The 72,089-nt window shown below is 49.2% G+C and overlaps 1 protein-coding gene and 1 long non-coding RNA gene across 2 annotated transcripts; one reads left to right on the top strand and one right to left on the bottom strand.

Annotated features, from left to right (window-relative positions):
• Window positions 1-16,971: 16,971 nt before the first annotated feature.
• Window positions 16,972-57,231, bottom strand: LOC139235374 (uncharacterized). The gene is made up of 3 exons (XR_011588469.1): window positions 56,994-57,231; window positions 49,041-49,197; window positions 16,972-17,446 (listed from the first exon to the last, which is right to left on the bottom strand). It is a non-coding gene; the product is annotated as an uncharacterized lncRNA (long non-coding RNA).
• Window positions 57,232-63,351: 6,120 nt separating this feature from the next.
• LOC139235373 (zinc finger protein 623-like) lies at window positions 63,352-70,449 on the top strand. Its single transcript, XM_070866516.1, has 2 exons — window positions 63,352-63,586; window positions 69,504-70,449. The coding sequence occupies exon 2, from the start codon at window positions 69,613-69,615 to the stop codon at window positions 70,312-70,314; it is 702 nt and encodes a 233-aa protein (XP_070722617.1). The 5' UTR covers window positions 63,352-63,586; window positions 69,504-69,612; the 3' UTR covers window positions 70,315-70,449.
• The last annotated feature ends 1,640 nt before the right edge of the window (window positions 70,450-72,089 follow it).

Genomic DNA, 72,089 nt, shown 5'->3' with positions numbered 1-72,089 from the left:
GGTAGGGGATGTGGAATTTTTGTTTTATGCCCATCAGCTGGCATATTGTTTTTACAATCTTCCTGGTGAAGTGGGTGCCTTGGTCAGAATATCCTTACCACTGTTGAGGCAGTGCAATCACGTGTGGGGACAGCTTCCACCCACTGGGTAAGTTGATCTATAATCACTAGGCAATATCGTTTTACCATGGGATGGGGACAAAGGACCTGTGAAATCAATGTGTACGTGTTCCCATGGCCCCCGTGGACGGGGCCGGTGTCCCATTTTAATTTTAATGGGCCGGCCTGGATAATATTGTGCGCACGTAATGCATCGATGGCAATGTTTGGTGATATCTCTCCCCATCCCTTTCCACCACCAATCTCTCACAAGACTCCCGGTCATGGCCTCTCATCCTGAATGAGACAGGCCATGATGCAACTCCAATAAGGTATTCTGTATGCATTCAGGCGCCATTACCTTGTCGTTTCGTCTACAAACGTTATCCTTCCCTTGCGTTGCGCCCTGCTTTGTCCACATACCTATTTCCTCCTCAGAAGTGTCCTGGTGTAGTTTCTCAATACTTATCTGTTCGTCTCGGGTCCCAGCGGCACCAACTTAATTTTAATCATTTAAAATCATTATCAATGGAGAGTGTTTTTTACCTCTTCAAATTCTTTTTTTTTCCCAATTAAACCAATATCTTTTTCACAGCTGATATCAACTGGTATTTAGTAAGTTATGTCTTTATCCATCGCAAACACCCCTTTTTTTTTCCAGCACCTAATTAGTGCATTATGTCTTTTTTTTTAGATCACCTTTCTTCAAATTAGGTTTAGTATTTAAAATCATCAGACAATCGAATACACTTTTTCTTTCCAATCGTTCAATTTGTTTATTTTCAAAGTTGCGTCTTTTCTAAACTGCCACAGCTTACTGTTTTCGCCTTTTTCAAAAGTCCCTTTTACACCTTCACAGATAGCTCACCACTCGCCCAGGAGTTTGACCTGATCCCTGAAGGTATTTCTAGATTTAAAACTTTTTTTTTTTACTGAGCTAGAAGCTTTTGTCTCAAGGTTTTACACAAAGGAAAATGGGAGCGTTTTAAAAGGCATTCTTTATCTCATTCCTCGACTAAATTTATGTCTTTCAACCCAATTGCATGTTTTCTTTCGACAAGTAAGTGAGCGTGTCAAATAAATTTTTTTTTTACTACCGGGACTATGTATTTTTTCTCTTTTATTCAACAAACCTATCCTTTGTGCATTTCCTAGCTCCATAACTTATCATCCGAATATATCCACACCTGCGTTTCTAACTTAAAATGTAATAACATAAGTTTCACACTTTCTTAAACTTCCCATATACAAGACAACACTACGAAGGGTTAAAAAAACTTTCACTCTGTTTGGAAAAGGTGGGTGGAGCTAAAACGGTCAGCCACTCTATACCTTCCCAAACAGGCTTTTCATTCATTCCGCAGTCAAAATCACTCAAGTATTCTCATTCAAAATAGATATTCACAAAAGTCTCTCTTGATTCAACAAAGCTTAACTCTGGCCAGTTCTATTTTTAGATCCATATGTCACTTAAGATAGTCACTATCAGCTTTCTTATGGCATTATGTAATTACGCAAGTTACAATTAATGATAGGAATTAATTAATGACCCGGGCAGCCCGCGTTTTACATTCCCTTCCTTACCTTCCATATTCGCCAGTCTCGGACATTTCCCTTTGTTTCTGTAATACTCACGGCCATGACTACTCTGTGGAGACCCTTTGTCTTTGCAACAAAGCTAGCGTGTTTCCTTACCACCGGAGTTTCGTCTCTAGTGATCAGCTCCCTTCTGCACCGACCTTATTTACTAAAGGGACAACTCAAACTGGTTAGTCAGCCACCTCCTGCTATCTACTTACTCGTATCTTATACACTATCCCGTCGTACTCATAGACCTCTCTCTCAGTCTCTAACACCAGATTCCAAATACTGTCTTAAGTGATCACTTCTGATCGGACAGTATCCTGTTTGTGACGCTATTTTGTTGTGGAAAAATATTTCCGAGACTGTATAATATATAAAGAGAGGTTTATTAAATCGGAGACAAAACTTTGGGAGAAGTGTTAGCGACCCCTGTCTCTGAACCAGCTTCTCAATTTGATATCTCCAGTGAGGTTTTTTATCTTACAAATTATGTCACTTTACATCACGTGCTTTAGCACTAGTCCTTAAGTTCAATCATCGCATTACAAGGTTTACAAAGCTTTTCATACAATTACTGTCCAAGGCTGAGCTCTTGATATAAACCAGCCTCGCATTGTGACAGGAATTATATGCATCCAGGAGGACTAGTTCCCCTTTTATCAACAAAAAAAACAAGTGGCAGGATTTTTGGCACCGGTATAGCCAAACATACCCCCACTTATCTCTCCAGTCGTTCATTATCTCACTTTCCTATCTCCATAACTCAATGCCAGCATACCTTGAAGTCTAACTGTGTTTTTTTATATAAAGCATGATGCATCAGTATTGTCCCTTACAAAATTCATTCAAGGGTAAAATAAAAACAAATGTTTGGTCCCGTATACTAGTCAAGTATATGTCCAAAAATCCGCTCCAACAGGGGCACACACTCAGTCCAGTATCTGAAAGTGATTATGAGACTGGGTTTTGTGTTTAGTGATCCCGGGCGTGTTTCTGACACATTTGCTCGATACCAAGGCAAGGAGAGGTACTCTGGAAGGTAAGAGGAACTAGGACTTGTCCCTGAGAGTAACCAAAGATATGAGACTGAAATAATGTAGAGTTAGAAAGGAGAAAATGACAAAATGGTGCAGTCGGTAACAGGAAATAACTTAATCCCCTCTTATCTTGGACTCATCAAATATCGACACACTCTGTTATTTATAATATCAAATTATTAAACTCCAGCCCAGTTATAGGGGTTATTCACATCAGCAGAAACAAATTCCAACCAACACAAGAAACAAGATTCAGTCAGGAAGCCATTAACACCAGCAATAACAGCAGAATCTAAACCCTGCAGTCACTTGTGAACTCGCTGGTGTGTCAGCAGGTTGGATGACTGAGTGAATCACTTCCCACACTCAGAGCAGGTGAACGTCCTCTCCCCAATGTGACTGTGATGATGCATTTCCAGTTTACAAGGTTGGGTTCAGTTCTGCACCCGCTGTGCGCAGAGTAAGAATAAAATCAATGAGCTGCTGATTCTCTCTGCTGGACACTGCATCTTTTGTGCTGGTCCAATAGGGTGAGCCTATGCTGCCCCAATAAGGTGAGCCCGGGCTGGCCAGTAGGCTGAGCCTGGGCTGGCCCAAAATAGTGCAATTGAGTGGCCCAATAGGGTGAGGCCGTGCTGGCCCAATAGGGTCAGCCCATGCTTGCCCAATTGGATGAGCCCATGCTGGTCCAATAGTAAGATCCTGGCCCAATAGGGTGAGCCCAGGCTGGCCCAATAAGGTGAGCCCAGGCTGGCCCAATGGGGTGAGCCCAGACTGGCCCAATAAGGTGAGTCGGGCTGGCCCAGAGTCACCAGGCAACAATCAGCACAAGAAGACTCCTTTTCAGGGGCCACTGACCTGGTCACAAACATGTGGTCCAATCAAACTGACAGACAACCTGAAGCCACGCCAACCCATTGTCCCTGCTGAAAAAGCCACGCATGCGCCGCGAGACCCGCCCAGACCAGTATGGCGGCCGCTGAGCCCGCTCCCTCCACCCAGACCAGTATGGCGGCCGCTCAGCCCGCTCCCCACACCCTGACCAAGATGGCGGCCGCTGAGCCCGCTCCCTCCACCCTGACCAAGATGATGGCCGCTGAGCCCACTCCCCCGGACGCTCATTGACCGTGTCTGTAACCGGTGGGTAAACACGGGGTCTGCAGGCTGTGATTCGGGGCCTGGGGACGAGCCCGGGTGTGGGTGAAGCGGATGGTGCGGAGTGTTGTCTCTCGGGCCTGGGCCCACACTCGGGCTGTGTGACCCCTCTCACTCCCCGGGTTTATTAACCCAGGAAACTATTGGTTCTGCACTTTGTGATTGACAAGCAGCAAGCCCCGCCCCCGCCTGGCCCGAATCATTCCATGCAGCTGGTGCAGAGATATCGGACTTGGGGAAGGCACTTCGGCTGGGGGAGGGATACATTGGGACTGGGGTAAGGCACATCGGCTGGGGGAGGGATACATTGGGACTGGGGTAAGGCACTTCAGCTGGGGAAGGCAGACACTGGGACTGGGGTAAGGCACTTCAACTAGGGCAGGCATGCACTGGGACTGGGTTAAGGCACTCCAACTGGGGGAGTGATACACTGGCACTGGGTTAAGGCACTTCAACCGGGGGAGGCAAACACTGGGACTGGGGTAAGGCACTTCAACTGGGGGTGGGATACACTGGCACTGGATTAAGGCACTTCGGCTGGGGAGCGATACACTTAAACTGAGGTAAGGCACTTGACCTGGGGAAGGCATACACTGGGACTGGGGTAAGGCACTTCAACTGGGGGAGGCATACACTGGGAGTGGGGTAAGACACTTTGGCCGTGGAGGGATACACTGGGACTGCGGTAACGCACTTCAACTGTGGCAGGGATACACTGCAACTGGAACAATGCACTTCAACTGGAGGAGGCATGCACTGGGACTGGGGGAAGGCACTTCAACTGGGGGAGGGATATACTTGGACTGGGGTAAGGCACTCCGGCTGGGGAGGGATACACTGGGACTGGGGTAAGGCACTTCAAATGTGGGAGGGATACATTGGGACAGGAACAAGGTATTTCAGCTGGGGGAGGCATACACTGGGACTGGGGTAAGGCACTTCAACAGAGGGAGGGTTACACTGGGACTGAGGTAAGGCACTACAGCTGGGGGAGGCATATACTGGGATTGGGGTAGGGCACTTTGGCTGAGGAGGCATGCACTGGGACTGGGGTAAGGCACTACGGCTGGGGGCGGCATATACTGGACCGGCGTAAGGCACTTCAACTGATGGAGGGATACACTGGCACTGGGGTAAGGCACTTCAACTGGGGGATGCTAACACTGGGACTGGAGTAAGACACTTAAACTGGTGGAGGGATACACTGGGACTGGGGTAAGGCACTTCAACTGGGGATGGGATTACCTGGGACTGGAGGAAAGGCACTTCAACTGTAGGAGGGCTACACTGGGTCTGGGATAAGACACTTCAAATGCGGAGGCATAAACTGGGACTGGGCTAAGGGCACTTCAACTGGGGGAGGGATACACTGGGATTGGGTAAGGCACTACGGTTGGGGGAGGCATGCACTGGGACTAGGGTAAGGCACTTCGGCTGGTGGAGAATATACTGGGACTGGGCTAAGGCACTTCAGCTGGGGAGGGATACCCTGGGACTGGGCTAAGGCACTTCAACTGGAGGAGCGATACACTGGCATTGGGGTAAGGCATTATGGTTGGGGGAGGCATGCACTGGGACTAGGCTAAGGCACTTCGGCTGGTGGAGAATATACTGGGATTGGGGTAGGGTAATTCGGCTGGGGGAGGCATGCACTGGGATGGGGTAAGGCACTTCGGCTGGGGGTGGCATGCACTGGGACTGGGGTAAGGCACTTCAGCTGGGGGAGGTGTGCACTGGGACTGGGGTAAGGCACTTTGGCTGGGATAGGCATAAACTGCGACTGGTTTAAGGCACTTTGGTTGGTGGAGGCATATACTGGGACTGGGACAAGACATTTTGGCTGGGACAGGCATGCACTGGCACGGGTGTAAGGGACTTCGGCTGGCAGAGGTGTGCACTCGGACTGGAGTAAGGCACTTCAACTAGTGGAGGCATGCACTGGGACTGCGGTTAGGCATTTCAACTGGGAGAGGCATGCACTGGGACTGGGGGAAGGCACTTCAACTGGGGGAGGGATACACTTGGATTGGGGAAAGGCACTTCGGCTGGGGAGGGATACACTGGGATTGGGGTAAGGCACTTCAAATGTGGGAGGGATACACTGGGTCTGGAATGAGACACTTCAAATGGGGGAGGCATAGACTGGGCTAAGGCACTTCAACTGGGGGAGAGATACACTGGGATTGGGGTAAGGCACTACGGTTGGGGGAGGCATGCACTGGGACTAGAGTAAGGCACTTCGTCTGGTGGAGAATATACTGGGACTGGGGTAGGGTACTTCGGCTGGGGGAGGCATGCACTGTGATGGGAGTAAGGCATTTCGGCTGGGCAAGGCATGCACTGCGACTGGGGTAAAATACTTTGGCTGGTGGAGGCATGCACTGCGACTGCGGTAAAATACTTCGGCTGGGGGAGGCACTTTGGCTGGGATAGGCATGAACTGCGACTGGTTTAAGGCACTTTGGTTGGTGGAGGCATACACTGGGACTGGGACAAGGCATTTTGGCTGGGAGAGGCATGCACTGGCACGGGTGTAAGGGACTTCGGCTGGCAGAGGTGTGCACTCAGACTGGAGTAAGGCACTTCAACTGGGAGAGGCATGCACTGGAACTGGGGTAACGCACTTCAACTGTGGGAGGGATACACTGGGACTGGAACAATGCACTTCAACTGGGGGAGGCATACACTGGGACTGGGGGAAGGCACTTCAACTGGGGGAGGGATACACTTGGATTGGGGTAAGGCACTTCCGCTGGGGAGGGATACACTGTGACTGGGGTAAGGCACTTCAAATGTGGGAGGGATACATTGGGACAGGAACAAGGTACTTCAACAGAGGGAGGGTTAAACTGGGACTGAAGTAAGGCACTACAGCTGGGGGAGGCATATACGGGGATTGGGCTTGGGCACTTTGGCTGAGGAGGCACGCACTGGGACTGGGGTAAGGCACTACGGCTGGGAGAGACATACACTGGGACTGGAGTAAGAAACTTCGGCTGCGGAGCGATACACTGTGACTAGAGGAAAGGCACTTCATCTGTGGGAGGGATACACTGGCTCTGGAATAAGGCACTTCAACTGCGGGAGGCTTACACCGGGACTGGACTGAGGCACTTCAGCTGGGGAGGGATACCCTGGGACTGGGGTAAGGCACTTCAACTGGGGGATGCTAACACTGGGACTGGAGTAAGACACTTCAACAGGTGGAGGGATACACTGTGACTGGGGTAAGGCACTTCAACTGGGGGAGGGATTCCCTGGGAGTGGAGGAAAGGAACTTCAACTGTGGGAGGGCTACACTGGGACTGGAATAAGACATTTCAAATGGGGGAGGCATAAACTGGGACTGGGCTAGTGGCACTTCAACTGGGGGAGGCATGCACTGGGATGGGGGCAAGGCATTTCGGCTGAGCAAGGCATGCACTGCGACTGGGGTAAAATACTTTGGCTTGGGGCGGCATGCACTCACAGTGTGGCAAGGCACTTCAGCTGGGGGAGGTGTGCACTGGGACTGGGGTAAGGCACTTCGGCTGGGGGAGAATATACTGGGACTGGGGTAGGGCATTTCGGCTGGGGGAGGCATGCACTGGGACTGGGGTAAAATACTTCAGCTGGGATAGGCATAAACTGCGACTGGTTTAAGCCACTTTGGTTGGTGGAGGCATATACTGGGACTGGGACAAGGCATTTTGGCTGGGAGAGGCATGTACTGGCATGGGTGTAAGGGACTTCGCCTGCAGAGGTGTGCACTCGGACTGGATTAAGGCACTTCAACTGGTGGAGGCATGCACTGGGACTCCGTTTAGGCATTTCAACTGGGAGAGGCATGCACTGGGACTGGGGTAAGGCACTTCATCTGGGGAGGGATACAGTGGAACTGGGGTAATGCACTTCAACTGTGGGAGGGACACACTGGGACTGGAACAATGCACTTCAACTGGGGGAGGCATGCACTGGGACTGGGGGAAATACTTCAACTGGGGGAGGGATACACTTGGATTGGGGTATGGTACTTCGGCTGGGGAGGGATACACTGGGACTGGGGTAAGGCACTTCAAATGTGGGAGGGATACATTGGGACAGGAACAAGGTACTTCAACTGGGGGAGGCATACACTGGGACTGGGGTAAGGCACTTCAACAGAGGGAGGGTTACACTGGGACTGAGGTAAGGCACTACAGCTGGGGGAGGCATATACTGAGATTGGGGTAGGGCAGTTTGGCTGAGGAGGCATGCACTGGGACTGGGGTAAGGCACTACGGCTGGGGAGCGATACACTGTGACTGGAGGAAAGGCACTTCAACTGTGGGAGCGATACACTGGGTCTGGAGTAAGGCACTTCAACAGCGGGAGGCTGACACCGGGACTGGGCTAAGGCACTTCAGCTGGGGAGGGATACCCTGGGACTGGAGTAAGGCACTATGGCTGGGGGACGCATGTACTGGGACTGGGGTAATGCACTTCAACTGGGACAGGGATACACTGGACTGGGGTAACGCACTTCAACTGAGGGAGGGATACACTGGCACTGGGGTAAGGCACTTCAACTGGGGCATGGATACACTGGACCGGGGTAAGGCACTTCAACTGGGGCAGGGATACACTGGACCGGGGTAAGGCACTTCAACTGAGGGAGGGATACACTGGGACTGGAGACAAGGCACTTCAACTGTGAGAGGGCTACACTGGGTCTGGAATAAGACACTTCAAATGGGGGATGCATAAACTGAGACTGGGCTGAGGGCACTTCAACTGGGGGAGGCATGCACTGGGATGGTGTAAGGCACTTCGGTTGTGGGGGAGGTGTGCACTGGGATTGGGGTAAGGCACTTTGGTTGGGGGAGGCATGCACTGGGACTAGGGTAAGGCACTTCAGCTGGTGGAGAATATACTGGGACTGAGGTAGGGTACTTCGGCTGGGGGTGGCATGCACTGGGATGGGGGTAAGGCATTTCGGCTGGGCAAGGCTTGCACTGCGACTGGGGTAAAATACTTTGGCTGGGGGAGGCATGCACTGGGATGGTGTAAGGCACTTCGGTTGTGGGGGAGGTGTGCACTGGGACTGGGGTAAGGCACTTTGGCTGGGAGAGGCATGCACTGGCACGGGTGTAAGGGACTTCGGCTGGCAGAGGTGTGCACTCGGACTGGAGTAAGGCACTTCAACTGGTGGAGGCATGCACCGGGACTGCGGTTAGGCATTTCAACTGGGAGAGGCATGCACTGGGACTGGGGGAAGGCACTTCATCTGGGGAGGAATACACTTGGATTCGGGTAAGGCACTTCAAATGTGGGAGGGATACCCTGGGACTGGAGGAAAGGCACTTCAACTGTGGGAGGGCTACACTGGTTCTGGAATAAGACACTTCAAATGGGGGAGGCCTAAACTGGGACTGGGCTAAGGCACTTCAACTGGGGGAGAGATACACTGGGATTGGGGTAAGGCACTTCGGCTGGGCAAGGCATGCACTGCGACTGGGGTAAAATACTTTGGCTGGGGGTGGCTTGCGTTCACAGTGTGGAAAGGCACTTCACCTGGGGGAGGTGTGCACTGGGACTGGGGTAAGGCACTTCGCCTGGGATAGGCATGAACTGCGACTGGTTGAAGGCACTTTGGTTGGTGGAGGCATATACTGGGACTGGGAAAAATACTTTGGCTGGGGGTGGCATGCACTCACAATGTGGCAAGGCACTTCGGCTGGTGGAGGTGTGCACTGCGACTGGGGTAAGGCACTTCGGTTGGGGGACGTATGCACTGGGACTGGGGTAAGGCACTTTGGCTGGGATAGGCATCAACTGCGACTGGTTTAAGGCACTTTGGTTGGTGGAGGCATATACTGAGACTGGGTCAAGGCATTTTGGCTGGGAGAGGCATGCACTGGCACGGGTGTAAGGGACTTCGGTTGGCAGAGGTGTGCACTCGGACAGGAGTAAGACACTTCAACTGGTGGAGGCATGCACTGGGACTGCAGTTAGGCATTTCAACTGGGAGAGGCATGCACTGGGACTGGGGTAATGCACTTCATCTGGGGAGGGATACAGTGGGGCTGGGGTAACGCACTTCAACTGTGTGAGGGATACACTGGGACTTGAACAATGCACTTCAACTGGGGGAGGCATGCACTGGGACTGGGGGAAGGCACTTCAACTGGGGGAGGGATACACTGGGACTGAGGTAAGGCACGACAGTTGGGGGAGACATAGACTGGGATTGGGGTCGGGCACTTTGGCTGAGGAGGCATGCACTGGGACTGGGGTAAGGCACTACGGCTGGGGGAGGCATATACTGAGACTGGGGTAAGGCACTTCAACTGGAGGAGGGATAAACTGGCACTGGGGTAAGGCACTTCAACTGGGAGTGGCATACACTGGGACTGGAGTAAGAAACTTTGGCTGGGGAGCGATACACTGTGACTAGAGGAAAGGCACTTCAACTGTGGGTGGGATACACTGGCTCTGGAATAAGGCACTTCAACTGCGGGAGGCTTACACCGGGACTGGGTTAAGGCACTTCAGCTGGGGAGGGATATCCTGGGACTGGGGTAAGGCTCTACGGCTGAAGGACGCATATACTGGGACTGGGGTAAGGCACTTCAACTGGGGCAGGCATACACTGGACCGGGGTAAGGCACTTCAACTGGGGCAGGGATACACTGGACCGGGGTAAGGCACTTCAACTGAGGAAGGGATAAACTGGCACTGGGATAAGGCACTTCAACTGGGGGATGCTAACACTTGGACTGGAGTAAGACACTTCAACTGGGGGAGGCATATACTGGGACTGGGGTAAGAAACTTCGGCTGGGGAGCGATACACTGTGACTGGAGGAAAGGCACTTCAACTGTGGGAGGGATATACTGGGTCAGGAATAAGGCACTTCAACTGCGGGAGGCTTACACCGGGACTGGGCTAAGGCACTTCAGCTGGGGAGGGATACCCTGGGACTGGGGTAAGGCACTACGGATGGGGGACGCATATACTGGGACTGGGGTAAGGCACTTCAACTGGGGCAAGGATACACTGGACCGGGGTAAGGCACTTCAACTGAGGGAGGGATACACTGGCACTGGGGTAAGGCACTTCAACTGGGGGATGCTAACACTGGGACTGGAGTTAGACACTTCAACTGGTGGAGGGATACACTGGATCTGGGGTAAGGCAGTTCAACTGGGGGAGGGATGCCCAGGGACTGAAGGAAAGGCACTTCAACTGTGTGAGGGATACAGTGGCTCCTGAATAAGGCACTTCAACTGCGGGAGGCTTACACCGGGACTGGGCTCAGGCACTTCAGCTGGGGAGGGATACCCTGGGACTGGGGTAAGGCACTATGGCTGGGGGACGCATATACTGGGACTGGGGTAAGGCACTTCAACTGGGGCAGGGATACACTGGACCGGGGTAAGGCACTTCAACTGGGGGAGGGATTCCCTGGGACTGGAGGAAAGGCACTTCAACTTAGGGAGGGCTACACTGGGTCTGGAATATGACACTTCAAATGGGGGAGGCATAAACTGGGACTGGGCTAAGGGCACTTCAACTGGGGGAGGGATACACTGGGATTGGGGTAAGGCACTACGGTTGGGGTTGGCATGCACTGGGACTAGGGTAAGGCACTTCGGCTGGTGGAGAATATACTGGGGCAGGGGTAGGGTAATTCGGTTGGGGGAGGCATGCACTGGGATGTGGGTAAGGCATTTCGGCTGGGCAAGGCATGCACTGCGACTGGGGTAAAATACATTGGCTGGAGGTGGCTTGCACTCATACTGTGGCAAGGCACTTCGGCTGGGGGAGGCATGCACTGGGACTGGGGTAAGGCACTTTTGTTGGGGGAGGTGTGCACTTGGACTGGGTAAGGCACTTTGGCTGGGATAGGCATAAACTACGACTGGTTTAAGGCACTTTGGTTGGTGGAGGCATATACTGGGACTGGGACAAGGCATTTTGGCTGGGAGAGGCATGCACTGGCACGGGTGTAAGGGACTTCGGCTGGCAGAGGTGTGCACTCGGAGTGGAGTAAGGGACTTCAACTGGTGGAGGCATACACTGGGACTGCGGTTAGGCATTTCAACTGGGAGAGGCATGCACTGGGACTGGGGTAAGGCACTTCATCTGGGGATGGATACAGTGAGATGGGGTAAGCACTTTGGCTGGGGGACGCATATACTGGGACTGGGGAGGGTACTTTGGCTGACGGAGGCATGCATTTGCACTGAGAAATGCTACTTCGGCTGGGGGGGCATATATTGTGACTTGGGTAAAGCACTTCGGCTCGGAGAAACATGCACTGGGACTACAGTAATGCACTTCAACTGGTGGAGGGATACACTGGGACTGTGGTAAGGCACTTCAACTGGGGGATGCTAACACTGGGACTGGGCTAAGGCACTTCAACTGGTGGAGGCATGCACTGGGACTGGGGTAAGGCACTTCAACTGAGGAAGGGATAAACTGGGACTGGGGTAAGGTATGTCAGCTGGGGGAGGCATTCACTTGGACTGTGTTAAGGCACTTCGGCTGGGGGAGGCATATACTTGGACTGGGGTAAGGCACTTCGGCTGGGGGAGGCATATACTTGGACTGGGGTAAGGCACTTCGGCTGGGGGAGGCATGCACTGGGACTGCAGTAAGGCACTTCGGCTGGGGGAGGCATATACTTGGACTGGGGTAAGGCACTTCGGCTGGGGGAGGCATATACTTGGACTGGGGTAAGGCACTTCGGCTGGGGGAGGCATGCACTGGGACTGCAGTAAGGCACTTCGGCTGGGGGAGGCATATACTTGGACTGGGGTAAAGCACTTCGGCTGGGGGATGCTAACACTGGGACTGGGATAAGGCACTTCGGCTGGGGGAGGCATGCACTGGGACTGGGGTAAGGCACTTCGGCTGGGGGATGTTTATACTGGGACTGGGGCAAGGCACTTCGGCTGGGGGAGTCATGGACTGGGACTGGGGTAAGGCACTTCGAGTGGGGGATGCCTGCACTGGGACTGGGGTAAGGCACTTTTCCTGGGGGAGGCATATACTGGGACAGTGCTAAGACACTTCGGCGGGGAGAGAAATGCAATGGGACTAGGGTAGGGCACTTCGGCTGTGGGAGGCCTGCACTGGGACTTGGGTAAGGCACGTCGGCTGGTGGCAGGTGCACTTGGACTGGGGAAGGCACTTCAGCAAGAGGAAGCATACACTGGGACTGGGGTAAGGCACTACAGCTGGGGGAGGGTTGCACTGTGACTGGGATAAGGCACTTCGGCTGGGGGAGGCATATGTTGTGACTGGAGTAAGACACTTCAGCTGGGGGAGGCATGCACTCTGACTGGGGTAAGGCACTTCGGCTGAGGGAGGCCTGCACTGGGACTGGGGTCAGGCACTTCAGCTGGCGGAGGCCTGCACTGGGAATGGGGTAAGGCACTTTGGCTGTGGGAGGCATATACTTGGACGGTGGTAAGACACTTTGGCGGGAGGAGAAATGCAATGGGACTAGTGTCAGGCACTTCTGCTGGGTGAGGCATGCACTGGGACTGGGTAAGGCATTCCGCTGGGGGAGGCATATCTTGGGACTGGGGTAAAGCACTTTGACTGGGGGAGGCATGTACTGGAACTAGGGTAATGCACTTTGACCAAGGGAGGCATGCACTGGGACTGGGGTAATGCACTTCAGCTGGGGGAGGCATGCATTGGGATGGGGGCAAGGTACTTTGGCTGGCCCTTGCTATCTTATGGGGAGCTCTGTCCTCTGTCGCTTCAGGAAGTCAAAGTGGATCAAGTTACAATTTGCAAAGTCAGTGAGACCTTGGGATGGGCGGTTCCAGTTACACATTCCAGTGAAATCTCAGGGTGTGGCTTATCCTCCAAGGGACCAATCATAGACAAATGGTGCGGCGTGGTGGCCATTTTGGAAGTACAAATAAGCGCGTTCTTTATTAACCCGCTCCCTCCCAACGCCCATCTCTCACCTGCTGACTCACCCACTGTGCATGCTCAGCTCACACTGCCTGGCTGATTGACGGCAGCTCCCGGCTGGAGGACCAGGCAGGCGGTTGATCCTCCAACCAATCACAGTGTACGAGAGGTGGGGCTTGCAGCCCCCAGTGGGCGGGGCTGGGTCTGGATCTCGCTCATTGGCTGAAACTATGCCCCATTGTTAAAGCTGATGTCCCTCAAACTCCAGGAGGAAATGGGACATTTCTGTCGTGGCTTTAAACAGATGGAACTCTGTGGGGTGGAGGAAACATTGCAGCATTTGGTAGTGACATGGATTCATTCAGGCCAGACAGCGGGGATTATTTCTGGAAATAACACAGTGTAGTTGTTTCTGTTGAAACAGATGAAACCCTGTCATTGTGGAGCAACCACACTTCTCGTGTCCTGGTCAATCACGTGTGCAACAAGTGTCGTCATGGAAGTAAAGGATGGTATCAAATTGGAAAAAATGGCAGATAATGTTGTGAAGGACAGTGGAAGGCCAGAGGATTGGGAATTTTTAGAAACCTGCAAAGGACGACTAAAAAATGAAAAAGACAGAGAAGATAGCAGATGAGAGCAAACTAGCAAGAAATATAAAAACAGACAGTAAGAGCTTCTACAGGGACATAAAAAGGAAACGAGTATCTAAAGTAAACATTGCTCGCTTAGAGGATGACATTGGAGAATTACTAATGGGAAACACGGAAATGGCAGAGATTTTGAACGAATATTTTGTATTAGGCTTCACGGTAGAGGACACTAAAAACATCCCAACAGTTGCTAACCAAGGAGCTATTGCGGAGGGGGAGTTGGGGGGGATGACTTAAAACAATCACTATCACTGCAGATAAAGTGCTAATCAAACTAATGTGACTAAAGGTGGACAAGTCCTCTGGACCTGATGGCATGCATCCTCAGGTCTTAAAATAATTAGTTGCAGAGATAGTGCATGCATTAGTTGTAATCCACCAAAATTCCCTGAATTCTGAAGAGATCCCAGTGGACTGGAAAACTGCAAATGTAACATGCCTATTCAAGTAAGGAGGGAGACAGAGAGCAGCAAACTATACATCAGTTAGCTTACCATCTGTCAGTGGGAAATACTCGAGTTCATCATTAAGGAAGTACTAGCAGGACATTTAGAAAACCATACTGCAGTTAGGCAGAGTTAGCATGGTTTTATGAAAGGGAAATCATGTTTGACAAATTTGCTGTAGTTGTTTAAGGATGTAACGAGCAGAGTGGATAAGGGAGAATCATTTGATGTTGTATATTTTGATTTCCAGAAAGCATTCAATAAGGTGCCACACAAAATATTACTGCACATGCTAAGAGCTCATGGGGTTGGGTGTAATATATCAGCATGAAGAGAGGATTGCTGAACTAACAGAAAAGAGAGAGTCCGGATAAATGGGTCATTTTCAGGTTGGCAAACAGTAACTAGTGGGGCGCCGCAGTGATAAGTACTGGGGCCTCAACTAATTACAATTTATATTAATGACTTGGATGAAGGGGCCGAGTGTAACATAACCAAATTTGCCGATGGTACAAAGATAGGTGGAAAAGCAAGTTGTGAGGAGGACGCAAAGAATCTACAAAGGGATATAGATAGGTTCAATGAGTGGGCAAAAATCTGGCAGATGGACTATAATGTGGTAAAATATCAGGTGATTTCCTTTGGTAGGAAAAAAAAGCAAATTATTATTTAGATGTGGACGATTATAAAATGCTGTTATACAGAGAGATCTGGGGATTCTTGTACATGAAACTCAAAATGTTTGCATGCAGGTACAGCAATAATCAGGAAGGCAAACTGAATGCTGGCCTTTATTGCAAAGGGGATGGAGTCTAAAAGTAGGGAAGTCCTGCTACAACTGTAAGACCACACCTGGGCTACTGCGCACAGTTTTGGTCTGGACTTGTCTCCATTCTCGTGCCGAGAGGATTGATCCACCCAGATGGGAACAACAACATTTGGGTACACTGATTCCCCACCAATTCTCATTCCCCTTCTTTCTGGTGGATATGGAGGGGCCACTGTGTGTAATGAGCAAGGCATTAAGAATTGTCAGCAAGCTCTTTCCAATTGGAGATTTTATTCAGTGGAAACTTTCACACACTATTGTAGATTTTGTACCAAAGATCAATTTAGGATTAAAGTAAAAGTTCATAACTTTATTGCAAAGTAAATTTCTGTTGAGAATTGCTGAATTAAGGGGAAAGATAACCCACAGTGTTTCTTAAATGGACACTGCATCCCTGAGAACACAATCAGCAATATATCCAGAATATTAAAATCCAGCCCAGTTATCGGGTTATTAACATCAACAGAAACAAACCCCAACTGTCAGAATGAACATGGTTCAGTCGGGATGTGATTAACAGCCTCAATAACAGTAGAATCCAACTCCTGCAATCACTAGTGAACTCGCTGGTGTTTCAGCAGGTGGGATGCCTGAGTGAATCCCTTCCCGCACTCCGAGCAGGTGAACGGCCTCTCCCCAGTGTGTACTCGCTGGTGTCTCAACAGGTTGGATGAACAAGTGAATCCCTTCCCACACTCCGAGCAGGTGAACGGCCTCTCCCCAGTGTGTACTCGCTGGTGTCTCAGCAGGTCGGATGACTGAGTGAATCCCTTCCCACACTCCGAGCAGGTGAATGGCCTCTCCCCAGTGTGAACTCGCTGGTGTGTCAGCAGGTTGGATGAACAAGTGAATCCTTTACCACACTCATAGCAGGTGAACGGCCTCTCCCCAGTGTGAACTTGCTGGTGTGCCAGCAGGTTGGATGAACAATTGAATCCCTTCCCACACTCCGAGCAGGTGAACGGCCTCTCCTCAGTGTGTACTCGCTGGTGTGACTGCAGGATGGATGGCCGAGTGAATCCCTTCCCACACTCAGAGCAGGTGAACGGCCTCTCCCCAGTGTGAACTCGCTGGTGTGTCAGCAGGTTGGATGAACAAGTGAATCCCTTCCCACACTCATAGCAGGTGAACGGCCTCTCCCCAGTGTGAACTCGCTGGTGTTTCAGCAGGTTGGATGAACAAGTGAATCCCTTCCCACACTCCGAGCAGGTGAACGGCCTCTCCCCAGTGTGAACTCGCTGGTGTTTCAGCAGGTCGGATGACTGAGTGAATCGCTTCCCACACTCAGAGCAGGTGAACGGCCTCTCCCCAGTGTGACTGTGTTGATGAATTTCCAGGAGAGATGGTGATCTGAATCCCTTCCCACAGTCCCCACATTTCCACGGTTTCTCCATGGTGCGGGTATCCTTGTGACTCTCCAGGTTGGACGATCAGTTGAAGCCTCGCCCACACACACAACACGTTTACAGTTTCTCCCCGCTGTGAATGGTGCGATGTTTCTTCAGACTGTGTAACTGGTTAAAGCTCTTTCCACAGGCAGTGCACTGGAACACTCACTCGGGTTTGTGTGTCTCAGTGCTTTTCCAGTCACACTGATATTTGAAATCTTTTCGCACAGACAGAACAGACAAACATTTCTCCTTCCACTTTCAAAGGCCGATGATATTCAGGTCCTGATGAATCGATTGACTCCATCAGATCTTGACGCGATGTTTAGTTTGTGTTTCCTGTCTGAAAATCTCCCCTTCTAATACGATGTAAAAGGAGATAACAAAACTCATCACTGTCAGTACAAGACACAAATTCAGTATATACACATCTAGTTTCCATTTAACATTCTTTCCTCTCTTTTTCTTCCAAAGCTGTAAATCCCTGTCCCACACATTGTCCCTCCTGCAGCACTGAAATCCAAATCAACACACATTTCTAGCCTGTTTCTCCTCCACTCCCAGTTTTCACCACCAATTCTGGTTGGGTTCAGTTCTACACTCACTGGTTCCCGTCCCTCTCCTCCCCTGAATGTTCTGACTGTGGCTGGGTTCAGGTCGACACTCAGATGTTCCCCACTTCCCCTGAAGATGCTGAGTCTGGCTGTGTTCAGTTCCGCACTCACTGGTTCCCCTACCTCTGCTCCCCTGATGGGGCGGTCTCTGGCTGGGTTCAGTTCTACACTCACTGGTTCCCCTCCCCTGAAGGTACTGACTCTGGCTGGGTTCAGTTCTACACTCACTGGTTCCCCTCCCCTGAAGGTACTGACTCTGGCTGGGTTCAGTTCTACACTCACTAGTTCCCCTCCCCTGAAGGTGCTGACTCTGGCTGGGTTCAGTTCTACACTCACTAGTTCCCCTCCCCTGAAGGTACTGACTCTGTCTGGGTTCAGTTCTACACTCACTAGTTCCCCTCCCCTGAAGGTACTGACTCTGGCTGGGTTCAGTTCTACACTCACTGGTTCCCCTCCCCTGAAGGTACTGACTCTGGCTGGGTTCAGTTCTACACTCACTGGTTCCCCTCCCCTGAAGGTACTGACTCTGGCTGGGTTCAGTTCTACACTCACTGGTTCCCCTCCCCTGAAGGTACTGACTCTAGTTGGGTTCAGTTCTACACTCACTGAGTCCCCTCCCCTGAAGTTGCTGACTCTGGCTGGGTTCAGTTCTGCACTCACTGGTTCCCCTCCCCTGAAGGTGCTGACTCTGGCTGGGTTCAGTTCCAGACACTGACATCATTCACTTTGTTCCTGCACCAAGATGGCCACGCATGCGCTGTGCTGCTCAGTGAATCAAATTGGCGGCGTGAACATGCCTTCCTGCACCAAGATGGCCACCGTTAGCCTGGGCCTGTGACCGGGAGAAAGCCCCAAAGCTGCAACCGCCGATATTCCGGTTATTATTCCGGGCTTGCGGCGAGCACCGATTGTTTATGAAGCCTCCCCGGCTCCCCACTGGTCCATTACTCTGCTCCGTCCCGCTGAAAGGGACACTTCTTGGGAGCCTGTACAAAACGCGTCTCCTCCACCATTACAAGCACCGTGCATGCTCCAAACACAGCCAGGGCCCGCGCCTGCGCACTGAGCTCCTGTAGTCTGGGTGCAGCACATTCTCCCCTGCGGGGCATGCTGGGTACATATGACCATGAGAAATTGGAGCAGGACTGGGCCACCCAGACCCCCGGGCCTTCTCCCCATTCAATAAGGTCATGGCTGGTCTGATCATAGGCTCAGCTCCATTCCCTGCCCACTCCCCAGAACCCTTTACTCCCTTATCACTCAAAAATCTGGCTATCTCCGCCTTAAATATATACAATGATCCAGACTCCACTGCTCTCTGGTGCAGAGAATTCCACAGATTTACAACCCTCAGAGAAGAAATTCCTCCTCATCTCAGTTTTAAATCAGTTGAGGAGAAAGATTGCATTTGTGACTAGAACACGATGTACTGAGATTGCATTGGGCACTGAACTATGTTCATTCTGGCAGCTCTTGTTTGTTTCTGGTTATCTTAATAACCTCTATACCTGAACATAAGAACATAAGAAATAGCAACAGGAGTAGGCCATACGGCCCCTCGAGCCTGCTCCGCCATTCAATAAGATCATGGCTGATCTGATCATGGACTGAGTTCCACTTCCCCGCCCGCTCCCCATGACCCATATTCCCATATCGTTTAAGAAACTGTCTATTTCTGTCTTAAATTTATTCAATGGCCCAACTTCCACAGCTCTCTGAGGCAGTGAAGTCCATAGATTTACAACCCTCTGAGAGAAGAAATTGCTCCTCATCTCTCTTTTAAATGGGCGGCCCCTTATTCTAAGATCATGCACTCTAATTCTATTATCAGTGGAAACATCCTCTCTGCATCCACCTTATCAAGCCCCCTCATAATCTTATACGTTTTGATAAGATCACCTTTCATTCTTCTTAATTCCAGTCAGTAGAGGCCCAACCTGCTTAATTGTTCCTCATAAGTCAAACCCCTCATGCCCAGAATCAACCTAGTGAACCTTCTCTGAGCTGCCTCCAAAGCAAGTATACCCTTTCATAAATATGGAAACCAAAACTGCACGCAGTGTTCCAGGTGTGGCCTCACATATAGCTGTAGCAAGATTTTCCTGCTTTTATACCCTATCCCTTTTGCAATAAAGGCCAAGATACCATTGGCCTTCCTGATCACTTGCTGAAACTACATACTATCCTGTTGCATTTCATTCACAAGTATCCCCAGGTCCTGCTGTACTGCAGTACTTTGCAATCTTTCGCCATTTAAACAATATGTTGCTCTTTGATTTTTTTCTGCCAAAGTGCATGACCTCACACTTTCCAACATTATAGTCCATCTGCCAAATTTTTGCTCACTCACTTAGCCTGTCTATGTCCTTTTGCAGATTTGTTGTGTCCTCCTCACACATTGCTTTTCCTTCGATCTTTGTATCAGCAGCAAACTTGGCTATGTTACACTCAGTCCCTTTTTCCAAGTCGTTAATATAGATTGTAAAGCTGGAGATTAATACCCTCTATAAATGTTGAATAAATTATCTTTGTTTCAAACACAGTTTGTTAAATATTTGATTCCTCCATGATCAGAGGAGATTAATTGATGTTCTGTTATGGACTGTTCCCTTTTAGGGCTTTTTCTTAATCTAACTTATATCACTTCTCACCTAGTTCGCTTTCTCGCATATCAAACTCCAAACTTGTTCCATTTGCATACATGATTTGTGGTTGTAGTAGACTTAACTGCCGTGTCTCACTTTAAACTCAGCTGAAATCTTTTGAACCACCCCTTTATTGAACTGTCTTGCATAAGATTTGAAATCCGTTACTTTCTAGATCAGTTAACCGGTTTTTGAAACCAATTGAATATTAAAAACTCATCCACACATTTTGCACGTGATAGCCTGTGAAATATTCTGATATTTGAAATCATCATTACCACAAGCTCCGTTCCCTAGTGACCGACTCCATCCCTCTCCCCAACTTCTGTCTGAGCCTGAACCAGACTGTTCACAACCTTGGTGACATACTTAACCCTGAAATAAGTTTTTGACCACATATCCACAAAATAACTAAGAATGCCTATTTCCACCTCTGTAACATCGCCCATCTCCGCTCATGCCTCAGCTCATCCACTGCTGAAGCCCTCATCCATGCCTTTTTTTACTTCTGGACTTGACTATTCCAATGCACTCCTCCCACATCCTGACCTACATAAACTAGTGTTGATCCAAAACTCGGCTGCCCATGTCCGAACTCGCACCAAGTCCAGCTCACCCATCACCCCTGTGCTCGCTGACCTACATTGGCTTCCAGTGAAGCAACGCCTTGATTTCAAAATTCCCACTCACACTGCCCCCACAACATCCCCACCTCCCCACCACTCCCGCCCATGAGATATCAGTCTTTCTCAGTATCCCTGATTATAATTGTTCAACCATTGGTGGTTTTTGTGGCTGTGCCTTCTGTTGCCCAGGCCTCAATTCTGGAACATCCAGCCTAAACATTTCTGTCTAACTCCTGCTGTACCTGCCCTGGCAGTTTTTGATGGGATAGTGTAGAGCACGTTTTTCTCTGTATCTACTCTGTGCTGTATCTTCGCTCAGAGTGTTTGACGGGACAGTGTAGAGTGATTTTTACTCAATATGTAACCCGTGTTGTTCCTGCTCTGGGTGTGTTTGATCGGACAGTGTAGAGGGAGATTTACTCTGTATCTAACCCGTGCTTTACCTACCCTGAGAATGGTTAATGGGACAATGTAGAGGGATATTTACTTTGCATTATAATCCTTTGTGTACCTGCCGTGGAGTGGCTGATAGGACAGTGTAGAGGGAATTTACTCTGCATCTATCATTTGTGTACTTGCCCTGGGAATGTTTGCTGGGACAGTGTACAGGGAACGTTACTCTGTTTGTACCCAGTGCTGTACGTGCCCGAGGAGTGTTTGATGGACAGTGTAAAGGGAGTTTTACTCTGTATCTAACCCGTGCTGTACCTGTGATGGGAGTGTTTGATAGATCAGTGTAGAGGGAACTTTCTTCTGTGTCTAACCTGTGTTGTACCTGCCCTGGGAATGTCTGGTTGAACATTATAGAGGGAGATCTCCTCAATATCTAATAAATGCTGTATCTGCCCTGGGATGTTAGAGGGAGATGTACTCTGTGTCTAACCTGTACTGTACTTGCCCTGGGAACTGTATAGCGGAAGCTTTGGTCTGTATTTAATCCATGTTGTACCTGCCCTGGGAGAGTTTGATGGGACAGTGTATTGGGATCCTTACTGTGTACCTACTCATATCCGTTATACTCCTTGGAGGACGAAATGTGCACTGTGACTCCGGGAGGAGCTCCTCAGCCGGAGTGACTGGAGTGCATCATCACCCCCAGCAACCAAATTTTAATTTGATTTAAGTTTACTGTCCAAAGTTTAATTGGTTTATTTTGTTGGTTATAGTGCCCCCCACCCCAGCTTTAATCTGGGGGTACTTGATTTACAGATCAACAATGAAATAGTTGTGCTATACCTGCCCTGGGATTTTTTTATTGGAACAGTGTAGAGGGAGAAATTACTCTGTAATTATCCCGTGCTGTTCCTGCCCTGGAGTGTTTGTGGGACATGTACTCCATATGTGCTGTAGCAGCCCTCGTCTGTTTGTTGCGACAATGTTGAGGGAGCTTTATTCTGGATATAACCCATGCTGTACCTGCCCTGGGACTGTTTAATGGGACCGTGTCGAGAGAGATTTACTCTCTGTTTGAACCGTGCTGTACTTCACCTGAGAGTATTTAATGTGGCAGAGTAGAGTAGCGGGAGCTCTACACTGTATCTAACCCATGTATCACATCATGGGCCACCCCAACCTGCGAGAGAACATCTCCACAGGTTGGGGCTATAAAAAGAGCAGGAGCGAGCCACTGCAGCTTCAGTGTGAGCTGACACAAATGTGTGACGCTTCGAGGTAGATGACTGGGTGACATCATCAGGCCCCAGATTGCCATTTGGATTGCCATGAGCAGGAGCATCGGCAGGGCCCTGGTACAGCAGAGGAACATGGAAGGATGTGCTGGACTTGTGACGAGTGATCGGGGCAGAGGAGTGATGAGGGAGCATGCCTGAGATTTGGTGAGTGATCGTGATGGAGGTTTAGCGAATGTTTGGTGCAGAGATGGGGCAGGAGATTGTGGCGGAGGTGCGGTGAGTGTTTTTTTGGAGGAGGAGTGGAAAGAGATTGTGGCGGAGGTGAAGCGAATGTTTGTGGTGGAGGAGTGGTGAGAGATCGTGGCGGAGGTGCAGCGAATGTTTGTGGTGGAGGAGTGGCGAGAGATCGTGGTGGAGGTGCGGCGAATGAGGGTACCGGGTGCAAAAGAGGCGAGAGCCCAGGGGCAGCACGGACCAGCCCACACTGTTATATTTGTGCACACTAGCTCCGTACAGCAAAACAGGTCTCCAGTAATCCTGATTAACCCTTGCCACTGGACCAATCCTAGCTCTGTCATGCCCGTGTCGTGGCTGGTGTGCAACGGTCACCACACGTTAAAAACAATCCACCCATAGGCATCTTCCACCTCCTCAATTGGAGGTCAGGACTGGAACATTGGGTCCCTCATTGAAACATCTGTGAACTCATGTGGAAGCAAATCATCCTCGTTCGAGGGGCCAGCTATGATCATCTAACCCGTGCTTTACCTGCCCTGGGATTGTTCAGAACAGTGTAGAGGGAGCTTTATTCTGTATCTATCACATGCTGTAGTTTCCTCTGGCACTGACTCTCACTGGGATACAGTTCCTTTGGCACAGATTTACTGTATATTTAATTCATGCTGTACCTATCCTGGGAGTGTTTGATAGGATAGTGTAGAGTGAGCTTTATTCATTATCTAACCAATGCAGTATCCACTCTGGAATGCATGGGACAGGTTGAGGGAGATATACTCCATATCTCACCTTGGAATGTCTAGTGGGATAGTGTTGAGGAAGCTTTACTCTGTATCTAAGCAAGGCAAGCCTATCCTTCCTGAGAGAAGGAGACCAAAACAGTGCATAGGACTCCAGGTGTGGTAAGGGAGTGAAGGGTTCTGGGGAGCGGGCAGGGAAGTGGAGCTGAGTCTGTGATCAGACCAGCCATGACCTTATTGAATGGGGAGCAGGCTCGGGGGTCCGGGTGGCCCACGCCTGCTCCTATTTCTCATGGTCTTATGTACCCAGCGTGCCCCACGGGGGAGAATGTGCTGCACCCAGACTACAGGAGCTCAGTGCGCAGGCACGGGCCCAGGCTGTGTTTGGAGCATGCGCTGTGCGTGTAATGGCGGTGGCGACACATTTTGTACAGGCTCCTCAGAAGTGTCCTTTTCAGCGGGACAGAGCGGAGAAATGGACCAGCGGGGAGCCGGGGAGGCTTCATAACAAAACAATGCTCACTGCAAGCCCGGAATAATAACCGGAATATCGGCGGTTGCAGTTTCGAGGCTTTCTCCCGGTCACAGGCTCAGGCTAACAGTGGCCATCTTCATTCAGGAAGGCAGGCTCAGCGCTCCGCTATTTTGATTCAGTGAGTAGCAGAGCGCATGTGTGGCCATCTTGGTGCAGGAACAAAGTGAATGATGTCAATGTCTGGAACTGAACCCACCCAGAGTCAGTACCTTCAGGGGAGGGGATCCAGTGAGTGTAGAACTGAACCCAGCCAGAGTCAGTACCTTCAGGGGAGGGGAACCAGTGAGTGTAGAACTGAACCCAGCCAGAGTCAGCACCTTCAGGGGAGGGGAACCAGTGAGTGTAGAACTGAATCCAGCCAGAGTCAGTACCTTCAGGGGAGGGGAACCAGTGAGTGTAGAACTGACCCCAGCCAGAGTCAGTACCTTCAGGGGAGGGGAACCAGTGAGTGTAGAACTGACCCCAGCCAGAGTCAGTACCTTCAGGGGAGGGGAACCAGTGAGTGTAGAACTGAAACCAGCCAGAGTCAACACCTTCAGGGGGGGGGATCCAGTGAGTGTAGAACTGAACCCAGCCAGAGTCAGTACCTTCAGGGGAGGCGGGGGGAAGAGAGAGGGGATAAAAGTTCACTGGTTTGGGGGTAATATATCAGCATGGATGGAGGATTGGCTGACTGACAGAAAACAGAGAGTCAGGATGAATGGTTGTTTCTTGGGTTGACAATCAGTAACTAGTGGGGTGTCGCAGGGATCAGTGCTGAGACTCCAACTATTCACAATCCATATTAATGACTTGGAAGAAGGGACCGAGTGTAACGAAGCCAAGTTTGCTGATGATACAATGATGGGAGGAAAAGCAATGTGTGAGGCAGGGACACAAAACCTGCAAAAGGACATTGGCAGGCTGAGTGAGTGAGCATAAATTTGGCAGATGGAGTATAATTTTGGAAAGTGTGAGGTCAGGCACTTTGGCAGAAAAAAATTAAACAGCAAGTTATTGTTTAAATGTTGAAAGATTGCAAAGTGCTGCAGTACAGCAAGACCTGAGGGTACTTGTGCATGAAACACAAAAGGATAGTATGCAGGTGCAGTAAGTGATCAGGAAGGCAAATGGAATCTTGGCCTTTATTCCAAATGGGATGGAGTATAAAAGCAGGGAAGTCTTGCTACAGCTATACAGGGTATTGGTGAGGCCACACCTGGAATAGTGTGTGCAGTTTTGGTTTCCATATTTATGAAAGAATATACTTGCTTTGGAGGCAGTTCAGAGAATTGTCACAAGGTTAATTCCAGGGATGAGATAGACAGGACAGAGAGAGGTTGTTTCCACTTGTCGGGGAGACTCGAACTTGGGGGCACAGCCTCAAAATATGGGGGAGCCAATTTAAAACCAAGTTGAGAAGGAATTTCTTCTCCCAGAGGTTTGTGAAACTGTGGAATTCTCTGCCCAAGGAAGCAGCTGAGGCTAGCTCATTGAATATATTCAAATCACAGATAGATAGATTTTTAACCAATAAGGGAATTAAGGGTTATGGGGAGCGGGCGGGTAAGTGGAGCTGAGTCCACGGCCAGATCAGCCTTGATCTTGCTGAGTGGCGGAGCAGGCTCGAGAGCCTAGATGGCCTGCTCCTGTTCCTAATTCTTATGTTTTTATAATTCTTATGTTCTTATGTTCTTATTAATGTTGGGGAAGTCCAGAACCAGGGGTCACAGTCTGGGGATAAGGAATAAGCCATTTAGGACCGAGATGAGGAGAGACTTCTTCACCCAGAGAGTGGTGAACCTGTGGAATTCCCTGCCACAGAAAGTTGTTGAGGCCAATTCACTAAATATATTCAAAAAGGAGTTAGATGTCGTCCTTACTACTAGGGGGATCAAGGGGTATAGCGAGAAAGCAGGAATGAGGTACTGAAGTTGCATGTTCAGCCATCAACTCATTGAATGGCAGTGAAGGCTCGAAGGGCCGAATGGCCTACTCCTGCACCTATTTTCTATGTTTCTATGTTTCTATGAGGGGGTTGACTTATGAGAAAAGGTTGGGGTGGGGCCTCTACTCATTGGAATTCAGAAGTATAAGGGGTGATCTTAACGAAATGTGTAAGATTATGAGGGGGCTTGACAAGGTGGATGCAGAGAGGAATTTCCACTGATAATGGGGAGACGAGAACTACAGGGCATAATCTTAGAATAAGGGGCCGCCCACTTAAAAGAAGAAATTTCTTCTTGGAGAGTTGTGGATCTGTGGAATTCACTGCCTCAGAGAGCTGTGCAATCCGGGACATTTAATAAATTTAAGACATAAATAGACAGATTTATAAACGATAAGGGAATAAGTGGTTATGGGGAGCGGACCTGAGTCCATGATCAGATCAGCGATGATGGTATTAAATGGAGGAGCAGGCTCGAGGGGCCAGATGGGCTACACCTCCTCCTATTTCTTATGTTAACCAGTGAGTGCAGAACTGAAACCAGACAGATTCAGCATCTGCATTGGATGAGAGGGGAGCTAGTGAGTTTGGAACAGATTCCAGCCACATTCAGCACCTTAAGGGGAGGAGATCAGTGATTGTAGAATTTGTTCCAGCCAGAGTCGACACCTTTAGGGGAGGAGAGGGAGGGGATCCAGTGAGTGTAGAACTGAACCCAGACAGAGTCAGCACCTTCAGGGGAGGGAACCAGTGAGTGTAGAACTTGTTCCAGCCAGAGTCAGCACCTTCAGGGGAGGGGAACCAGTGAGTGTAGAACTGAACCCAGCCAGAGTCAGTACCTTCAGGGGAGGGGAACCAGTGAGTGTAGAACTGAACCCAGCCAGAGTCAGTACCTTCAGGGGAGGGGAACCAGTGAGTGTAGAACTGAACCCAGCCAGAGTCAGTACCTTCAGGGGAGGGGAACCAGTGAGTGTAGAACTGAACCCAGCCAGAGTCAGTACCTTCAGGGGAGGGGAACCAGTGAGTGTAGAACTGAACCCAGCCAGAGTCAGTACCTTCAGGGGAGGGGAACCAGTGAGTGTAGAACTGAACCCAGCCAGAGTCAGCACCTTCAGGGGAGGGGAACCAGTGAGTGTAGAACTGAACCCAGCCAGAGTCAGTACCTTCAGGGGAGGGGAACCAGTGAATGCACAACTGAACCCAGCCAAAGTCTACACCTACAGGGGAGGAGAGAGAGGGGAACCAGTGAGTGCATAACTGAACCCAGTCAGATTCAGTACCTTCAGGGGAGGGGAACCAGTGAGTGTAGAACTGAACAAAGCCAGAGTCAGCACCTTAAGGGGAGGGCCAGAGGGCAACCAGTGATTGTCGATGAAGTAGGATTTTAGAATCTCACTGTCGAAAGACGCTGGCAATAGTCAAAGTCGGTCAGAAGCAAACCCGGTTGCCCCAGCAACAGGAGGATGGAGCTGTAATAATAAAGTACATCGCATACACCGTTCCAAGAAATCACATGGGACAGGATGTTTGGCTACAAGAATGTAAACCACAGTCGGCTGAGACTGCGAGATGTGCACTTCTCTGTAAATGTCAGACATTGTGGTTGAGTAGTACAAACCACACAATTCGAGCAAAGTTGTATCAATGCACTGTCAACACCATGTTTTAGATGCAATGTTAAATGTCACGAAACCTTGCGTCGGGCCGAGCAGGTGTGTCTCTGACCAAAATAGGTCAATGTCGCTGTAAAACTGAACCCAGCCAGAGTCAGTACCTTCAGGGGAGGGGAACCAATGAGTGTAGAACTGAACCCAGCCAGAGTCAGCACCTTCAGGGGAGGGGAAGCAGTGAATGTAGAACTGAACCCAGCCAGAGTCAGGAACTTCAGGGGAGGGGAACCAGTGAGTGTAGAACTGAATACAGCCAGAGTCAGCACCTTCAGGGGAGGGGAGAAATGGGAGGGAGGGGAAGCATGGAGTATAGAACTGAACACATCCACAGAAGGTAGCTTCAGGTTCACTCCCTGGTTCCTCTCCTGTCTGGTGTAGAAATCCCCTCAGCACGGGAATGGAGACAAGTCCAGACCAAAACTGTGTGCAGTACTCCAGCTGTGGTCTTACCAATAACCTGTCCAGTTGTAGCAGGACTTCGACTTTTATACTCCGTCCCCTTGCAATAAAGGCCAGAATTCCATTTGCCTTCCTGATTACTTGCTGTACCTGTATACTAACTTTTTGAGTTTCATGTACAAGAACCCCCAGATCCCTCTGTGTAACAGTATTTTGTAATCATCCATTTAAATAATAATTTGCTTTGTTATTTTTCCTACCAAAAGGAGATAACCTGACATTTTACCACATTGTCGTCCATCTGCCAGATTTTTGCCCACTCACTGAGCCTGTCTATATCCCTTTGTAGATTCTTTGCGTACTCCTCACAACTTGCTTTCCCACCTATCTTTGTATCATCAGCAAATTTGGTTGCGTTACACTCGGTCCCTTCATCCAAGTCATTAATATCAATTGTAAATAGTTGAGGCCCCAGCACTGATCCCTGCGGCACCCCACTAGTTACAGTTTGCCAACCTGAAAATGACCCATTTATCCCGACTCTGTTTTGTGTGTTACCCAATCCTCGATCCATGCTGATATATTACCGACAACCCCGTGAGCTCTTAGCCTGTGCAGTAACCTTATCGAATACTTTCTGGAAATCCAAATATACATCATCAACGGGTTGTCCTTTATCCACTCTGCTCATTACATCTTGAAACAACTCCAGAAAATTTGTCAAACATGATTTCGCTTTCATAAAACCATGCTGACTCTGCTTGACTGCAATATGATTTTCTAAATGTCCTGCTACTACTTCCTAAATGATGGACTCCAGTATTTTCCCATTGACAGATGGTAGGCTAACTGGTCTTTAGTTTCCTGCTTTCTGTCTCCCGCCTTTCTTAAATAGGGATGTTACATTTGCAGTTTTCCAGTCCACTGGGACCTCTCCAGAACTCAGGGAATTTTGGTAGATTACAACCAGTGCATCCACTATCTCTGCAGCCACTTCTTTTAAGACCCTGGGATGTATATCATCAGGTCCAGGAGACTTGTCCACCTTTAATCCCATTAGTTTGCTTCCTACTTTATCTCCAGTGATAGTGATTCTTTTAAGGTCCCCACCCCCCACAATAACTCCTTTAACAACTATTGGGATGTTTTTAGTGTCTACTGTGAAGACCGATAGAAAATATCTGTTCCAAGTCTCTTCCATTTCCGTGTTTCCCATAATTGATTCTCCAGTCTCATCTTCTAATGGACCAATGTTTAATTTAGCTACTCGTTTCTTTTTTACATACCTGTAGAAGCTCTTACTGTCTTTTTATATTTCTTACTCGTTTGATCTCGTATGCTATCATCTCTGTCTTTCTTATTATTAGTCCTCCTTCGCTGGTTTCTAAACATTTCTCAATCCTCTGGCCTTCCACTGTCCTTCGCAACATTGTATGCTTTTTTTTCCAATTTGATACCATCCTTTACTTCCTTACTTCGCCAGGGATGGTTCATCCTTCTCTTAGCATCTTTGTTTCTCTGCTGAGATTATGAAGTGTCTCCTTATATGTTTGCCACTGCATTTCTACAGTCTTACCCTTGAACATATTTTCCCAGTCCACTTGGTGTCAGTGACAAGGATTGGTTTATATCACATGGGAGGAGATTGGTGTCAGTGACTGTGGGGTTGGGTCAACCTTCTTTGACCTGACCAAGGCCTTTGACACTGTCAACCGTGAGGGATTATGGGGTGTACTTTTCAAATTCGGCTGTCCTCAAAAATGTGTCACCATCCTCCACTTGCTTGGTGATAACATGCAAGCTGTGATCCTGAGCAATGGATCCACCACAGACCCAATTCATGTACGGACCGGGGTGAAGCAAGGCTGTGTCACTGCAACCACGCTCTTCTCCATCTTCCTTGCTGCATTGCTACATCTCACCGTCAGTAAGCTTCCTGCTGGAGTGGAGATAATCTACAGAATAAATGGGAAACTGTTCAACCTCCATCGCCTTCAGACCAGATCCAAGGTCGTGCCATCCTCTGTCATCGAATTACAATATGCAGATGATGCTTGTGTCTGCGCTCACTCAGAGGACGAGCTCCAAACCATCGTCAACACGTTCACCGTAGTGTCTGAGAGTATAGGCCTTACACTAAACATCTCCGGAAAAGAAAGGTGCTCCATCAACCTATCCCCACCACACAGCACTGTCCTTCACACCCACCCCACCCCAGTGATCAAAATCCATGATGAGGCCTTTGGCAAAATGGTCCATTTTTCATACCTCGGGAGCCTGCTGTCAACAAGGGCACATATCAATGACTAGGTCCAACACCACCTTCTGTGTGTCAGCACAGCCTTTGGTCACCTAAGGCATAGAGTGTTTGAAGACCAGAACCGTAAAACCGGCATAAAGCTCATGGTCTACCGAGCAGTAGTGATACCTGCCCTCAGACACGCTTCTCAGACATGGACTATGTACAGCAGGCTCATCAAAGCACTGGAGAAATATCATCAACGCTGCCTCCGGAATATCCTGCTAATCCATTGGCAGGATAGACGCACCAACGTCTGTTCTCGCACAGACCAACATCCTCAGCATTGAAGCATTGACCTCGCTCGATCAGCTACGATGGATGGGACACATCGTCCACATGCCCGATACGAGACTCCCAAAGCAAAGTCTCTACTTGGAGCTTCAACATGGCAAGCGAGCCCCGGGGGCCGAGGAAACGCTTCAAGGACACCTTCAAGGCCTCCTTGAAGTTCAACATCCCGACTGACACCTGGGAATCTCTGGCACAAGATCGCTCAAAGAATAATCCGTGAGGGCGTCGAACACTTCGAGTCTCTCCACCTGGAGCAAGCGGAGACCAAGTGCTGACGGCGGGAGGAGCACATGACAACCCAAGCACTTCAACAAACCGGCACTTCAACCAACGTACTTTCAACCACCATCTGTCCAACCTGCGACAGAGACTGTAGCTCCCACATTGGACTTAACAGACATCTGAGACCTCATTTGTAATGTGGAAGCAAGTCATCCTCGACTCCAAGGGACTGCCTATGATGTTGGTTGGTTTATATCAGACAGGAGGGGATTGGTGTCAGTGACTGTGGGGTGGGTTTATATCAGACAGGAGGGGATTGGTGTCAGTGACTGTGGGGTGGGTTTATATCAGACAGGAGGGGATTGGTGACATGGAATCATAGCAGTTTACAACACAGAAGGAAGCCATTTGGCCTCGTGTGTCTGAAAAAGAGCTATCCAGCCTAATCCCACTTTCCAGCTCTTAGTTCATAGCTCTGTAGGTTACGGCACTTCCAGTGCATATACAAGTACTTCGGTAAATGCGCTGAGGGTTTCTGCCTCGACTTTCAGGCAGTAAGTTCCAGACTCTGGAGGTTATGCTAGGACTGTGTAAAACACTAGTTAGACCACAGCTAGAGTATTCGCACAGTTCTGGTCACCACAGTGCAGGAAATACGTCTTTGCACTGGAGAGGGCACAGATGAGATTTACAAGGATGTTGCCTGGACTGAAGAATTTTAGCTGAAGAATTTTAGATGGGGTGGTGTTATTTTCTTTGGAATAGAGGCTGAGGATAGAATTGCTTACAAAATTATGGAGTGGATAGGAAGGACATAAGAACATAAGGAGAAATAAATAGGAATAGGCCATCGGACCCCTCGAGCCCACTCCACCATTCAATAAGATCATGGCTGATCTGATCTTGGTCCCAACTCCACTTCCCTGCCCTCTCGCATAAACCGTTGACTTCTTTATCTATCAAAAATCTGTCTATCTCCACCTTAAATATGTTCAATGACCCAGCCTCCACAGTTCTCTGGGGCAGAGAATTCCAAAGATTCACGACCCTCTGGGAGAGAAATTCTTCCTCATTTCCATTTTAAATGGACAACCCCTTATTCTGAAACTATGCACCCTAGTTCTAGTTTCCCTCACGAGGGGAAACATCCTCTCTGCATCTACCCTGTCAAGCCCCCTCAGCATCTTATACATTTCAATATCACCTCTCAGTCTTCTAAACTCCAATGAGTACAGGCTCAACCTATCTTCATATGACATCCCCTTCATCTCAGGAATCAACCTTGTGAACCTTCTCTGAACTGACCTATTTCCCTTCGCAGAGAGGTCAATAACCAGGAGGCACAGATTTAAAGTAATTGGTAGAAGGATTAGAGGGGAGTTGAGCAGAAACTTTTCACCCAGAGGGTGGTGGGGGTCTGGAACTCACTGCCTGAAAGGGTTGTAGAGGCAGAAACCCTCACCACATTTGAAACATACTTGGATATGCACTGGAAGTGTCATAACCCACAAGGCTGTGGAGCAAGAGCTGGAAAGTGGGATTAGGCTGGATAGCTCTTTTTCGACCGGTACAGACACAGTGGGCCGAATGGCCTCCTTCTGTGCTGTAAATGTCTATGATTCTGTGGTCGTTGAAATCCCCGACTATTGCTGCCCTGTGGTTTTGGACTTCTCAGAAACCTTCCTCCATATTTGCTTTTCTATCTCCCTCTGACTGTTTATAGTACACTCCCAACATTGTGATTGCCCCGTTTTTGTTCATCAGTTCAACACATATGGCCTCATTTGATGATCCTTCCAACATCTCATCCCTCCTCACTGCTGTAACAACACCTCAGCTTATCTGCCTTATCCCCTAGACTTCTTGCATTGAAGTATATACCATTAAACACGGCCAAACTCCTTTGTTGTCGATTTTCTAGCCTTTGTTTCCTCTGACTTCCAAACTCATTTACGAATTTTCTGCTCCCATTTCCAAGCTTTACTTCTCTCCCTCCTGAATCTACGCTCAGGTTCCCATCCCCCTGCCAAGCAAGTTTAAACCCTCCCCAACAGCATTCGCAAACCCCGGGAGGATAATGGTCGGGGCCCTGTTGAGGTGTGACCTTATCCGGCTTGTACAGTCCCCAGTCCATCAGGAATCTGTCTGTTCACCCTCACCCCTCAGAATGTCCTGCAGTCTCTCAATGATATCCTTGACCCTGGCACCAGGAAGACAACCGACCATCCTGGAGTTATGTCGGTAGCCGCAGAAAGGCCTGTCTGTTCCTGTAACTATTGAAACCCCTTTCACTATTGCCTACCTGACCTTGCCCTTACCCCGTTCCATACAGTTGAGCCACCCATGATGCCTTGGACTTGGCTCTGGCTGTACTCCCTGAGGAACCACCAGTACAGAGAGTGAGATGCACTGAGAGGTGTCCTGCACTACCTGCCTGGTCCTCCATGTCTGTCTGGGCAGTCACCCATTCCCTCTCTGCCTGCACACTCTTATGCTGCGAGGTGACGACCCCCTGAAAGGTGCTATCCACGTAGCTCTCAGCCTCGCGGATGCAGTGACACTCGCTGCTGCTCAAGCTCCGAAACCCGGAGATCGAGCTCCTCCAGATGACGACACTTATTGCACACGTACTTGACCAGGACACGAGAAGCGTGGTTATTCCACAATGACAGGGTTTCATCTGTTTAAACAAAAACAGCTCCACTGTTATTCCCTGAAATAATCCCCGCTGCCCGGCCTGAATGAATCCATGTCATTCCCAAACGCTGCAATGTTTGCTCCACCTCACAGGGTTCCATCTCTTTAAATGCACTCCTCCAGCCAAAGTGCCTTGCCCAGTCCCAATATATGCCTCCCCCAGCCAAAGTGCCTTGCCCAGTCCCAATATATGCCACCCCCAGCCAAAGTGCCTTGCCCAGTCCCAATATATGCCTCCACCAGCCAAATTGCCTTGCCCAGTCCCAATATATGCCTCCCCCAGCCAAAGTGCCTCCCCCAGCCAAAGTGCCTTGCCCAGTCCCAATATATGCCCCCACCAGCCAAATTGCCTTACGCCAGTCCCAGTGCATATTTCCCCCAGTCCTGTTTCTCAGTACCACCTGCATGGAATGATTCGGGGGGGTGGGGGGGGGGGGGGGCTGGGTGTGGGGGCCAGACAGTGGGCGGGGCTTGTCGCCTGTCCGTCACAAAGTGCAGAACCAATAGTTCCCTTGGGTTAATAAACCCCGGGGCGGGGAGGGGGAGGGGTCACACAGCCCGAGTGCGGACCCAGGCCGGAGTGACAACACTCCGCACCATCCGCTTCACACACACCCGGGCTCGGGCCCAGGCCCCGACTCACAGCCCGCAGGCCCCGTGTTCACCCTTCTGGTTCCAGGCCTGGCACACACTATTGGACCAGCCTGGACTCACCCTATTGTGCCAGCACAAAAGACCCAGTAGAAACAGAGACAGGGCCCAGTGTAATATAAACAGAGACAGGGCCCGGTGTAATATAAACAGAGACAGTGCTCGGTGTAATATAAACAGAGACAGTGCTCGGTGTAATATAAACAAAGAGAGGGTCCAGTGTAATATAAACAGAGACAGGGTCTGGTGCACTAATAACTGACAAGGCCGAGTTTTACACTAGAAACAAGTCTTTAATATTGAAAGAACTTTTTGGCAATAATAATTGAAAGAGGTGATAGTGTCACATGAACAGAAGCCTTTAACACTTTAACAATACTAGAAACATTCTCTATAGAATACAACAGAGACACGATCTACAGTTATAATAATAGAGGTGTGCACTAGAACTGGAACTGCAGGGGCAGGTTATTTTCAGGTCTAGTGTAACAATTCCAGAGACAGGGTCCGGAGTAATAACAGCAAATGCATGGCCCACTGTGAGTAACAAAGACAGTGTTTGATCCAATAATAACAGAGGCAGACTCTAGTGTAATACTGAACACAATGCTAGATTGAGTGTGATGGTCACACAGGCAGTGTCTAGTGCAACAAAACAAAGATTGGATCTCCTCTAATAGTGTGTGCAAGTCGGGGCCTATTACTATAACCTCATTCACCCATCCCCCTGTGCTCACTGACCTACATTGGCTCCTGGTTAAGCAACGCCTCGATTTTAAAATTCTAATCCTTGGTTTCAAAACTCTCCATGGCCTCGCCCCTCCCTATCTCTGTAAACTCTTACAGCCCCACCACCATCCGAGTTTCTGCACTCCTCCAAATCTGTCCTTGCCCATCCCTGATTTTAATCGCCCCACCATTGGTGGCCGTGTCTTCAGCTGCTGAAGCTCTAAGCTCTGGAATTCCCCCCTAAACCTCCACCTCCTCTTTCAAGGTTCTTTTTAAAAACTACCTCTTCAATCAACCTTTTGCGAATCTGTCCTGATATCTTTCTCTGTGGCTCTGTGTCAAAAATGTTTTCTTATTAATATCGATCGTGTTAAGCACCGTGAGATGTTTCATTGCATTAAAGGCGCTATATTAATGTAAGTTCTGGTTGTTTTCTTGTTGTAACAAATGCTTTGCCGAATGTGTGATAAGAGAGTCAAGGCCCACTGCAGTATGAATGTGTGGGTCAGTGTAATAACACCGGCACGGTCTAGTGTAACGGGAACAGGGAACAGACCCTGTCAGCCTTGGCTCAGTGGTAGCACTCTCGGCCGAGTGAGGATTCAATTCCCAATCCAGAGCCCGAGCACATCATCTAGGCCCAGACTCCAGGTGTCAGTACAGAGGGAGTGCTGCACTGTCAGAGGTGCCGTCTTTCAGATGAGACATTAAACCTATGCCCTGTCGAGATTTTAAGTTGGATGTAAAAGATCCCACGGCCACGATTCAGAGGAAGAACAGGCGGAGTTCACCCCAGTGTCCTGGGCAATGTGTATCCCTCAACTTACGTCACTGAGAATGGATTGTCTTGTCATCATTACATGGCTGTTTGTGGGATCCCGCTGTGCACAAATAGGCTGCTGCATTTCCTACATTACATCTCCTCCCCAAAACCCCCTCACCCCAACCCCTCCTTCACCGCTACTCTCCAACCCCCCCTTCATCCCTATTCTCCAGCCCCCCCTCACACCAACCCCTCCTTCATCCCTACTTTCCAACCGTCCTCAACCCAACCCCTCCTTCACCCCTACTCTCCAACCAACCCCTCCTTCACCCGTACTCGCAGCCCCTCTTGTGTCTTGAATTGCCTTCACTGTAATGGAAACTGACAATTGGAACCAGTCAGGATTTGAAAGATATTTACAACAGATTCGAGATGTTCTGAGAGTCAGTATCTTTCTCTATTCTGCCAACTTGAGGAGTTAGATGACCAACTTTCTTCTGTGAATATAGAGCTGGAGTATTGGGTCGTGATGTATTCACTAGTTCATCCTGTTGACTCTAAATATTGAGTCTTGTGGTTTCAGACACCAGATAATCAAGCTCAGGACAACAGATTGACTTTTACTGATGTTATTAACAGCACTGCAAACATACAGACAGTATAGTTACCGGATCCAGAGAATGGTTTTGTCTGTGACCACTGGCTCTGTCACTGCCACACACAGATACCGTTTCCTTGTTTCACATCTCCATACAAACAACATCACTTCACACATCCCCTTTCTACACAATTACAGCCGACATGAGCAAGGACATGAGTCACATTAAACTATAAAAACATTTCATAACTGGGATAAATGTTCAGTTATTTTCTGTTCAGGCAAAATGCAGAACAATCCAGCAGCTCACCAGCACCTTTACAGCGTCTCATCGGCCGACAGGCTTTCATTAAGTACATTTGCTGAGTGCATTTAAATTTAAAACCAGGTTTGTAGGCGTGATGCTCCATTCACACATCGAAGGTGAGAGAGATGCTGTGGGGCACACGCTAAGTCCACTATCTGAAAGTGATTAACAGACTGGGTTTTGTGTTTATTGATCCCGGGTGTGTTACAGACACCTTCCCTTGATACCAAAGCTAAGAGAGGGACTCTGGAAGGTATGGGGAACTGGCACTTGTCCCTGAGAGTAACCGAAGGTATGAGAACTGAAATAATCCAGAGTTAGAAAGGAGAAAAGGTTCCAAAATTGAACAGTCGGTAACAGGACATCAATTAGAAACAAATACTCAACTATGCGTTTGAAACAAAGCTGACCTGTTTTTTTATTTGTTCATGGAACATGGGATATGGGTGTCACTGGCAAGGCCAGCTCTGGGCCAATAGGAAGAGCGAGGGGCGGGGCTGGAGGACTGAGCGAGCAGTTGGTCCTCGAACCAATTGGAGTGAGCGAGGGGCGGGGCTTGCCCCCCCAGTGGGCGGGGCTGGGCCCGGATCTCCCGCACTGAGCATGACGGGCTGCGGCGGCCACAGTTGGTGGAGCCCGGATGATGTCGGACAGGAGACAGTCGACTGTCGGTGCGGGGCAGGAATTGGAGCCACGAGTGGGCGGGTGAACGTCAAACACCTGCTGTAGGCCCCAGGCCCCAATCACAGCCCAGAGGCCCCGGGTTTACCCCGTGGTGACAGGCCCGGGTCAGCGGGGTCACTGGCCGACATCTTGGACGGGTTAGAACATCAGAACATCAGAAATAGGAGCAACAGTGGGCCATCCGGCCCCTCGAGCCTGCTCCGCCATTTAACACCATCATGGCTGATCCAATCATGGACTCAGTTCCACTTCCCTGTCCGCTCCCCATAATCCCTTATCCCCTTATCATTTAAGAAACTGTCTACTTCTGTCTTAAATATATTTAATGTCCCAGCTTCCACAGCTCTCTGAGGCAGTGAATTCCACAGATTTACAACCCTCAGAGAGAAGAAATTCCTTCTCATCTCAGTTTTAAATGGGCGGCCCCTTATTCTAAGATAATGCCCTCTAGTTCTAGTCTCCCCCATCAGTGGAAACATTCTCTCTGCATCCACCTTGTCAAGCACCCTCATAATCTTAGACGTTTCAATAAGATCACCTCTCATTCTTCTGAATTCCAATGAGTAGTGGCCCAACCTACTCAATCTTTCCTCATAAGTCAACCCCCTCATCCCTGGAATCAACCGAGTGAACCTTCTCTGAACTGCCTCCAAAGCAAGTATATCCTTTCGTAAATATGGAAACCAAAACTGCACGCAGTGTTCCAGGTGTGGCCTCACCAATACCTTATATAGCTGTAGCAAGACTTCCCTGCTTTTATACTCAATCCCCTTTGCAATAAATGCCAAGATACCATTGGCCTTCCTGATCATTTGCTGTACCTGCATACTATCCTTGTTTCATGCACAAGTACCTCCAGATCCCGTTGTACTGTGGCACTTTGCAATCTTTCTCCATTTAAATAATAACTTGCTCTTCGATTGTTTTCTGCCAAAGTCCAGGACCTCACACTTTCCAACATTATACACCATCTGACAAATGTTTGCTCACTCACTGAGCCTGTCCATGTCCTTTTGCAGATTTTGTGTGTCCTCCTCACACATTGCTTTTCCTCCGATCTTTGTATCATCAGCAAACTTGGCAACGTTACACTCGGTCGTTTCTTCCAAGTCGTTAATATAGATTGTAAATAATTGGGATCCCATCACTGATCCCTGCGGCACCCCATTAGTTACTGGTTGCCAACCAGAGATTGAACCATTTATCCCGACTCTCGGTTTTCTGTTCATTAGCCAATCCTCTATCCATGCTAAATTATTACCCCCAACCCCGTGAACTTTTATCTTGTGCAGTAACCTTTTACGTGGAACATTGTCAAATGCCATCTGGAAATTCAAATACACCACACTCACTGGTTCCCCTTTATCCACCCTGTTTGTTACATCCTCAAAGAACTCCAGCAAATTTGTCAAACATGACTTCCCTTCATAAATCCATGCTGACTCTGCCTGACCGAATTTTGCTTTTCCAAATGTCCTACAACTGCTATTTTAATAATGGACTCCAACATTTTCCCAACCACAGATGTTCGACTAACTGGTCTATAGTTCCCTGCTTTTTGTCTGCCTTCTTTTTTAAAAAGGGGCGTTACATTTGCAATTTCCCAATCTGCTGGGACCTCCCCAGAATCCAGGGAATTTTGGTAAATTACAACCAATGCATCCACAATCCCCGCCGCTACTTCTCTTAAGACCCGAGGATGTAATCCATCAGGTCCAGGGGATTTATCTGTCTTCAGTCCCATTATCTTACTGAGTCGCACCTCCTTAGTGATTGTAATTGTGTTAAGTTCCTCCCCCACCCTACAGCCCCTTGACTATCCACTATCGGAATATTGTTAGTTTCCTCTACCCATGTCATTGGTCCCGATGTGGACCACAACCTCCGGCTGTTCACCCTCTCCCCCCAGAATGCCCTGCAGCTGCTCAGTGAAATCCTTGACTCTGGCACCAGGGAGGCAACATACCATCCTGGAGTCATGTCTGTGGCCGCAGAAACACCTTTCTGTTCCTCTGACTATTGAATCCCCTACCACTATAGATCTTCCATTCTTCTTCCTCCCCCCTCGTGCAGCTGAGACACCCGTGGTGCCGTGGATTTGGCTCTGGCTGCACTCCCCAGAGCCACCATCCCCCTCACCGGTACTCAGAACAGAGAACCAGTTGGAGAGCGAGATGGACTCAGGGGACTCCTGCACTACCTGCCTAGTCCTCCTCTTCTGACCAGGGGTCACCCAATCCCCCTCTGCCTGCACATTCTTAAGCTGTGGGGTGACCACCTCTAGAAACGTGAGATCCCCGGAGCTCTCAGTCTCATGGATGCACCGCAGTGACTCCAGCCGCCGCTCAAGCTCCAAAACACGGAGCTGGAGTTGGTGCAGCTGGAGACACCTCCTACACATGTGGTCGTCCCGGCTGTGCGAAGCTTCCAGATTTCCCACAAGCCACAGGATGTGTAATCCACGGGACTGAGCTGTCCTGTCATCCCTCTAGTTACACTCACAACTATCAAGTAGAACTAAACTCTGAACCTTAGAGAAATACACCCAGCAACTACTCAACAATCCGCTGATTTAATTAACTGGCTCTCCTTCGATAATAAAGTTCACATATATTTACTGGCAGATCCGACTTCCAACAATGCCAAAGGTTTCCTACTGAAAAGCAAAAGAAAAAGATTTACCAATCCACCAGCCAATCACTTACCCGCTGGGCTGTGACCCTGCACCAGCCGGTTCCTCCCGGAACTCCCCCTCCCCCCAGACCACCCCTCCTCCACTCTCCCCCCCCCTCCTCCCGGACTGCCCCTCCTCCCCTCCTCCCGGACCGCCCCTCCTCCACTCTCCACCCCTCTCCCCCCCACTCCACCCCAGGCGGCCCCCCCTCCCCCAGACGACCCCGACTTAATGAAAGCCTGTCGGCCGATGAGACGCTGTAAAGGTGCTGGTGAGCTGCTGGATTGTTCTGCATTTTGCCTGAACAGAAAATAACTGAACATTTATCCCAGTTTAAACTTTGCTATTATGAAATGTGTGTGTAGTTTAATGTGGCTCATGTCCTTGCTCATGTCGGCTGTAATTGTGTAGAAAGGGGATGTGTGAAGTGATGGTGTTTGTATGGAGATGTGAAACAAGGAAACGGTATCTGTGTGTGACAGTGACACAGCCTGTGGTCACAGGCAGAACCATGCACCGATATCCTTGTGGTTATGGTTTGAGCAGCGTCAGATCAGGAATGTAGCAAACAAGTTCAGTATAAATATCGCCAGTGTATCCGCAGCTTGTTAGACACACCTGGGGAGAGGAGCCCTGGGAACCCACTCCATTATCCCTGTTCTCTGGATCCAGTAACTATACTGTCTGTATGTTTGCAGTGCTGTTAATAACGTCAGTAAAAGTCAGTCTGGTGTTCTGAGCTTGATTATCTGGTGTCTGAAACCACCACACTCAATATTTAGAGTCAACAGGATGAACTAGTGAATACATCACGACCCAATACTCCAGCTCTATATTCACAGGAGAAAGTTGGTCATCTAACTCCTCGAGTGGGCAGAATAGAGAAAGATACTGACGCTCAGAACATCTCGAATCTGTTGTAAATATCGTTCAAATCCTGACCAGTTCCAATTGTCAGTTTCCATGACAGTGAAGGCAATTCAAGACATGAAGGGGCGAGGGGGGGGGGATGTAATTTGGGAAATGCAGCAGCCAATTTGTGCACAGCAGGATCCCACAAACAGCCATGTAATGATGACAAGACAATCCGTTCTCAGTGATGTAAGTTCAGGGATACACATTACCCAGGACACCGGAGTGAACTCCGCCTGTTCTTCCTCTGAATCGTGGCCGTGGGATCTTTTACATCCAACTTAAAATCTAGACAGGGTATCGGTTTAATGTCTCACCTGAAAGACGGCACCTCTGACAGTGCAGCACTCCCTCTGTACTGACACCTGGAGTCTGGGCCTAGATGATGTGCTCGGGCTCTGGATTGGGAATTGAACCCTCACTCGGCCGAGAGTGCTACCACTGAGCCAAGGCTGACAGGGTCTGTTCCCTGTTCCCGTTACACTAGACCGTGCCGGTGTTATTACACTGACCCACACATTCATACTGCAGTGGGCCTTGACTCTCTTATCACACATTCGGCAAAGCATTTGTTACAACAAGAAAACAACCAGAACTTACATTAATATAGCGCCTTTAATGCAATGAAACATCTCACGGCGCTTAACACGATCGATATCAATAAGAAAACATTTTTGACACAGAGCCACAGAGAAAGATATCAGGACAGATTCCCAAAAGGTTGATCGAAGAGGTAGTTTTTAAAAAGAACCTTGAAAGAGGTTTAGGGGGAATTCCAGAGCTTAGAGCTTCAGCAGCTGAAGACACGGCCACCAATGGTGGGGTGATTAAAATCAGGGATGGGCAAGGACAGATTTGGAGAGTGCAGAAACTCGGAGGGTGGTGGGGCTGTAAGAGTTTACAGAGATAGGGAGGGGCGAGGCCATGGAGAGTTTTGAAACCAAAGATTAGAATTTTAAAATTGAGGCGTTGCTGAACCAGCGGCCAATGTAGGTCAGTGAGCACAGGGGGATGGGTGAATGAGGTTATAGCAATAGGCCCTGACTTGCACACACTATTAGAGGAGACCCAATCTTTGTTTTGTTGCACTGGACACTGCCTGTGTGACCATCACACTCGATCCAGCATTGTGTTCAGTATTACACTAGAGTCTGCCTCTGTTATTATTGGATCAAACACTGTCTTTGTTACTCTCACAGTGGGCCATGCATTTGCTGTTATTACTCCGGACCCTGTCTCTGGAATTGTTACACTAGACCTGAAAATAACCTGCCCCTGTAGTTCCAGTTCTCGTGCACACCTCTATTATTATAACTGTAGATCATGTCTCTGTTGTATTCCATCGAGTATGTTTCTGTTATTGTTAAAGTGTTAAAGGCTTCTGTTAGAGGGGATAGTGTCACACTTTGTTATTATTGCAAAAACGCTGTTTCAATTATTAAATACTTGTTTCCAGTGTAAAACTAGGCCTTGTCTCTGTTTGTGTTACGCCGGACCCTGTCTCCGTTTGTGTTACGCCGGACCCTATCTCCGTTTGTGTTACGCCGGACCCTGTCTCCGTTTGTATTATGCCGGACCCTGTCTCCGTTTGTATTACGCCGGACCCTGTCTCCGTTTGTATTACGCCGGACTCTGGGTCTTTTGTGATGCACAATAGCATGAGCCCAGGCTGGCCCAATAGCGTGAGCCCAGGCTGGCCCAATAGCGTGTGCCCAGGCTGGCCCAATAGCGGGTGCCCGGGCTGGAAGTGGGGGTGCAAACACGGGGCCTGCGGGCTGTGATTCGGGGCTTGGGACCGAGCCCCGGTGTGTGTGTAGCGGATGGTGCGGAGTGTTGTCTCTCAAGCCTGGGCCCGCGCTCGGGATGCGTGACCTCCCGGGATTTATTAATGCAGGGAACTATTTGTTCTGCACTTTTCTGATGGACAGGCGACAAGCCCCACCCCGTTTCATGGCCCACCCCCTCTAAGCCCAAATCATTCCATGCAGGTGGTGCCGAGAAACAGGACTGGGGTAAGGCACATACTGAGACTGTGGTAAGGCACTTCAGCTGGGGGAGTCATGCACTGGGAGTAGGGTAAGGCACTTCAGCTGGGGGAGGAATGCTTGAGCATGGGGTTTGAGAGCTTGAGCAGCAGCGAGTGTCACTGCATCCGCGAGGCTGAGAGCTACGTGGATAGCACCTTTCATGGGGTCGTCACCTCGCAGCATAAGAGTGTGCAGGCAGAGAGGGAATGGGTGACTGCCCAGACAGACATGGAGGACCAGGCAGGTAGTGCAGGACACCTCTCAGTGCATCTCACTCTCTGTACTGGTGGTTCCTCAGGGAGTACAGCCAGAGCCAAGTCCAAGGCATCATGGGTGGCTCAACTGTAAAGGGGGGGGCAGTGGGAAGAGGAAGGTCAGAGATACGGAGGGGTGTCGGGCTGGAGGAGGTTCGAGAGATAGAGAGGTGTGTAGGTGCTGGAGGAGGTTAGAGGGATAGGGAGGATGTAAAAGCTGGAGGAGGTTACAGAGGGGGCGGGGTCTAGTGCTGGAGGAGGTTACAGAGGGGGAGGATTGTAATGCTGGAGGGGGTTACAGAGATAGGGAGAGGTGTCGGACCTGCAGGAGGTTAGAGATAGGACGGGGTTTAGGGCTGGAGGAGATTACAGTGAGGGAGGGATGTAGGGGATGGAGGTTACAGAGATAAGGAGGGGTTTAGGGCTGGAGGAGGTTTTCGAGAACAGGATGAGTGTAAGGGCTGGAGGAGGTTAGAGAGAGAGAGAGATGTTTGTAGGGTCTGGAAGAGATTACAGAGATAGGGAGGGTTGTAGGGCTGCAGCTGGTTACAGAGATAGGGAGGTGTGCAGTACTGGATGAGGTTACAGAGATAGGAAGGGGCTGGAGGAGATTGCAGAGATAGGGAAGATTCTGGTATTGGAGGTGGTTATGGAGATAGGGAGGGGTGGAGGGCTGGAGGAGATTACAGAGATAGAGAAGGGTGTAGGGGCTGTAGGTTACAGAGAGAGGAAGGGGTGTAGGGTCTGGAGTAGGTTGCAGAGATTGGGAGGGTTGTAGGGGCTTGAGGAGGTTAGAGATAGGAAGGGGTATAGGGCTGGAGGAGGTTACAGAAATAAGCAGGTGCTGGAAGAGGTTGCAGAGATATGGAGGGGTGTAGGGGCTGGAGGAGGTTACAGAGATAGGGAGGGGTATAGGGGTAGGAGGAAGTTAGAGATAGGGAAGGGTTCAGGGCTGGAGGAGGTTGCAGAGATAGGGATGGGTGTAGGGGCTGGTGGAGGTTAGAGATATGGAGGAGTGTAGGGCGGGAGGAGGTTAGAGGGATATGGAGGAGTGTAGGGCTGGAGGAGCTTACAGAGATAGGGAGGGTTGTAGGGGCTGGAGGTTGTTACAAGGGATAGGGAGGGTTGTTGGGGCTGGAGATGGTTGCAGAGATTGGAACGTTGTAGGGGCTCGAGGAGGTTAGAGATAGGGAGTGGTGTAGGGGCTGGAGGAGGTTACACGGATAGGAAGAGGTGTAGTGCTGAAGGAGGTTACAGAGATAAGGAGGGTTGTAGGGGCTAGGGGAGGTTACAGAGATAGGGAGAGGTGTAGGGCTGGAGGTGGTGAGAGATAGGGAGGGGTGCAGGGGCTGGAGGAAGTTAGAGATAGCGAGGGGTGTCGTTCTGGAGGAAGTTAGAGATAGGGAGGGGTTTAGGGCTGGAGGAGGTTACAGAGAGAGGGAGGGGTGTAGGCGCTGGAGGGGATTACAGACAAAGAGAGGGGTGTAAGGGCTGGACGAGGTTATAGACAAAGGGAGAGGTGTAGGGTCTGGTGGAGGTTAGAGATAGTGAGTGGTGTAGGGACTGGAGGTTGCAGTGATATGGAGGGCTGTAGGGGCTGGAGGACATTACAGAGAGAGGGAGGGGGGTATGGCAGGAGGAGGTTATAGAGATAGCAAAGGGTGTAGCGCCTGGAGGAGGTTAAAGAGATAGGGAGGGGTATATGGGCTGGAGGAGGAGGCTTGTAGTGCTGGAGGACGTTACAGATAAAGGGAGGGTTGTCAGGGCTGGGGGAGGTTACAGAGATCGGAAGGGTTGTCGGGGCTGGAGGAGGTTACAGATAGGGGAGGGTGCAGGGGTTGGAGGAGACTACAGAGATAGGGAGGGATGTAGGGGTTGAAGGAGGTTCCATAGATACGTAGGGCTGTAGGGATGGAGGAGGTTACAGAAATAGCGATGGGTGTTGGGCCTGGAGGTTACAAAGATAGGGAGGGTTGTAGGAACTGGAGGTGGTTACGGAGATAGGGAGGGGTGTTGGGCCTGGATGAGATTAGAGGTAGGGAGGGATTTAGGGCTGGAGGAGGTTATAGACAGAGGGAGGGGTTTAGGGGCTGGAGTTGCTTACAGAGATAGGGAGGGGTCTAGTGCTGGAGGAGGTTACAGAGATAGGGAGCTGTGTAAGTGCTGAAGGTTACAGCGATAGGGACGGGTGTAGGGGTTGGAGGAGGTTAGAGAGATGTGGAGGTGTGTTGCACTGGAGGTTACAGATGGGGAGGGAAGTAGGGCTGGAGGAGATTGCAGAGATAGGGAGGGGTGTAGGGTCCGGAGGAGGTTACAGAGATAGGGAGGGGTGTAGGGGCTGGAGGAGGTTAGAGATAGGGAGAGGTGTCGGGGATGGAGGAGATTAGAGATAGGGAGGGGTGTATGGGCTGGAGAGGTTACAGAAATAGGGAGAGGTGTAGGTCTGAAGGAGATTGCAGAGATAAGGAAGGGTCTCGGGGCTCGAGGAGGTTACAGAGATCGGGAGGGGTGCAGCGATTGGAGGAGAGTACAAACATAGGGAGGGGTGAACGGGCTGGAGGAGGTTAGAGATAGGGAGATATGTAGGTGCTGGAGGAGGTTAGAGATAGGGAGATATGTAGGTGCTGGAGTAGGTTGGAGAGATACCAAGGTGTGTAATGCTGGAGGAGGTTACAGAGGGGGAGGGTTGTCGTGCTGGAGGAGGTTGCAGACGTAGGGAGGGATGTAGGGGCAGGGGGAGGTTAGAGAGATAGCAAGGGGTGTAGGGCTGGAGGAGGTTACAGAGATAGTGGCTGGATGGGGTTAGAGATATGGAGGGGTGTAGGGGCTGGATGGGGTTAGAGATATGGAGGGGTGTAGGGGCTGGAGGAGGTTTAGAGATAGGGATGGATGTGGGGCTGGAGGGGGTTTAGAGATAGGGAGGGATGTAGGGCAGGAGGAGGTTCGAGAGATTGGGAGGGATGTCGGGCTGGGGCTTTGGGGCTGGGGGAGGTTTAGAGAGATATGAGAGGTGTCGGTGCTGGAGGAGGTTGAGAGAGATAGGGAGGGGTGCAGGGCTGGAGGAGCTTACAGAGATAGGGAGGGTTGTAGGGCTGAGGAGGTTACAGAGATAGGGAGGGGTGTAGGGTCTGGAGGAGGTTACAGAGATAGGGAGGTGTATAGGGGCTGGATGGGGTTACAGAGATAGGGAGGTGTGTAGGGGCTGGAGGAGGTTTAGAGAGATAGGGAGGGATGTAGGGCTGGGGCTTTGGCGCTGGAGGAGGTTTAGAGAGATATGAGAGGTGTCGTCACTGGAGGAGGTTACAGGGATCGGGAGGGTTGTAGGGCTAAGGAGGTTTAGAGAGATAGGGAGGGGTGCAGGGCTGGAGGAGGTTAGAGATGGGGAGGGGAGATTGAGGGATATGAACACGAGGTTGAGAATTTTAAATCAGTGCCTCGCTGGGGCTGAGGAGGGGGGGAGAAGTGCAGGAACACAACCCCCTCACTACCTACCCTGCACTAACCCCCATCATCTGTTAAATCACCTGGAGTTCCAGTGACACTCCTCCCACTCTCTCTCGGTATTTATCCACTCACTGCCTCACTCAAAGCTTATCTCCCATTGACAGTCCGTGTGAGGGCCCTCGTTGTCCCAGAATTGCTCCCCGTGGACACTGACTGACCTTCCCCGTGCCTCCGCCGCCCTCCTCCTGTTCCGTGACGGCCGACAAATTCAGGTTGTGTTCCAGTCATCAAGCGAAAGATCAGGAATGGGGGTGTATAAATTAAAACATTTGGCGGGCCGGAGGAAGGGGCTTGGGGGGCCGTGTCCTGCCCACAGGCCGTATGTTTGACACCCCTGAGCTACACTGTCAAGCCCTGTAAGAGTTTTCTATGTTTCAATGAGATCACACCTCATTCTTCTAAACTGTAGAGAATATCGGCCTGGTCTACTCAATCTCTCCTCACAGGACAATCCCCCCATCCCAGGATTCAGTCTGGCGAACCTTCGTTACCATCCTCAATGGTCTGTACATCCTTCCTTAGGTAAGCAGCCAAACTGTACACAATACTCCAGGTGTAGTCTCACCAGGGCCCTATATAATTGCAGTAGGATGTCTAGGAGCAAGTTATTATTTAAATGGAGAAAGATTACAAAATGCTGCAGTACAGTGGGACCTGGGGTCACTTGTGTATGAAGCACAGAAGGATAGTATGCAGGTTCAGCAAGTGATCAGGAAGGCCAATGGTATCTTGGCCTTTATTGCAAAGGGGATGGAGTATAAAAGCAGGGAAGTCTTGCTACAGCTATATAAGGTATTAGTGAGGCCACACCTGGTATACTGCATGCAATTTTGGTTTCCATATTTACGAAAGGATTTACTTGCTTCGGAGCCCGTTCAGAGAAGGTTCACTAGATTGATTCTGGGGATGAGTGGGTTGACTTATGAGGAAAGGTTGAGTAGTTTGGGCCTCTACTCATTGAAATTCAGAAGAATGAGAGTTGATCTTATCGAAATGTATAAGATTATGAGGGTGCTTGACAAGGTGGATGGAGAGAGGATGTTTCCACTGATGGGGGAGACTCGAACTAGAGGGCATGATCTTAGAATAAGAGCCACCCATTTAAAGCAAAAATGAGGAGGAATTTCTTCTGAGGGTTGTAAATCTGTGGATCTCGCTGCCTCAGACAGCTGTGGAAGCTGGGACATGAAATAAATTTAAGACAGAAATAGACAGTTTCTTACACGATAAGGGGATAAGGGGTTATGAGGAGTGGGCGGGTAAGTGGAGCTGAGTACATGATCAGATCAGCCATGATCTTATTGAATGGCGGAGCAGGCTCGAGGGGCCGTATGGCCTACTCCTGTTCCTATTTCTTATGTTCTCATGTTTACTCTTATCCTCAAATCCTCTTGTAATAAAAGGCTGACATACCATTTGGTTTCTTCATTGCTTGCTGTACCTGCATATTAACTTTCAGTGATTCGTGTACAAGGACACCAAGGTCCCTCAAAACACCAACATTTCCCAATCTCTCACCATTTCAAGTAGCTGTTTCCAGTCCACTTTGGCTAAATCACATATCAGCTTAGTAAAATTGGCTTTTCCCCAATTGTGAACTTTTATTCCTGGTCTATCTTTGTCCTTTTCCATAACTACCCTAAATCTAACTGAATTATGATCACTCGCACCAAAATGCTGTCCCATCGATACCCCTTCCACCTGCCCAGCTTCAGTCCCGAATACTAAGTCCAGAACTTCCTCCTCTCTTGTTGTGCTTGCTACGTACTGGCTAAAATGTTCTGCTGGTTGCTGACCCCTCTGCGAAGGGAAATAGATCCTTCCTCTCCACTCTATCTAGGCCCCTCATAATTTTATACACCTCATTAAGGTCTCCCCTCAGCCTCCTCCGTGCCAAAGAAAATAAACTATTAAGAGGGTTGGTGGGCTGGAGGAAGTTACAGAGATAGGGAAGGGCGAGACCCTGGAGAGATTTGAACAAGAGGATGAGTATTTTAAAGGCTGATGCCACCAGCCATCTCGCCGAGCACAGAATGTAACTCACTACCAACAAGAAGGATGTTACTCTAACTGCTAAAGTTGCATAATGCGGGGAAATAAATCTCTGTCCCTTTAACTAACAGCGACATGGAAAGAGGGAAATGAATGACCTTTAAACACCAGGTCTACTTGGCACTGAAGTATCTGAAACTCATATTAGGAACTCATAAATAGAAATAAAATACTGACAAATGTTAAACTGTTTTGTTGACAAAAGAAATCTCGATTTAACTTTAAAAGATGAATTGTTTAACAGAGATTCACACAGACTCACCTGATAGGCCGTCTCAGGATCCACCACTCATGCACCGTGATTGGGTGCAGAACAGGCTGCTCCCTGGGCCCTCCAGCCTCTGACCTCTCTTCCTGTTGGTTCCCAGGGCAATCAATCACCACTCGCCAACATTACGCTGCCACATTAAGTTGAGAGGCTCGGAGGAAGAAATAAAATGAGGCCGTGAAAGAGATAAGAAATAAAATTAGAAAAGCATGATTAAATAAACAAGGAGAGGCAATGTAAATTAAAGGGTACAATCCTAAAGGGGGTGCATGAACAGTGAGACCTGCGGGTATATGTGGACAAATCGCTGAAGGTGGCAGGACAGGTTGAGAAAGCAGTTAAAAAAACTTGCAAGTTGCTGGGCATCACAGAGTACAAAAGCAAGGAGGTTATGATGAACCTTTATAAAACACTGGTTCGGCCTCAACTGGAGCATTGTGTCCAATTCTGGGCACCGCACATTAGGATGTGATGGCCTCAGAGAGGAAGCAGAAAAGATTGACAAGAATGATTCACGAGATGAGGGACTTCAGTTCCGTGGAGTGACTGGAGAAGCTGGGGTTGTTCTCCTTGGAGCAGAGAAGGTTGAGAGGAGAATTGATAGAAGTGTTCAAAATCATGAGGGGTCCAGACAGAGTAGATAGAGAGATACTGTTCCCATTGGTGGAGGGGTCGAGAACCAGAAAAGACGGACTTAAGGTGAATGGCAAAATAACCAAAGGTGACATCAAAAAAATCTATTTTATGCAGCGAGTGGTTAGGATCCGGAAAGCACGGCCTGAAAGAGTGGTGGAGGAAGACTCAATCACAGCATTCAAATAAAAAGGAAGTTGGATAAGTATCTGAAAAAAAACATTTTGCAGGGCCGGGGGAAAAGGGAGGGGAGTAGGCAAGGGTTCGACGGGCCGAATGGCCTTCCGTGCTGTAACCATTCTCTGATTGTGTGAGCAGAACCACTCTGTTCCCTGACTCAATCTAAAGCCTTCCTGATTGTGAGCAACTCTGTTAAACCTGCCCTGCACCTTCACTGCTCCAAGGAGAACCACCCCAGATGCTGCAGCCATCATCTTATTGAATGGCGGCAGGCTCGAGGGGCCAAAGGGCCGACTCATCTCCTATTTCTGATGTTCTCATGTGTTCATGTCACTGGTCCCCATCCTGCACCTGCTCCCTGCAGTAAGATGGCCGCCACGCATGATCCCTGCCCTGCAGCGGGACAATGGAAAGTATTGTGACGTCGAGGAAGCCCCGCCCCTGTTGCTCCCTGCTCCCTGTGGCGGGCAGACCCGTGCTGCCCAAAGCTGGCGGCCGAACTCCCGGCAATCCCCGACAGTAACCAAGGTCCGTCCCCGCCCGAAGGTGCCCCGCAGCCGCCACCCAAATCTCACCGCCCGCGCGTGTCCATGAGTCTGAGTCCTCAGGGAGGCTGGGCGCATTGCCCGGGCTGCTCATCCATCATAGAAACATAGAAACATAGAAAATAGGTGCAGGAGCAGGCCATTCAGCCCTTCTAGCCTGCACCGCCATTCAATGAGTTCATGGCTGAACATGAAACTTCAGTACCCCCTTCCTGCTTTCTCGCCATAACCCTTGATCCCCCGAGTAGTAAGGACTTCATCTAACTCCCTTTTGAATATATTTAGTGAATTGGCCTCAACTACTTTCTGTGGTAGAGAATTCCACAGGTTCACCACTCTCTGGGTGAAGAAGTTTCTCCTCATCTCGGTCCTAAATGGCTTACCCCTTATCCTCAGACTGTGACCCCTGGTTCTGGACTTCCCCAACATTGGGAACATTCTTTCTGCATCTAACCTGTCTAAACCCGTCAGAATTTTAAACGTTTCTATGAGGTCCCCTCTCATTCTTCTGAACTCCAGTGAATACAAGCCCAATTGATCCAATCTTTCTTGATAGGTCAGTCCCGCCATCCCGGGAATCAGTCTGGTGAACCTTCGCTGCACTCCCTCAATAGCAAGAATGTCCTTCCTCAAGTTAGGAGACCAAAACTGTACACAATACTCCAGGTGTGGCCTCACCAAGGCCCTGTACAACTGTAGCAACACCTCCCTGCCCCTGTATTCAAATCCCCTCGCTATGAAGGCCAACATGCCATTTGCTTTCTTAACCGCCTGCTGTACCTGCATGCCAACCTTCAATGACTGATGTACCATGACACCCAGGTCTCGTTGCACCTTCCCTTTTCCTAATCTGTCACCATTCAGATAATAGTCTGTCTCTCTGTTTTTACCACCAAAGTGGATAACCTCACATTTATCCACATTATACTTCATCTGCCATGCATTTGCCCACTCACCTAACCTATCCAAGTCACTCTGCAGCCTAATAGCATCCTCCTCGCAGCTCACACTGCCACCCAACTTAGTATCATCCGCAAATTTGGAGATACTGCATTTAATCCCCTCGTCTAAATCATTAATGTACAATGTAAACAGCTGGGGCCCCAGCACAGAACCTTGCGGCACTCCACTAGTCACTGCCTGCCATTCTGAAAAGTACCCGTTTACTCCTACTCTTTGCTTCCTGTCTGACAACCAGTTCTCAATCCACGTCAGCACACTACCCCCAATCCCATGTGCTTTAACTTTGCACATTAATCTCTTGTGTGGGACCTTGTCGAAAGCCTTCTGAAAGTCCAAATATACCACATCAACTGGTTCTCCTTTGTCCACTTTACTGGAAACATCCTCAAAAAATTCCAGAAGATTTGTCAAGCATGATTTCCCTTTCACAAATCCATGCTGACTTGGACCTATCATGTCACCATTTTCCAGATGCACTGCTATGACATCCTTAATAATTGATTCCATCATTTTACCCACTACTGAGGTCAGGCTGACCGGTCTATAATTCCCTGTTTTCTCTCTCCCTCCACGGCTGCGGGGGGGGGGGGGCAAAACGTCGTCCGTCGGCAGCTAATCTCCCACAATAGGCTGGCCCCGCGCCTGCGCACAACTCAGCCCCGCCTCACCTGGGCCCCGAGCTCAAAGGCTGCGAGCGGAGCCCACCGACAAACCCCCCAACCGCAACACTCAGCCCGCAGCCAATGGCGAGGCGGCGCGGGGCACCAGCCCACCCAGCGCCCTGCTCCGCGCCAATCAGTGGCGGGGGGCGGGGCCGCGGCACCAATCAATTACTGGTCCCTGAAGGTACTGACTCTGGCTGGGTTCAGTTCTACACTCGCTGGTTCCCCTCCCCTGAAGGTACTGACTCTGGCTGGGTTCAGTTCTACACTCACTGGTTCCCCTCCCCTGAAGGTACTGACTCTGGCTGGGTTCAGTTCTACACTCACTGGTTCCCCTCCCCTGAAGGTACTGACTCTGGCTGGGTTCAGTTCTACGCTCACTGGTTCCCCTCCCCTGAAGGTACTGACTCTGGCTGGGTTCAGTTCTACACTCACTGGTTCCCCTCCCCTGAAGGTACTGACTCTGGCTGGGTTCAGTTCTACACTCACTGGTTCCCCTCCCCTGAAGGTACTGACTCTGGCTGTGTTCAGTTCTACACTCACTGGTTCCCCTCCCCTGAAGGTACTGACTCTGGCTGGGTTCAGTTCTACACTCACTGGTTCCCCTCCCCTGAAGGTGCTGACTCTGGCTGGGTTCAGTTCCAAACTCAGAAGAACATAAATAGGAGTAGGAGTAGGCCATACGGTCCCTGGAGCCTACTGCGCCATTAAATACGATCATGGCTGATCTGACCATGGACTCAGGTCCACTTTCTTGCCCGCTCTCCATAACCCCTTATTCCCTTATCGGTTGATAAACTGTCTGTTTCTGTCTTAAATTTATTCAATGACCCAGCTTCCACAGCTCTCTGAGGCAGTGAATTCCACAGATTTACAACTCTGAGAAGAAATTCTTCCTCATCTCAGTTTTAAATGGGCGGCCCTTTATTCGAAGATTATGCCTTCTCGTTCTAGTCTCCCCCATCAGTGGAAACGTTCTCTCTGCATCCACCTTGTGAAGTCCCCTCATAATCTTATACGTTTCGATGTGATCACCTCTCATTCTTCTGAACTCCAACCTCCTCAACCTTTCCTCATAAGCCAACCCCCTCATCTCCGGATCAACCTACTGAATCTTCTCTCAACTGCCTCCAAAGCAAGTCTATCCTTTCGTAAATATGGAACCCAAAACTGCATGCAGTATTCCAGGTGTGGCCTCACCAATACCCTGTATAACTGTAGCAAGACTTCCCTGCTTTTATACTCCATCCCCTTTGTAATAAAGGCCAAGAGTCCATTGGCCTTCCTGATCACTTTCTATACCTGCGTACTAACATTTAGCGTGTCAGGCACAAGTTCTCCCAGGTCTCGTGTACTGCAGCAGTTTGCAATTTTTTTCCAATAAATAATAACTTGCTCTTTCATTATTTTCTGCCAAAGTGCATGACCTCACACTTTCCAACATCATATACTATCTGTCAAATTTTTGCCCACTCACTTAGCCTGTCTGTGCCCTTTTGCAGATTTTTTGTGTCCTCCTCACACATTGCTTTTCCTCCGATCTTTGTTTCATCAGCAAACTTGGCTGCGTTACATTCGGCCCCTTCTTCCAAGTTGTTGATATAGATTGTAAATAGTTGGGGTCCCAGCACTGATCCCTGCAGCACCCCACTAGTTACTGGTTGCCAACCTGAGAATGAACCATTTCTCCCAATACTCTGTTTTCTGTTAGTTAGCCAATCCTTTGTACCTGCTAATATATTGCCCCCAACCTCCTCAATATTTCCTCATAAGTCAACCCCCTCATTTACGGAATCAACCTTGTGAACCCTCTCTGAACTGCCTCCTCTCCTCCACTGAAGATGCTGACTGTCTGGTTTCAGTTCTAAACTCACTTGTTCCCATCCCTCTCCTCCCCTGAAGGTGCTTACTCTGGCTGGGTTCAGTTCGGCAATCACTGGTTTCCCGTCCCCTGAATGTCCTGACTCTGGCTGGGGTCAGGTCTCCATTCACTGGTTCCCCTCTCTCTCATCTCCTATAGGTGTAGACTCTGGCTGGGTTCAGTTCGACATTCGGTTCCCTTCGCATTCCTCCTCTGAATGTGCTGACTCTGGCTGGGTTGAGTTCTACACTCACTGGTTCCCCTCTCCTGAAGGTACTGACTCTGGCTGGGTTCAGTTCTAAACTCACTGGTTCCCCTCCCCTGAAGGTGCTGACTCTGGCTGGGTTCAGTTCTGCATTCACTGGTTCCACTCCTGAAGGTGTTGACTCTGGCTGGGTTCAGTTCTACACTCACTGGTTCCCCTCTCCTCCCCTGTAGGTACTGACTCTGTCTGGGTTCAGTTCTACACTCACTGGTTACCCTCCCCTGACGGTACTGACTCTGTCTGGATTCAGTTCTGCACTCACTGGTTCCCCTCCCTCTCCTCCCCTAAAGGTGTCGGCTCTGGCTGGAACAAGTTCTACAATCACTGGTCCCCTCCCCTGAAGGTGCTGACTTTGGCTGGAATCCGTTCCAAACTCACTGGCTCCCCTCTCATCCAATGCAGATGCTGAATCTGTCTGGTTTCAGTTCTGCACTCACTAGTTAACATAAGAAAATAAGAAATAGGAGCAGGCATAGCCCATACGGCTCCTCGAGCCTGCTCCTCTATTTAATACGATCATGGCTGATCCGATCATGGACTCGAGACCACTCCCCTGTCCGCTCCCCATAACCACTTATTCCCTTAGCGTTTATGAATCTCTGTTTCTGTCTTAAATTTATTCAATGTCCCGGCTTGCACAGCTCTCTGAGGCAGTGAATTCCACAGATCCACAACCCTCTGCGAGAAGAAATTTCTTCTTTTAAGTGGACGGCCCCTTATTCGAAGATTATGTCCCGTAGTTCTAGTCTTCCCATTATCAGTGGAAATTCCTCTCTTCATCCATCTTGTCAAAGCCCCCTCATAATCTTACACATTTCGTTAAGACTACCGCTCATTCTTCTGAATTCCAATGAGTAGAGGCCCAACCTCAACCTTTTCTCATAAGTCAACCTCTTCATCCCTGGAATCAACCTTTTGAAAATTCTCTGAACTGCCTCCAAAGCAAGTATATCCTTTCGGAAATATGGAAACCAAAACTGCACGCAACATACCAGGAGTGGCCTCATCAATACCTTGTACAACTGTAGCAAGACTTCCCTGCTTTTATACTCCATCCCCTTTGCAATAAAGGCACGATTCCATTGGCCTTCCTGATCACTTGCTGTACCTGCATACTATCCTTTTATGTTTCATGCACAAGTACCTCCAGGTCTCGCTGTACTGCAGCACTTTGCAACCTTTCAACATTTAAATAATAACTTGCTGTTTAATTTTTTTCTGCCAAAGTGCATGACCTCACACTTTCCAACATTATACTCCATCTGCCAAATTTATGCTCACTCACTCAGCCTGCCTGTGTCCTTTTGCAGAATTTGTGTCCCTAACTCACACCTTGCTTTTCTTCCCATCGTATCATCAGCAAACTTGGCTTCGTTACACTCTGTCTCTTCTTCCAAGTCATTAATATGGATTGTAAATAGTGGAGTCTCAGCACTGATCCCTGCAACACCCCACTAGTTACTGATTGTCAACCCAAGAAGCAACCATTTATCCTGACTCTCTGTTTTCTGTCAGTCAGCCAATCCTCCATCCATGCTAATATATTACCCCCAACCCCGTGAAATGTTATCCCCTCCCTGTCCCCCCCACCCCCTGAAGGTACTGACTCTGGCTGGGTTCAGTTCTACACTCATAGTTCCCCTCCCCTGAAGGTACTGACTCTGGCTGGGTTCAGTTCTACACTCACTGGTTCCCCTCCCCTGAAGGTGCTGACTCTGGCTGGGTTCGGTTTGACACTCACTGGTTCCCCTCCCCTGAAGGTACTGACTCTGGCTGGGTTCAGTTCTACACTCACTGGTTCCCCTCCCCTGAAGGTACTGACTCTGGCTGGGTTCAGTTCTACACTCACTGCTTCCCCTCCCCTGAAGGTACTGATTCTGGCTGGGTTCAGGTCTACACTCACTGGTTTGCCCCCCACCCACCCCCTGCCCCTGAAGGTGCTGACTCTGGCTGGGTTCAGTTCTACACTCACTGCTTCCCCTCCCCTGAAGGTACTGACTCTGGCTGCGTTCAGTTCTACACTCACTGCTTCCCCTCCCCTGAAGGTACTGACTCTGGCTGCGTTCAGTTCTACACTCACTGGTTCCCCTCCCCTGAAGGTACTGACTCTGGCTGGGTTCAGTTCTACACTCACTGGTTCCCCTCCCCTGAAGGTACTGACTCTGGCTGGGTTCAGTTCTACACTCACTGGTTCCCCTCCCCTGAAGGTACTGACTCTGGCTGGGTTCAGTTCTACACTCACTGGTTCCCCTCCCCTGGAGGTACTGACTCTGGCTGGGTTCAGTTCTACACTCACTGGTTCCCCTCCCCTGAAGGTACTGACACTGGCTGGGTTCAGTTCTACACTCACTGGTTCCCCTCCCCTGAAGGTACTGACTCTGGCTGGGTTCAGTTCGACACTCACTGGTTCCCCTCCCCTGAAGGTGCTGACTCTGGCTGGGTTCAGTTCTACACTCACTGGTTCCCCTCCCCTGAAGGTACTGACTCTGGCTGGGTTCAGTTCTACACTCACTGCTTCCCCTCCCCTGAAGGTACTGACTCTGGCTGGGTTCAGTTCTACACTCACTGGTTCCCCTCCCCTGAAGGTACTGACTCTGGCTGGGTTCAGTTCTACACTCACTGGTTCCCCTCCCCTGAAGGTACTGACTCTGGCTGGGTTCAGTTCTACACTCACTGGTTCCCCTCCCCTGAAGGTACTGACTCTGGCTGGGTTCAGTTCTACACTCACTGGTTCCCCTCCCCTGAAGGTACTGACTCTGGCTGGGTTCAGTTCCAGACATTGACATCATTCACTTTGTGCCTGCACCAAGATGGCCGCGCATGCGCGGTGCTACTCACTGAATCAAGATGGTGGAGCGCTGAACCTGCTCGAAGATGGCCGCCGTTAGCCCGGGCCTGTGACCGGGAGAAAGCCCCGAAGCTGCATCCGCCTATAATCCGGTTATTATTCCGGGCTTGCGGCGGGCACGGGTTGTTTATGAAGCCTCCCCAGCTCCCCGCTGGTCCCTTACCCCGCTCCGTCCCGCTGCAAAAGACACTCCTTAGGATCCTGTCCAAAACACGTCTTCTCCGCCATTACACGCACGGCGCATGCTCCAAACACAGCCAGGGCCCGCGCCTGCGCACTGAGCTCCTGCAGTCTGGATGCAGCACATTTTCCCCCGTAGGGCATGCTGGGTAGATAAGACAATGACAAACAGGAGCAGGAGTGGGCCAGATACTGCAAGGGTTATATACAGAGTGAAGCTCCCTCTGTACTGTCCTAAACAATCCCAGGGCAGGTACAGCACGGGTTAGTTACAATTTAAAGCTTGCTGTACGCTGACTTTCATCAAACACTCCCAGGGCAGGTACAGCACATGTTAAATACACAGTAAGGGACCCTGCACACTGTCCCACCAGGTATTCCCAGGGCATGTACAGCACGGGTTAAATAAAGAATAAAGCTCCCTCTGCACAGTCCCAAGAAACAATCCCAGGTCAGGTACAACGCAACTATTTTGTTGTTAATCTGTAAATCAAATGCCCCTGATTAAAGGGAGGAGGGCACTATAACCAACAAAATAAACTAATTAAACTTTAGATGGTAAACTTAAATCAAATTAAAATTTGGTTGCTCGAGGTGACGATGCACTCCAGTCCCTCCAGTGCCGACCTCTTACAAAAGGCCGCAAGCGTACCGGTAGCAGGTACAGCAGGGGTTAGAGACAGAGTGAAGCTCCCTCTACACTGTCCCATCAAACACTCCCAGGGCAAGTACAGCATAATTTAAATGCAGGGTAAACGTCTTTCAAAACAGCCAATCCAAAGATTCACAGGACAAGCACATCACAGGTTAGGTACACATTATCATCATCATAGGCAGTCCCTTGAAATCAAGGAAGACTTGCTTACACTCTAAAGGTGAGTTCTTAGGTGACTAAACTATCCAATACGGGAATTACAGTCTCTGTCACAGGTGAGACAGCCGGTCATTGAAGGAAATGGTGGGTGGGACTGGTTTGTCTTATGCTCCTACGCTTGGTTTCTGCATGCTCTCAGTGATGAGACTCGAGGTGCTCAGCACCCTCCCGGATGCACTTCCTCCATTTAGGGCGGAATTTAGCCAAGTGCCCCTAGGTATCAGTGGGGATGCTGCATTTTTATCAAGGAGGCTTTGAAGGTGTCCTGAGCAGAACGCTTGCTTTGGGAGTCTTTTGTCAGCCATGTGAACAATGTGGCGAGCCAGGGTATCTCTGGAGATGGAGCACGCCGTGTCCACAAGAGATGGACACTGCAGAGACTGGAGTGCATCATTTCAAGAGAGAACAGAATTTTTATTTTAATTAATTTGATTTGATTTGACAAAGGTTCCCTTTATGTTGAATTATTAATTTGTGTTTTTGGTGCCCTCAAAAAAACAACAAAGGGGCATTTTAATGAAAGTTTGTGGAGTGTGACCACCCTCCCGCCCTTTAATCAGGGGGCACTTGATTATTGTTCTACTTAAAATAGTTGTGAACAATGTGGCCCAACCAACGCAGCTGGTCGAGTGTGGTCAGTGCTTCGATGCTGAGGATGTTGGCCTGATCGAGGAAACACCAGGAATGGTTTGGTGAGAATGACCAGGAGATCCAAGAGCTAATAAATCGCAAGCACAGGGCATTTCTGAACCTAAAACAACAACCCAACTCGGGACCAGCAAAGCAGCATTACAGGTGGCTTCAGGCCGAGGTCCAAGAAAAAACCTGTGACCTAAAGCATAGATGGTTCGTGGAGAAATCACAGGAGGTTCAGCAGCTGGCTGACAGCCATGATGTGTGAGGATTCTTCACATCAGTCAACGCCACCTAAAGCACAACCACCCAAGGCACCACCCCACTGTTGGCCAAGAATGGGGAAACACTCATCAAGGACACCGAGGCAGCCACGACCCACTGGAAGGAACACTTCAAAGATCTCCTTAACCGACACTCTGCCTTTGACTCGAGTGTCCTCGACTCCAACCCACAGCATGCTACCCACGACCATCTCAGCAAAAACCCAGCCCTGTCCGAGGTGGAAAAGGCCATCCGCCAGCTCAAAACCAACAAGGCAATGGGAGTGGACGAAATCCCCATTGAGGCACTAAAGTATGGCGGAGAGGCACTATTGGCACAAATGCATGACCTCATCTCTCTCATCTGGAAGAAGGAGGGCATGCCTGGAGATCTCAGAGATGCAGTAATCGTGACCATCTTTAACAAAGGGGACAAGTCCGACTGCGGCGATTACAGATGAATCACCCTGGGAAAGCCATCACTTGAATCGTCCTCAACCATCTTCTCCCTGTGGCTGAGGAGCTCCTCCCGGAGTCACAGTGTGGTTTTCATCCTCTGCGGAGTATAACGGACCTGAGTAGTTACACAGTAAGGATCTCAATACACTCTCCCACCAGACACTTGCAGGGAAGGCACAGCATGGGTTAGATACAGAGTAAAGCTCCTCTACACTGTCCCATCAAACATTCCCAGGGCAAGTACAACATGGGTTAAATAGATATTAAAGCTTCCTCTATACTGTTCCATCAGACGTTCCCTGGGCAAGTACAGCAGAGGTTAGACACAGACTACATCTCCCTCTGACTTGTCCAGCCATTCCAGGGCAGATGCAGCATCAGTTCGATATAGAGAAAATATCCCTCTATACTGTTCTGCTGGACATTCCCAGGGCAGGTACAGCACGGGTTAGATACAGAGTAAAGCTCCCCTTACATTGTCCCATCAACCATTCCCAGGGCAGGTAGCACCAAGCTCAAGGTCTACAGGGCTGTAGTAATACCCGCCCTCCTGTATGGCTCAGAGGAATGGACCATGGACAGTAGCCACCTCAAGTCGCTGGAGATATATCACCAATGATGTCTCCGCTAGATCCTACAAATCGCCTGGGAGGACTGGCACAGCAACATCAGCGTCCTTGTCCAGGCTAATGTCCCCAGCATTGAAGCACTGACCACACTTGATCAGCTCCGCTGGGCAGGCCACATAGTTCGTATGCCAGACACGAGACTCCCAAAGCAAGTGCTCTAGGTGGAGCGCCTTCACAGCAAATGAGCCAAAGGCGGGCAGCGGAAACATTACAAGGACACCCTTAAAGCCTCGCTGAAAAAGTGCGACATCCCCACTGACACCTGGGAGTCCCTGACCAAAGACTGCCCTAAGTGGAGACAGTGAATCCGGGAGGGCACTGAGCACTTCGAGTCTCAATGCCGAGAGCATGCAGAAATCAAGCGCAGGCAATGGAAGGAGCATACGGCAAAGCAGTCCCACTCATCCCTTCTCTCAATGACTATCTGTCCCACCTGTGACAGAGTCTGTGGTTCTCATATTGGACTGGTCAGCCACCAAATAACTCACTTCAGGAGTGGAAGCAAGTTTTCTTTCTATTTTTCCTCGATTCCGAGGGACTGCCTGTGATGATGATGATGATGATGATGATGATGATGACGACAACACAGGTTAGATGCAGAGTAAAGCTCCCTCTACAATGTCTCACCAGACATTCCCAGGTCGGTACAGCGTGGGTTATTAAAGGTTAAATCTCACTCGAGCCTGTCCTAAACACTCCCAGGGTAGGTACAGCACAGGTTAGTTACAGAGTTAATCTCCCTCTACGCCGTCCAATCAAACACTCGCACAACAGACACAGCACGGGTTAGTCAGAGAGTAAAGCTCTCCATGGACTGATCCATCAAACACTCCCATCGCAGGTACAGCACGAGTTAGATATAGAGTAAAGCTCACTCTACACTGTCCCATCAAACACTCCGAGGGAAGATACAACACGGATTAGATAAGAGAGAAAAGCTTGCTCTACACTATCCCATCAAAAACTGCCAGAGCAGATACAGCATGGGTTCGACAGAAAGGTTTAGGCTCGGTTTACCAGGACTTGGGACCTGGGCAACAGAAGGCACAGTCACCAATTATAATCAGTGATGCTCAGGAAGGCAGATATCTCATGGGTGGGGGGCAGGATGGTGGTTGTGGGGCTGGAGGAATTTACAGAGCTCGGGAGGGGCGAGGCAATTTAGGGGTTTGAAAATATTAGAATTTTCAAATCAAGGCGTTGCTTAACTAGAAGCCAATGTAGGTCAGTGAGGACAGGGGTGGTGGTGAGCTGGACTTGGTGCGAGTTAGGGCATGGGAAGCCGAATTTTTGATTAACTCTAGTTTATGTAGAGTCGAATGTGGGAGGAGTGCATTGGAATAGTCAAGTCCAGAAGTAACAAAAGCATGGATGAGGGCTTCAGCAGTGGATGAGCTGAGGCAAGAGCGGAGACGGATGATGTTACAGAGATGGAAATAGGCAGTCTTAATTATGCCGTGGATATCTGGTTAAAAAACCTATTTCAGTGTTAAGTATGACACCAAGGTTGCAAAAAGTCTGGTTCAGGCAGAAGTTGGGGAGAGGGACGGAGTCTGTGGCTAGGGAATGGAGGTTGTGGCAATGACAATTACAAATATCAGAATATTTAACAGGCTATCATGTGCAAAATGTGTGGATGAGTTTGTAAAATTCAATCGGTTACAAAAACGGGTTACAGAAAGTAACGGATTTCGAACCTTATGCAAGATGGTTCAATAAAGGGGTGGTTCAAAGGAGTTCAGTTGAGTTTAAACTGACACACTGCAGTTAAGTCTACTACAACTACAACTCGTACTCAAATGGAACAAGTTTGGGGTTTTATAGAAGGTGAACTAGGTGAGAAATGACATAAGTTAGATTAAGAAAAAGCACTAAAATGGAACAGTCAGTAACAGAACATCAATTAGTCTCCTCTGATCATGGAGGAATCAAATATTCGACAGACTGTGTTTGAAACAAAGATAATTTATTCAACATTTATACACAATATTAATCTCCAGCTCAGGTATAGGGGTTATTAAGATCATCAGAAACAAAGTAGAGCTGCCAGAGTGAACATGTTTCAGTGCCCAATGCAATCACAGTAAATCCTATTCTATTCACAAATGCAGCCTTTCTCCTCAGCCCATTCAAAACTGAGATAATGAGAAATGTCTTCTCTCAGAGGATTGTAAATTTTTGGAATTCTCTGCCCAAGAGAGCAGTGGAGGCTGGGTCATTGAATATATTGAATGCGGAGATAGCCAGATTTTTGAGCGATAATGGAGTATAGGGTTCTGGGGAGCGGGCAGAGAGGTGGAGCTGAGTCTATGATCAGACCAGCCATGATCTTAACATAGAAACATAGAAAATAGGTGCAGGAGCAGGCCATTCAGCCCTTCTAGCCTGCACCGCCATTCAATGAGTTCATGGCTGAACATGAAACTTCAGTACCCCCTTCCTGCTTTCCCGCCATAACCCTTGATCCCCCGAGTAGTAAGGACTTCATCTAACTCCCTTTTGAATATATTTAGTGAATTGGCCTCAACTACTTTCTGTGGTAGAGATTTCCACAGATTCACCACTCTCTGGGTGAAGAAGTTTCTCCTCATCTCGGTCCTAAATGGCTTACCCCTTATCCTCAGACTGTGACCCCTGGTTCTGGACTTCCCCAACATTGGGAACATTCTTTCTGCATCTAACCTGTCTAAACCCATCAGAATTTTAAACGTTTCTATGAGGTCCCCTCTCATTCTTCTGAACTCCAGTGAATACAAGCCCAGTTGATCCAATCTTTCTTGATAGGTCAGTCCCGCCATCCCGGGAATCAGTCTGGTGAACCTTCGCTGCACTCCCTCAATAGCAAGAATGTCCTTCCTCAAGTTAGGAGACCAAAACTGTACACAATACTCCAGGTGTGGCCTCACCAAGGCCCTGTACAACTGTAGCAACACCTCCCTGCCCCTGTATTCAAATCCCCTCGCTATGAAGGCCAACATGCCATTTGCTTTCTTAACCGCCTGCTGTACCTGCATGCCAACCTTCAATGACTGATGTACCATGACACCCAGGTCTCGTTGCACCTTCCCTTTTCCTAATCTGTCACCATTCAGATAATAGTCTGTCTCTCTGTTTTTACCACCAAAGTTATTGAATGGGGAGCACGCTCAGGGGTCCGGGTGGCCCACTCCTGCTCAAATTTCTCATGGTCTTATGTACCCAGCATGCCCCGCGCGGAAGAATGTGCCGCACCCAGACTACAGGAGCTCAGTGCGCAGGCGCCGATCTTGGATGTGTTTGGAGCATGCGTGGTGCGTGTAATGGCGGAGGAGACACAGTTTGGACAGGCTCCTTAGAAATGTGCTTTTCAGCGGGACGGAGCGGAATAATGGACCAGCGGGGTGCCGGGGATGCTTCATAAACATCCGGTGCCCGCCGCAAGCCCGGAATAATAACCGGAATATCGGCGGTTGCAGCTTCGGGTCGTTCTCCCGGTCACAGGCTCAGACTAACGGCGGCCAGCTTGGTACAGGAAGGCTGGTTCATCGCTCCGCCATCTTGGTTCAGTGAGTAGCATAGCGCATGCGCTGCTATCTTGGTGCCGGAACAAAGTGAAAGATGTCAGTGTCTGGAACTGCACCCAACCAGAGTCAGTACCTTCAGGGGAGGGGAACCAGTGAGTGTAGAACTGAACCCAGCCAGAGTCAGTACCTTCAGGGGAGGGGAACCAGTGAGTGTAGAACTGAACCCAGCCAGAGTCAGTACCTTCAGGGGAGGGGAACCAGTGAGTGTAGAACTGAACCCAGCCAGAGTCAGTACCTTCAGGGGAGGGGAACCAGTGAGTGCAGAACTGAACCCAGCCAGAGTCAGTACCTTCAGGGGAGGGGAACCAGTGAGTGCAGAACTGAACCCAGCCAGAGTCAACACCTTCAGGGAGGGGAACCAGTGAGTGTAGAACTGACCCCAGCCAGAGTCAGTACCTTCAGGGGAGGGGAACCAATGAGTGTAGAACTGAACCCAACCAGAGTCAGCACCTTCAGGGGAGGGGAAGCAGTGAGTGCAGAACTAAACCCAGCCAGAGTCAGCACCTTCAGGTAAGGAGATGGAGGGGAGCCACTGAGTGTCGAACTGAACGCAGCCAGAATTGGTGGTGAAAATTGGGAGTGGAGGGAAAACATTCTATAACATAAGAAATGGAAGCAGGAGTAGGCCATTTGGCCCCTCGAGCCTGCTCCCCATTCAATAAGATCATGGCTAATCTGATCATGGACTCGGCTCCACTTCCCTGCCCGCTCCCCATAACACTTTATTCCCTTATCGTTCAAAAATGTGTCTATCTCCACCTTAAATTATTCAATGACTCAGCTTGCACAGCTCTTTGGGGCACAGAATTCCAGGGATTTGCCACCCTCAGAGAGGAAATTCCTCCTCATCTCACTTTTAAATGGGCGGCTCCTTATTCTGAGACTATGTCCCCCGAGTTTTAGCTTCCCCTATGAGTGGAAATATCCTCTCTGCATCCACCTTGGCGAGCCCCCTCATTATCATTAAGTTTCAATAAGATCACCTCTCATTCTTCGAAACTCCAATGTGTATAGGCCCAACCTACTCAACCTATCCTCAGAAGTCAACCCCCTATCTCCGGAATCAACCTAGTGAACCTTCTCTGAACAGCCTTCAATGCAAGTATATCCTTCCTTCAATACGGAGACCAAAACTGTACGCAGTACTCCAGGTGTGGCCTCACCAATACTCTTTACAGTTGCAGCAGGACTTCTCTGCTTTTATACTCTATCCCCCTTGTAATACAGGCCAACATTCCATTTGCCTTCCTGATTACTTGCCGTACCTGCATACTAACTTTTTGTGTTTCATGCACAAGACCCCCAAGTCTCTCTGTAATGCAGCTCTTTGCAATTTTTCTCCATTTAAATTATAATTTGCTTTTCTATTATTTCTGCCAAAGTGGATAACTTCATATTTTCCCAAATGTTTGCCCTCTCACTTAACCTGTCTATATCCCTTTGCAGATTTTTTGTGTCCTCCGCACAATTTTTGTAACAACAGCAAACTCGGTCCCTTCATCCAAGTCATTAATATGGATTGTAATTAGTTGAAGACCCAGCACCGATCCCTGCGGCACCCCACTAGTCATGTTTGCCAACTGGAAAATGACCATTTATCCCGACCCTCTGTTTTCTGTTGGTTTGCCAATCCTCTATCCACGTTAATACATTACCTCCAACCCTGTGAGCTTTTATCTTGTGCAGTAACCTCTTATGTGGCACCTTATCGAATGCCTTCTGGAAATCCAATTACACCACACCCACTGCTTCCCCCTTATCCACCCTGCTTGTTACATCCTCAAAGTACTCCAGCGAATTTGTCAAACATGATTTCCCTTTCATAAAACCATGTTGAATCTGCTTGATTGAATCATGCTTTTCCAAATGTCCTGCTACTGCTTCCTTAATAATGGACTCCAGCATTTTCCCAATGACAGATGTTAGACTAACTGGTCTAAATTGTCCTGCTCTTTGTCAGCTTCCTTTTTCAAATAGGCACGTTACATTTGCGGCTTTCCAATCTGTTGGGACTGCCCTAGAATCCAGGGAATTTTGGTAGATTACAACCAATGCATCCATGATCTCTGCAGCCACTTCTCTTAAGATCCGAGGATGCAAGCCATCAGGTTCAGGGGACTTGTCTGCCTTTAGTCCTGTTATTTTATCTAGTACTACATCATTAGTGATAGTGATTGTATTGCGTTCCTCCCTATCTATAGCCCCTCGCTTATCCACTGCTGGGATGTTTTTAGTGTCTTCTACCATGAAGGACTCTTACTATCTGTTTTTATATTTTGTGCTAGTTTTCTTTCATAATCTATCTTCCCTCTCAATCATATTTTTAGCCGTTCTCTGCTGGCTTTTAAAAATGTCATACATCTCTGGCCTCCCACTAGACTTGGCCACACTGTATGCCTTTGTTTTCAATTTGATACCTCCCTTATTTCCTTAGTTAGCCACGGATGGTTATCCCGTCTCTTACAGTCTTTGCTTCTCATTGGGATATATTTTTGTTGCAGGTTATGAAATATCTCCTTAAATGTCTGCCACTGCTCATCAACCATCCCATTCTTTAATCTATTTTCCCAGTCCAATTTAGCCAACTCTGCCCTCATACCATTGTAGTCTCCTTTATTTCAGCTTGGGACCCTGGTTTGAGAACCAACTTTCTCATCAACCAGAATATGGTTGAATTTGAAATTCAACCATATTATGGTCACGCATTCCGAGAGGATCTTTTAGTACCAGATCATTTATTAATCCTGCCTCATTACACAGTACTAGATCTAAGATAGCCTGCTCCCTGGTTGGTTCCACAACATACTGTTCAAGGAAACTATCCCAGATACACTCTATGAACTCCTCCTCAAGGCGACCCTGGCCAATTTGCTTTGTCCAATCAATATGAAGTTTAAAATCACCCATAATTATTGCCGTTCCTTTATTACAAGCCTCCATTATTTCTTGATTTATACTCCGTCCAACAGTGTAGCTACTGTTAGGGGCCTATAGACTCTGTCCACCAGTGATTTTCCCTTTATTATTCCTCATCTCCACCCAAACTGATTCAATATCTTGATCCTCTGAGCAAATATCGTTTCTCACTAACGCAATGATCTCATTCTTTATTAACAGAGCTGCCCCGCCTCCTTTTCCTTTCTGTCTGTCCTTCCAAATTGTCAAATATCCCTGAATATTTAGTTCCCAGTCCTGGTCACCTTGCAACCACATCTCTGTAATGGGTATCAGATCGTACCCATTTGTATATATTTGTGCCGTCAATTCATCTATTTTGTTACAAATGTTATGTGCATTTAGACAAAGAGCTTTTAAATTTGTTTTTTTTCCTGTTTTTCCTGCTTTTTTCCTCTGTCCTTCCAACTCACTTTCTATATTTTTGCTTTCTAATTCCAGCTTTACTTCCCTCCCACTGAATCTATTCTCAGGTTCCCATCCCCTGCCAAGCTAGTTTAAACCCTCCCCAACAGCACTGACAACCCCCCCCCCCCCGCACCCCTGGCGAGGATATTGGTCCCGGCTCTGTTGAGGTGCAACCCGTCCGGCTTGTACAAGTCCCACCTCTCTCCAGAAGCGGTCCCAATGCATCAGGAATCTAAAGCCCTCCCTCCTGCACCATCTCTCCAGCCAGGCATTCATCTGCTCTATCCTCCTATTTCTGTACTCACTAGCTCATGGCACCAGGAGTCATTCTAAATATTACCCTAGACCATGTCACTGTTTATAATTACACATGACCCAGTCTCGGTTTATATTACATTCGACCCTGTCCCTGTTTATACTACACTTGACAGTATCTCTGTTTACAAATAGAAGTATCGAGTACAAACGCATGGATATTATGATGAACCTGTACAAAACAGGAGCAGCTGGGGTTGCAAGGGGTATAGAGTATAAAAGCAGAGAAGTCCTGCTACAACTGTACAGGGTATTGGTGAGGACACACCTGGAGTACTGCGTACAGTTTTGGTCTCTATATTTAAGGAAGGATATACTTTCATTGGAGGCAGTTCAGAGAAGATTCACTAGGTTGATTCCTGAGATGAGGGCATTGACTTATGAAGAAAGGTTGAGTAGTTTGGACCTGTACTCATTGAAGTTCAGAAGAATGAGAGGTGATCTTATTGAAACTTAAAACATACTGGAGGGCTTGACAAGGTGGATGCAGAGAGGATATTTCCACTCATAGGAGCATCTAGAACTAGGGGGCATTGTTTCAGAATAAGGGGTTGCCCATTTAAAACTGAGATGAGGGGGAATTTTTTCTCTCAGAGGGTTCTAATTCTGTGGAATTCTCTGCCCCAGAAAACTGTGGAGGCTGGATCATTGAATTTTTTTAAGGCGGAGATAGACAGATTTTTTGAGCGATATGGGAGTAAAGGTTTATGGGAGCGAGGGGGAAGTGAAGTGGAGTTGAGTCCAGGATCAGATCAGCCATGATTTTATTGAATGATGGAGCAGGCTCGAGGGGCCAAATGGTCTACTCCCGCTCTTATTTCTTGTGTTCCCCTTAGAGCAGGGAAGGTTGAGAGGAGATTTGATCGAGGTGTTCAAAATCATGAGTGGTCATGCCAGAGTAGATCGAGAGATACTGTTCCCATTGGCAGAAGGGTCGAGAACCAGAGGACACAGATTTAAGGTGATTGGCAAAAGAACCAGAGGCGACACAAGAAAAAATCTTTTTGCGTAGCGAGTGTTTAATATCCGGATTGCACGGCCTGAAAGGGTGGTGGAGGCAGACTCAATCACGGCTTTCAAAAGGGAGTTGGATAAGTACCTGAAAGAAAAACATTTGCATGGCTGTGGGGTAAGGGCGGGGGAGTGGGATTAGCTGAGGTGCTCTTGCAGAGAGCTAGCACAGGCTCGACGGGCCGAATGGTCTTGTTCCGTGCTGTAACCATTCTCTGATTCTATGGTTCTAACTCTCTCAGCATAAGCCTCTATTCCCTTCTCCCTCATATGCTGATCTTCAGTGCATCGATACTGGAAACACAGAGCGACCAATCCAGAGCCGCTCTGTATCAGGGTGGGTGCTGGATACGGAAGTCGCTCCCTGGCCTCCTGTGTGCGTCTGTTTGTTGTATCAGTTTGACCTGGAATGGAGAGGGGGAGAAGCTGCTGGGTTTAACACCCAGAATCTCTGGGACCAACAATTTCCGATGAGAGACTGTCAACGGCGGTGGATTCTAGGGGAGATTAGGTTGTGAAACGGACACTGCCCGCACAATGTAGAAGAGTATTGTTTTAGGAACAAGTATTTCTGTAGAGCCTTTCAATATACAGATTTGTTTTAATCCATTCTTAGGATGTGGGTGTCGCTCGTAGAGCCAGAATATATTTCCAATTTCCATTTGCCCCTTGACAAGGTGATGGTGGGCCTTCTCGAACTGCTGCAGTCCGTGTGGTGAAGGCCCTCCCACAATGCTGTTAGGTGAGGAGTTCCAGGATTTTCACCCAGTGACGATGTAGGAACGGTGATATATGCCCAAGTCAGGATGGTGTGAGACTTGGAGGGGAACTTGGAGGTGATGGATTTCTATGCACCTGCTGCTATGGTCCATCTAGGCGGGATAGGTTGCGGGTTTGGGAGGTTCTGTCAAAGTTCTGGTCGAGTTGCAGATCTTTAAATTCCCTCCCCTTCACCCCGCCCACCTCTCCCTCCTCCCATAGAGGCCAGAGTCTTGTGTCGGTCCAGACCGGGTGGTGGGTTCCCTTCCCTGCAGGACATTAGTGACTAGTTGGGTTATTACAACAATCTGTCAGCTTTCATGGTCACTTTTCTTCTGCTGATGGCTGCACAAATAGCCAGGTTCATTCAGCTCAATTTCACAACCTGCCTTTGTGTTTTTGTGGGTTCTCTCTCTCCCACCCTTTTTCCTGTTTGAAACTCACTTTACAGGGTATTAAAAGGGGAGGATTTGTCAACCAGAGGCCCAAACCAAACATCACATTAAGATCTGACGGAGTCACTCGATTCATCGGGAACGGAATATCATCGGCCTTTGATCATGGAAGCAAAAAGCACTGTTCATAGCTGGGAGAAACAGTACACGTGCTCTGTGTGTGGACAAGGCTTCAGCCGATCATCCAACCTGGAGAAACACAAGTGCATTCACACTGGGGAGAAACTGTGTAAATGTGCGGACTGTGGGAAATGTTTCAACTACCCATCCCAGCTGGAAACACATCGGCGAGTTCACACTGGGGAGAGGCCATTCAGCTGCTCCGATTGTGGGAAGGGATTCGCTCGGTCCTCCCACCTGCTGAGGCACCAGCGAATTCACGCTGAGGAGAGGCCATTCACCTGCTCTGAGTGTGGGAAGGGATTCACTACATCATCCCACCTGCTGGCACACCAGCCGGTTCACACTGGGGAGAGGCCATTCACCTGCTCTGAGTGTGGGAAGGGATTCACTCAGTCATCCCACCTGCTGAGACACCAGCGAGTTCACACTCAGGAGAGGCCGTTCACCTGCTCAGAGTGTGGGAAGGGATTCACTCAGTCATCCCACCTGCTGAGACACCAGCGAGTTCACACTCAGGAGAGGCCGTTCACCTGCTCAGAGTGTGGGAAGGGATTCACTCAGTCATCCCACTTGCTGACACACCAGCGAGTTCACACCGGGGAGAGGCCGTTCATCTGCTCTGAGTGTGGGAGGGGATTCACTCAGTCATCCACCCTGCTGAAACACCAGAGAGTTCACAAGTGACTGCAGGGGTGGGATTCTGCTATTATTGCTGCTGTTAATCACATCCGGACTGAACCATATTCATTCTGACAGTTGGGGTTTGTTTCCGCTGATGTCAATAACTCCTGTAACTGGACTGGAGTTTAATATTTGGGAGAAAGACAAATAAATTCTTGTTGCTTTCAACACATTGGTGTGGATTTCTTTCTTTCCCACCCGAGAGTTTAGCATCACCTGGCTGGAGCTCAGTGAGGACAATCTGGGCGGAGGATCGTATGGGGGGAGAAATTCAGCCTGGACTCAGTCCTTCAGTGTCACACTGAGAGGGGCAAATGGCACTTTGGTCTTTCTAATCACTCTTCATTGACAGCAAGGTCGCCATGCGGGTTCACCTTGACATTGTAAGGTACGGATGATATCCACCCAAGGGTGTTTAAAGAGATGGGACGGGTGCTCTGTCAGCCCTTTGCCCATATCTCCATCAGCTCAGTAGAGTCATGGGTTGTTCCCCGAGATTGGAAGGTAGCACACATAGTTCAAGTTTTGCAAATTGGCCACAAGTTGGGAACTGAAGGCCCATCAACGTGACCTCGATCACTGGGAAGGTGCTTGAAGGGATCCTGAGAGATGCTGTTTTCGATCATGGGGAAAGGGAAGGGGCCATTACAGACACTGAACATGGATTCTGGGAAACATGGTCACGCCTTACAAACCAGCTTGAGTTTGTAAAGAAGTTGTTCGGTTGGTGAATGGGCGAATCTGGTTGACATTGTCTCATTTTCTATGGTGGGCCTGATCCGATACCCTGGCACTCGGCATGGGCCACATTCAGCAAAAGCTATTATAATAGGAATAAATGAAGATAAACTACATCGGAATTTACATTTAGATTTTATTTACTGCCGCTGCTCCCGATCCCTGGCACCTCTTAGCTTGAGCATTCATGAACTGACCCTGCTCAAACCATAAGCTCAAGGCTATCGGTGCATGGTTCTGCCTCTGACCACAAGGCTGTGTCACTGCCACACACAGATACCGTTTCCTCGTTTCCAATCTCCATACAAACACCATCACTTCACAAATCCTCTTTCTACACAATTGCAGCAGACATGAGCAAGGACATGAGGCTTATTAAAAGACACATTTCATTACAGCAAAGGTTGCACTGGGAGAAATGTTCAGTTACTTTGCATTACAGGCAAATACCGGACAAACCAGCAGCACCTGAGCAGTGTCTCATCGGCCTTCAGGCTTTTCTTAAATAGATTTGCTGCCTGGATATAAACTTAAACCAGCTTTGCAGGCGTGATGCTGTATTCACACATTGAAGGAGAGAGAGATGCTGTGGGGCACACACTTAGTCCAGTAGCTGAAAGTGATTTACAGACTGGGTTTTGTGTTTAGTGATCCCGGGCGTGTTACCAATACCAGCAAAGATGAAGCCCATGGAATAAAAGGGACAGTGGATACTGTCTCACTTTGAGCGAGTCAGAATGAGAAGCTTTAACAACAGCCGATGTTTCACAAAGGGAGACCTCACCAGACCAAAGGACATTGGTGGCGTTTAATTGGCTGTTTGTGTCACTGGGCTACAGGAGGCTATTTGTGACAGAAGGAAAGCTGGTCACAGCAAATAAACAGTTTCCCGACCTGTCCAGGGCCCACTCTGACCCCCACCTTCTCCCTCTCACTATTGATGGACACTGCTGCAGTATTTCCTCCTCTGACCTTTACTCTCTTGTCCCTCCTACACCCCTAATACACGGCCCGACACAATCTCCCTCCCCCGACATCAT

Source organism: Pristiophorus japonicus, chromosome 23, assembly GCF_044704955.1.
Source record: "Pristiophorus japonicus isolate sPriJap1 chromosome 23, sPriJap1.hap1, whole genome shotgun sequence".
Classification (NCBI taxonomy): Eukaryota; Metazoa; Chordata; class Chondrichthyes; family Pristiophoridae; genus Pristiophorus; species Pristiophorus japonicus.
The sequence above is the reverse complement of the archived record's forward strand: the minus strand, read 5'-3'. Positions and strand labels throughout refer to the sequence as shown.

Bases quoted from the DNA above. Each gene is read 5' to 3' on its own strand.
- LOC139235373 (XM_070866516.1), top strand. From the start codon at position 69,613: ATGGAAGCAAAAAGCACTGTTCATAGCTGGGAGAAACAGTACACGTGC.